This window comes from Puma concolor, chromosome B2 (assembly GCF_028749965.1).
Source record: "Puma concolor isolate L17-30 chromosome B2, mPumCon1.1.hap2, whole genome shotgun sequence".
Classification (NCBI taxonomy): Eukaryota; Metazoa; Chordata; class Mammalia; order Carnivora; family Felidae; genus Puma; species Puma concolor.
Genome location: NC_141671.1, coordinates 39,821,102 through 39,893,190, shown reverse-complemented (window position 1 = coordinate 39,893,190; position 72,089 = coordinate 39,821,102). Strand labels below are relative to the sequence as shown.

Here is a 72,089-nt window from a genome sequence, read left to right as displayed (position 1 = left end):
AAAAAGACTGAGGGGGTCTTTGGGAAGATTTTCCTCCCAGATAAGGCATCAGTGTCAAAGAGAGCCACCACCCTGCCTCCATCCTGTGCTTGATCCCATCCTGGGAAACTTGAAGAGAGCTGTGGTCATCTTGGGCCCTGGAGGGGGATTATCTCTCGCTAAAGTTGGCAACAAAGGAAATGGGAAAGTGAGATTGGTGGACTGCTGCCCCAACTCTGAAACCTCCTATCCCTCTACCTCTGATTAAAAGGGACAAATATGCAGAAGCCACATTTTATTGGGGGTCCTGTTATTTGTACCCAGACACATCCTAGCTCATCTAGTGATCCCCAATTTCCCTGCTCAGTTCAGGGCAATGTAAGAGCCCTGGGATTTCAGAGCTGGAAGAGACTCTGGAGGTCACCTACCCCAACCTCTTCATTGAATGGAAGATGAAACTAAGGCTCCATGGGGAAAGTGACTCACTTAGGGCCACCCCTGGTTAGGGGCCCAGCCAGGACTCATATCAGGTTCTCCAAATTCCCAATCTCCCACCATGTTTCTCTGGCTCCCCATACTCATCACTCTTTCTGTAGGGAAGCAGGGTGTTGTTTGAAAGGGGGGGGGCCTGCTGGGTGGGCAGCTGAGCTATCAGAGGGAGGAACTGCATGATGGGACAAGAGATAAGAAGGATTCCAAGGGGGGCATGCAGGAGCTTGCCATGCTGCAGAGCCTGTTCAGCCTCAGGGACACACATTTATTCTAATCACATGCTCTGTGCGGGGCTTGCTGCTCTGAATTATGCACCTCGAAAGGGCCTTTCATCTCGCCAAGGGTTTGATGCCAGCCTGCCTGGCCGCTTGTGCTGGGCTACAGTTTAGCCTCCAGAGCAATTCAGGGCAAGGAGGTGGAGAAGGCAAGTGGAAATGCCTGGGACCTTTCCTTTCCTGAGGACTCAGCCTGCCCGTTTGCTTCCTTACTTCCACTGAGGCTGGTGGGATGAAGCAGCACGTTTGGTAGGAGGGAGGTAGTGATCCGTCATCAACTGGTCAGCCTAGGAGCCTTGGAGGGACTCCCATGATCATGTACTTGGCTGCTTTCCAAGAGTGCAGAGAAATCTAACTTCGTCAGCTCAGTTAAATCAAGATCTGTTAAATTCAAAGAACCTAGAATTCTAGTGTGCTGGATGGAAGGCACCTGAAGCATCTTCCAGTCTATGCTGCTCATTTTATAGGAGTGGACACCAAGGGCTTAAAGAGGCTTGCCCTAGAGGCAGAGCCAGTCAGAATCTTAAACGTCAGCCTCTCTGTTTTGCCCATTTTTGTCTGAGGCAGAGCTTGCTGGCTCTTGAGTTCAATCAACAAATACATTTGAGCCGTGGGGTTGGCAGCTTCTGACATGGGTCCTCTGATCTTTGCCTCTTGTTGTTCACACCTTTGTGTAATCCCTTTTCCTGAGTGTGGGCTAGACCTAGTAATTGCTTCTAATCAACAGAATATGGCAAAAGTGACCAACGTCACTTCTGTGGTAAAGTTATAAAGGACTGTGATTTCCATCTTACTAGCTCTCTTCTCTCTCTCTCTCTTTCTCTCTCTCTCTTTTCCTGGCGTCTCTTCTCATGAATTTGCTCTGATAAAGCAAGGTAAGGAGGCTTATACTGCCAGAAGCTGAGGACCACCATCGGCCAATGGCCAGCAGGGAACCCAGGCCTCCAGTCCAACAGCCACGGAAGAACTGAATCCTATTAATAACCACAGAGTGAACTTGGAAACAAGCCCTTTCCCAGTTGAGACTTCAGATGAACCTGCAGCTTTGACTGACATCAAGATTATAAACTTGTGAGAGATCGTGAAACAGAAGACCTAGTTATGCTATGCCTGGATTCCTGACCCACAAACTGTGGGGAAATAAATGTGCATGGTTTTAAGTTGCTAAGTTTTGTTATGCAGCAATAGATAAAGAGAATCCTTATGCTAGGGTAATATTTAGAAATATATGCCTATCACATTCTAGGCAGTGTCAGGAATGAAAAGCAATGGTTAATGTGGATTTACAGGAACTTATAGTTTGATGAGTTGAAGTATGAATAATAGTACCCAACATTTAATTAAGGTTTCCTCCGTGCCAGGTATTGTGCTACCCTTTACATGCATTAATTTCTTTAATTTTCTTAATCCTCACAACAACCCTGTGAAGCCTATTATTAGCCCCATTTTACAGATGAGAAAACAGAAGTGCAGAGAGGTGACTAACTCTCCCAGGGTCACACAGCTAGTGAGTGATAAAACTGTGATGTGAGCCCAGACATTCAGGCCTCAGAGGGAAACAAGACAGTGCTTGTTCATCTAGAAGGTTCTCAAATGCCTCCTGTGTGCTTGCTGTTATTCGTTGCTGGGCATATAAAGATATGCCCATGCCATAAAGGAGCCAGTGGTTCTGCCCCTCACTAGTGATGGCCTTGAGCAAGTTGCCTAACTTTGGCATCCTCCTCTGTTAAGGGGATAAGGGGAATAACAGTCCACGTGGGGTTTAAATAAGATCAGATGAGCCAGAAAGTGTAAAGCTTATGTAATATTTCCTGCCAGATAGTAAGTGTTATGTTTGTTCTCTATAAGTAAGTAAATAAATAAATAGCCGTGTCAGCAGAAAGTGACAAGAGTGCATGGAAATTGCAGGGTGCAGGGTGCAGTGAGAGTTCAGAGGGAGCAATGTCTTTTACCTGCCATCTTTTGTACATGTACTTTCAGGCCCGGGCTCATTGGTGGGCTTCCCATGCAGCCTGTGGTCTTTTTTGATACTCATTAAGTATCTCATTAAAATACTTAGTGGCTCTAAGGTCAGTCTTCTCCTGCCAAGAGGCCCAACTCTTGACTGGTGTTCACTTTTCAGCCTAAGCTTCTCAGGATGAGGGATTTTGAAAATAATCTTTCCAAGTCCCAGGGTTCACTTGTGTCTCTGACTCCCCTCCCTGCAATGCACAAAGGCTCAGAAGTCATGGGGTAACCCCCACACTCTCATCCTTCCTCCTTTTCTCTATTGGCCAGAACAGCAATCCTTCTTGATACTTTGCCCAAAGTCCAGAAAATTAAATCATTCCCAACAGGGGAAATATAAAGACCCTGAAAATTCTTCATAAACTATAAATGCCAAAATGCATCCACAGATATAACTGTTGTTGGCCAGGTCTAGGGGATGTGTGCAGAAAGCAATGGCCAAAGAGTGCTTCAAGCTGGAGGTGGGACTCCAGCCAGGCCTTAAAGAGTGGTAAGAGAAGGAAGAATGGAGGAGATAGGGGATAGCCATGTAAGAGGCAGCCAGCACACCAGGGTGCCATGAAATGCGTGGCAGATGTTACTATTACTTACCCACATTGGTTTTTCTCTCTTTAGGGCACATGAAAGGTTGGTACCTCCCACTCCCACATTTGCTGTTATGTTAGGTGGGTGTCATTGGACTCAATTTGGTCAACAGGTTGCAAGTGGAAGTGATGCATGTCACTTACATGCTCAAGCATTTAACGGGAGCTACAAGTCTTCAGTGCTTTTTGCTCCTGCCATGGCAACCTCAGGAGCCTATGTGTAGATGGCAGAGCTGCCAGACTGAAGGGACCTAGCACACTGAGCCATCATAGAGAGGACAGCTACCCTAGAGAGTTGCCTGGACCCACTGTGAATTTTGTGTGAGTCATAAATTTAGAACTGTCATATTGAGCCACTGAAATTTTGCTGGTCCTTGTTCTTGTGATGACCTAGCCTTCCCTGATGTCCACAGAAAGGTATATATAAGTAGTGGTACATGGGGTTCATGAGTTAAGGGGGACCAGAGGCAGCCTGGTATAGGGCATCAGAATCACCTTGGGGATACCTCAAACCATCACAAAAATTCTAATTCAGCTGGGTGGAGTCTGGGCATGGGTTAATTTTCTAAAGCTTTCCAGGTGGACGCCTGGGTGGCTCAGTTGGTTGAGTGTCCAACTCTTGATTTGGGCTCATGTCATGATCCTAGGGTCATGGGATTGAGCCCCGTGTTGGGCTCCATGCTGAGCTTGGAGCTTGCTTGAGTGAGATTCTCTCTCTCAATCTCCCTCTGCCCCTCCCCCCCCCACTTGCACACTCTCTCTCTCTCTTTCTTAAAAAAGAAAAAGAAAGAAAGAAAGAAAGAAAGAAAGAAAGAAAGAAAGAAAGAAAGAAAGAGCTGTGTAGGTGCCTCAAGGTGCCAGCAGGTAGGAACCGTGGATATTGCCCATCTTCACCTCTTATTATGACATAATCATAAGTAAACTGCTTTATCCTCCAAGCCCTGTGTTTTGGATATAAAAGGACTTCAGACTTGACCCAGTGGATTGTTCACTTTGAGAACTTCTGTGGCTGGTATTTTTAGTCTGGAGCTGGCTTCTCTGGCCGTTGCCCTGTCCCCCTGCCCAGGGTGCACTTGCGCAGGATGTTTGCTGTGATTCTCAGTACCTCTGACCTGGCCTGTGCCCACAACTCCATGCTATGCGATTTTGACATTTTATCCACTGATTGGATCAACAACCGGGCACCTATTGTCCTCCAGATAGCCAATTTTGGACAGCATCCTCCTTCCATTGCAAAAACATTAATTTTTATTTTTATCAGGGTTTTATATATTTCAATTAAATAGGTTTTTAATGCAAAGTGACAGTGCCCAGCTACAAGCTGTCCACCCAGAATCCCCCTCCTCAGCAGTAACTTTTCAACTCTCTAGCTTTTTCCATTGGTATTTATTTCCTTGTTATTGACTCTTCCTTGATTTTTCCCTTCTGAGACGTTAGCTATTGACTTCCTACCATGGAGTGTAAGCATTGAGCATGTTCTGATATTCCTCCTTCTAACCCTCCACCCCCAGCAGCTTAATCACGTTCCCCACCAGTCTCCCAGGGGAGTTTTATCCCAATTTTTGGTTAAAAATAAGTATTAGATGTTTACATTAACATTTATGATTATATAAATACTGTTTAGAAAAGAGCTGTGTATGATAACAGTGTCTTTATTAAACTATTTTTAATTTTCTTAGAGCTAATAATTGTCTCTCTCTTGTTTATTCCTTTACTCACATTTTAGACTTTTGGGGGGGATCAGAGCTAAGTGACTGTCTTCCATCTGCTATGTTCAGCCAAAAACTATGACAGATTTTCCATTTGTGAAAATTTACAAATGAGTCCTTAAAATCCTCCCCTCACCGCCCCCCCCCCCCACCAAACTTAAAGAGGAACAGTCTAGATGTCTGTTACACCTGTTTACCCTTGTCTTCTAGTTTCTGTCTCAGAGTAATAGCTATCTCCTCTCAGTTGCCCACAAGAAAATGTGTTTTCAGAGTCTGGGGAAGCAGGATCTATGTTTGTTTGTTTTTTCTTTATCCAGGAGCTCTTTGAGGGCAGTGGGTTTATCTTTTCACTGAGCTCCCTAAGGCAGGGATGTGTATCTTCACAAGACTGGGGCTCCCTGAGGACAGGGCTGTGTCTCTTCCCTCAGACTGGGTTCCCAGAAGGCAGGGCAGTGTCTCGCCCTCAGACTGGGGCTTCCTGTGGCCAGGACTGTCTTTCTCTCAGACTGGGGCTCCCTAAGGGCAGGGCTATGTCTCCTCCCTCAGACTGGGACTCCCTGAGGCAAGGCTATGTCTCCCCCCCTCAGACTGGGGCTCGTTGAGGACAAGACTGTGTCTGTTCCCTCAGATTGTGGGTCCTTGAGGGCAGGGTTATGTCTCCTCCCTTCATCTTTTCCCCTTTGCCCCACCTCAATGTCTAAGAAGGGACTCTACATTTAGGGGTTGGAGACTCTGCCTAGTATTGTGAACCCCCAGGACATGTTTCCTTCCTGCCCTTTCTTCTGCTCTTGGCCTTGGCCTTTCAGGAAATAAAGAAAACAAGCACCTCAGAGACACCCTGAAGGGCTCTGTCAAGTCAGCGGCCCCCTGCTGAGGCTCTGTCCTGCTTCAAGCCTTTCAAAGACCTCAGTCCTCAAGCCCTCCTTGCTCTCAGGGATCCCCTCCCTTCCCTCTCTTTTCCTTTGCATATAGCTTTTCTTTCTTACTGATGTTGTCTGTGAAGAGACACTGTGGACGGCATAAATAATAGATTATTAATTTGGAATGTCTCCAGTGAATGAGACTCGCCACCCAGTGAGGACACACGTTATGTAACCAGCAAATTACAGCGGCATCAGAGGCAGCATGTCTGCTGAGGAGTGGAAGATCAGAGGAGTGAGACGAGCAGGGAGGAAGGCCACTTTGCAGGAGGGCCTGTGGGAAGCCAGGCTCTGGGCTGGTTGTTTTCAGCTGCCTTCTCTCATGGAAGCCTCACAGTGACCAGAGGGAAGCCGCGGGAACCCCCTGTGGAGGGAGGATGGGCTAGTGGAGGCTGGAGCTGACCCAGCACTGAGGCCTGCTGAGTTCCTGGCGTCTGGCCTGTACCTAGCTGGTGGCAACCCCTGATGGTTCCCCCTCAGGTAAGTAGGTTGGGACTGTGCCACTGAAGGTATCCCCAAGGAGACATAAAAATAGGAAAATCAGACTTAGAAGCTGTCACCTCTGGAGGAGGAAGCCCCCGGCCATTCCCTCAGGCAACACTGATTTCTCCACCAAAGCTCTGGCAAGGTGAGCTGTGGCCCAAAGTAGATCACCCATTGTGTCCACACCATCTCTAGCATTGATGACAGGGAATCCCAGGCCACCCTAGTCTGAGTAGGGAAGACACAGCCCTGGCGTCAGGGAGCCCCAGTCTGAGGGGGGAGACAGAGTCCTGCCCTCAAGGAGCCCCAGTCTGAGGGGGGAGACACAGCCCTGGCGTCAGGGAGCCCCAGTCTGAGGGGGGAGACAGAGTCCTGCCCTCAAGGAGCCCCAGTCTGAGGGGGGAGACACAGCCCTGCCCTCAGGGAGCCCCAGTCTGAGGGGGGAGACACAGCCCTGTCCTCAGCAAACCCCAGTCTGAGGGAGGGACACAGCCCTGCCCTCAGGGAGACCCAGTCTGAGGGGGGAGACACAGCCCTGTCCTCAGGGAGCCCCAGTCTGAGGAGGGAGACACAGCCCTGTCCTCAGGGAGACCCAGTCTGAGGGGGAGACACAGCCTTGCCTCAGCAAACCTCAGTCTGAAGGAGGAGACACAGCCCTGCCCTCAGGGAGTCCAGTCTGAGAAGACAGACACAGCCCTGCCCACAAGGAGCCCCAGTCTGAGGAGGGAGACACAGCCCTGCCCTCAGGAAACCCCAGTCTGAGGGGAGAGACACAACCCTGTCCTCAGCAAGCCCCAGTCTGAGGGGGGAGACATGGCCCTGCCCTCAGGGAGCCCCAGTCTGAGGGGAGACACAGCCCTGTCCTCAGCAAACCCCAGTCTGAGGGGGGAGACACAGCTTTGTCCTTGGGGAGCCCCAGTCTGAGAAGACAGACACAGCCCTGCCCTCTGGGAGCCCCAGTCTCAGGTGGGGAGACACAGTCCTGCCCTCAGGGACCCCAGTCTGAGGGGGGAGACAAGCCCTGTCCTCAGGGACCCCAGTCTGAGGGGGGGAGAAACAGCCTTGCCCTCAGGGAGCCCCCAGTCTGAAAGGTGAGACACAGCCCTGCCCTCAGGGAGCCCCAGTCTGAGGGGGGAGACAGAGCCCTGCCCTCAAGGAGCCCCAGTCTGAGGGGGGAGACATAGCCCTGCCCTCAGGGAGACCCAGTCTGAGGGGGAGACACAGCCTTGCCTCAGCAAACCTCAGTCTGAAGGAGGAGACACAGCCCTGCCTTCAGGGAGTCCAGTCTGAGGGGAGGGGAGACACAGCCCTGCCCTCAGGGAGACCCAGTCTGGTGAAGACACATGACCCTGCCTTAGGGAGCTCAGTGAAAAGATGAACCCCCTGCCCTCAGGGAGCTGAACTCTGATGGAGGGGATACAGCTGCTGGTCCTAGGCACACCTCAGTCTGAGGGAAAACGAAAATCTAGAAAACAATTGAAGAGCTCTCACACAGGCCAAGCAGTGTTTTACTGTCTGAGCCCTGGGCCCTGGAGAGAGAGACACAGCAGAGGCAGGGTCCAGGGGCAGGGCTGCAGCACCGCCCCCACCCCCAACACACCCCTCCTCTGCAACCCCTCCCAACTTTAAGGCTCAGGCTAAATTCAGGCAGCACATGGTTACAGACCCTTCCACGAGCAATTAGTATTCTAAACATGAAATTAATTTGTCCTACACATATGAGAACTTAGTAATTTGTTTCACTTTTATTTTATTGTCAGATAGGATTCATTTTCTACATGATTTTATGGTTGGATAGGATTCATTAGAAATTTTCCCCCAACTACTTCTCTCTTTAAAAAAAAAAAAAATCCCTCTCCATCTGCAAAGCCGGTGGTTGAGCAGGCCTTAGCTTTTTCTTTGACTACTCCTCATAAGTACCCATTCCCACACCATAGCCCCAGGTTCTGCTCCTCTGTCTCACTGTAATTTCCAGTTCAGAAGAGCCAGGTACTGAAATGGAGATAAATCTCTCCGGAAGCTCCTGCAATGGGACCTTTGATAATAGAGTGGTGGGGACAGTTAATGGCTCCAAGGCTCCTCCGTGTTATTTACTGACATTGCGATCCTCACTCTCTCAGAATAACAACTCCAATTTATTTGGCACCCGCCCCAGTCACTTCTCTTTGTTCCCCGCTCTTGCTTCCACCTTTGCCCTGGCCCTCCTCATCACGAGGCCACTGGAAACTGACCTCCCAAGGACGTGCTCGGCCTGTCTGGACAGGACTCCTACATGCCAACCCTAGCATATCGAGCGAGACTTGTCCAGCCCTGATCCACAGGCTCTCCCTTACCTTGTGTCCTGCTCACTGAATTTCATTTGTACCCTCAGAATTGGGTCCCTGCATATTTCCTCTTTTGTCATATAAGCAGGCATTTGGGCTCCATTTCCCCTCTCAGACTGGAGCTCCCTGAGGACAGAACTGTGTCTCCCTTCAGACTGGGGCTCCCTGAGGGCAGGGCTGTGTCTCCCCCTCAGACTGGGGATCCCTGAGAGCAGGGCTGTGTCTCCCCCTTCAGACTGGGAATCCCTGAGGGCAGGGCTGTGTCTCCCTTCAGACTGGGGTCCCTGAGGGCAGGGCTGTGTCTCCCCGTCTGACTGGGGCTCCCTGAAGCAGGGCTGTGTGTCCCCCTCAGACTGGGACTCCCTGAGGGCAGGGCTGTGTCTCTTCCTTCAGACTATGGCTCCCTGAGGGCAGAGCTGTGTCTTCCCCTCTGACAGGGCTCCCTGAGGGCAGGGCTGTATCTCCCCACCTCAGACTGGGGCTCCCTGAAGGCAGGGCTGTGTCTCCCCGTCTGACTGGGACTCCCTGAGGAAGGGCTGTGTGTCCCCCTCAGACTGGGGCACCTTGAGAACATAGCTGTGTCTCCTCCCTCAGACTGGGGTTTGCTGAGGCCAGGGCTATGTCTCCCCCTCAGACTGGGTCTCCTTGAGGGCAGGGTTGTGTCTCCCCTTCAGACTGGGGCTCCCTGAGGACAGAACTGTGTCTTCCCTCAGACTGGAGCCCCCTGAGGGCAGGGCTGTGTCTCCCCATCTGACTGGGGCTCCCTGAGGCAGGGCTGTGTCTCCCCCCTCAGACTGAGGTTTCCTTAAGGCAGGGCTTTGTCTCCCAACAGACTGGGTTCCCTGAAACAGGGCTATGTCTCCACCATAAGACTGGGGCTCCCTGAGGCAGAACTGTGTCTCCCCCCTCAGAATGGGTTTCCCTGAGGGGAGGGCTATGTCTCCTCCTCAGACTGGGGCTTCCCAAGGACAGGATTGTGTCGCCCCCCCCTCAGACTGAGGGCAGCATATGAATGTCCCCCATCAGAGTGAGGATTTCCTGAGAGAAGGAGTCTTGAGGAAAAGCACCAACTGTTTTCTCTGTAAAATGAACAGATACACAACATGTCCATCAGGGATTCATAGACCCTATGCTGGTCTCCTGGCTCTCTCCAGATAGAGAAGGCTGGAGTATAGACATGGTGTAATATGAAGAACATCGTGTTTTCGTTTTGCTTTTTTTTTTTTTTTTTTTTGTCCCTAATGCCTTGCGGTGCGAAATGTGAGTTAATTATCTACATTTAATGATATTAGTGGATCATCTGTTGAATGTTTTTTTTAAAAATCCAAATATTTTCTGTCCTGTTCTCAGAAACTCCTGAGTCACTTACACCGGCTTGAGTGGTGCCTGTTCAGAAGACGCTTGCCTCTTGTCCTGGTGGCTGAAGCTAGTAGCTGAAGTGATGCCTTTACTGATCTCCTTCTGGGGCTCGCTGAACCATCACAGCAGCTTTACATATAGGCTAAACTTTATATCTCCTGGGGAAGATAGGCTTTATTGTGCTCGTTTTATAAATGATGCAAGCAAGAGTCCAGAAACTTCACTAACGTACATAAGGCCACACGGCAACAAAGCTTTTAGATGAGATTTGGATCCAGATCTTGTCTCTCATACTTTACTTCCAAACACCATTAGGAAAGTCAGCCCATCCCCACTTTTCCTTCCAAAATGTGATCACATTCTTTTACACACATGCACGCTCATGCACACACACACACACACACACACACACACACACACGACTTGATCTCCTTTGTTAGGACAGAGGATTGAGAACTAGATGCATACTGCTTCCTGTAAAGTCTCTGAGCCACAGTTTCAAGCCCCAGGTCTGGCTTCCAGGCATGTAGCCAGGCTAGTGGGAAGGTGGCATGGCTGGGATAATCTCCTTTTTCTCATAATTCTGAGTCAACACCTGTTAGACGGACAGCATCATGCCAGCTTCTGAGCAAACAGAAACCTGGTCTGACATGGGTGCATTCTTGTGGACAATCCCCCCTGTCAGATGTCACCACTTAAGAAGTATCTGTGGAGCTTATCCTGGCTTTAGTAGCCCTTCAGTTAAGACTAGCTGTGTAGTTTTCAAGGGGTGTCACACCCTGTCTGGGTTCAGTCTCCCCACTATCCAAGGAGACATTTATACTAATCCAACGGCACTGAAGGTCCCCAGTCTGTGTGCCTCCCTGTCTTAGGGTGAATAGTGCGTATTGTAGGGATGGGGCATCTCTCCCTGCCCACCTCTAGGCCTTTCATGCTTTTCATCCTTCTGATGACCCTTGCACCCTAAAAATGCTGAGAACATAAGTGTCTGTCTCAGGGAGACAGACTAATGACCAGGATGTCAGGCTGGTCCTTGCGGCCAAGGCTGGTGAATTTGTGGCGCTGGCGCCCCATGCCTGATACAGTGCCTGGTATGTTGCTCATGTCCAATAGCAGTTGATGAATGAATAAATTGATGGATGAATGAATAAACACACACTCCTCCCACCCTGCCCCTGTCCCCCACTCCAACCCCTTGATCCCTCTGCCATGTCCTTTTGCATCAGAGGCTGAAAGCCTTTCACGGAGAATTACAGTGTGGCCCCCTTCCCACACCACTGGCTGTTTCCACTGCTCCCCACTTTTCCTCATCACTACACTTTGCTGCCTCCCCTCTCCTCCTCCTCTAGCTTTTGCATTGCCCTATCAGGAGGGAGAGTTCTTCCACAGAGAAAGAGTCTCTAGAGGGGAGACCAGGCTTCAGGCTTCTGCTCAGGGGTCTGGAGGTAGAAAGCATAGCTGAGCAGGTGTGGGGGACTGGCCATTGAAGCTAGGACTCCAGGACTCCCCAACCCAGAGCCTGGGCTAGAGCATAATTACCTCCCATTAATATGGTAATCTCTCCTTTATGGAAGGAAGGCCGCTCTTTTCCTTAAATAATGAAGAGCTAGGAGGACACACAGTGCCCAGAAGTAGCTGGGCTGAAACGTGAGTTTTCATGTTTTAATTCAAGTCCCTCTGATAAGTATTTAGCATTACTTCTGATGGTGCCCGGGAAAGACAGACAGAAAGGAGAAAGGAAGTGGGATGAGAGCAAGGAGAAGGAGGAAGTGGGGAGAGAAAAGGAGGAAGAGGAGGAGGAAGGGAGGAGGAGGGAGGGAGGGGGAAGGGCACACAATAATAAAAGGACCAATAGCAGGAGAACAAGAAATAAACCAGCCTGAAACCCCCACAGGAACAAAGTGGGGCCCTGATGATCTTTGCACAGTCCCCCAGGCCTGTTCCTCACTCTGGTCAGTGGGGCTGTATTTCTAATGTTTCTAATTCTTGTCCCTCCTGACCCACCCACATCAGCATCTCCACATTCCCAGGCATCTGGGGTCATGTAGTCAGCCCACTTTTGTGTGGGGGTGGGGTGGGGGAGGGCTTCCTGAGCGGGGTGCTGTGGCTCTCCCCCTGAAGTAGACATCTCCTTGCCCCCTGGTTCTCAGAGTCCCCATGTGTTGGGTCAATTGAGCCACAAGTGACAAGCAGATGTGGTCACGGGGGTGGCCATTTGACCACTATGAGCAAATGTTTACAACTCATTTTGGGAATTCAACCATCCCTTCTGTTCAGAGCAGCTGTGTGTGTGTGTGTGTGTGTGTGTGTGTGTGTGTGTGTGTTCTCAGTCCAGCATCTCTGGTCTCCCCTCTCTGCTGTCTCCCCTCTTTGCTAGCCTTAATTACAGCAATTGAGAAGGCTTGCTTAAGATTGCAGAGTAAACCTATCAATATTTCACTTAAGAATGGATTTCTGTCGGATGGTATCAGAGGCTATAAATGAGAAATATGAGACTTGTTCTCAGGTAGCCTTACACACACACGCGCGCGCACACACACACACCTCCGATGAATTATTAACACGTGATTTCCTTTCTGTCTCAGGCACTGGGAACAGCTGAAGGCTTTATTCAGCTATAGTCAGAGATGAATGTTTCTACTGAAGCTATTTGCCTAAAACACATTCAGATAAACCCAAGAGAACCATGGCTCCATGTGCTGGGGTTTCCTGTTGGTGAGGAGGTAGAAGACCCTGCTGCTCTGTGCACCTCCATCTCCAGGTCTGTTGGGAAAGGAAGGGTCGTTTCCCCCAACCAAGATGGCAGGGTCACCAATAGGCTGACAAGGCAGTGTCTCTGCTGGGGTGGAGGAGGGACCTGGGCACAGGATCCCTCTTGCTCCCTTTCCTTGTCTTCCTCTCCTTCTAGAGGGATCCAGAGATACAGGCTCTCACAATCCTCTGTACTTCTTCAGCCTTGGAGTCTGCAAGTACCCTGATGCTTTTAGCATTGGGAATAACTTGTTGTGGTGGAATGAACATGGGCTTGGTGATCAGACACACCCAAGCCACTTGCAATCTATATAAACTGGGTAAGTCACACCTTCTCTGAACCTCAGTTTCCCCAGCTCCAAATGAGGAAACAGTTGGATCCATCTCACTGGATTGGTGATGGAAAATATAAAGCCCTACAATGAAGGGCTCCAAGGTGGCCACTTGGCTGGTGGAGATGACAGTGTGATTTCTCAGTATTGTTTGTTCTGGGTGCCCCCCTTAAAAAGGGCATTGACCAACTCAGTTTGTCCAGAGAGAGGTGACTAGGGTACTGAATGGTTGGAAAACCATGGGCGTGTAAGAGCAAATAGAAGACATTGGAAGTATTTAGCCTGGAGAAGTTATGTCTCAGGGTGATATACTTGTCATCTTTAAGTACATCTTCAACATCTTCTTGTTGAAGAAGGATCAGAGGTGTTATGTGAAGTCCCCAAGGGAGAAATAGAAATTACAGGAAAATTTAGGTTAATATAAAGACTATTTTAACCATCAGAAGTGTGTGACAATGGAATGGATAATTCAGATGGTACTGAATCCCCACCACTGACCATTTTCAAGAGTGGCAAACAACCAGTGGTGGGGAGGTAGTAGAGGTGATTTGGCACTCCCAGCTGGAGACCTTAGGATTTCCTGACAGCTAGTCTACAGTTCCCTGGGGAGGGTCCTTTATTGGAGAAAGAATCCTCTCCTCCCTCCATCGAGTCTCTCATTGTCCTTGGGAGAAGGTAGTTTCTTTGTCGGCAAATTTGGGGAGAATCTGATTGTTCTCCACTTTGAAGATCTTTCTGCTGACAGAAGACATATATTTTCTGCTTCTCTCCATCACAGGATTGGGGTAGGACCGCAGGTGACAGCTCTGCCTGAGACTCACTGAGTCTTGTCAAAATTATGAGGTGTTAGCAAGCCCACCCATAATGTAATGGTACAGTCACCACTGTTGTAGTGACATTAAAGATAATATTTTGGTCTCCAGCTACTTGGCTCCATTATCTATTTCTTAGAATGCTCTGAACTGGGTATGGAAGAAGGGATAGTAGACCTCCCCAAGACCCTAAGGTAGTTCAACTTCCTAAGGTTGGAACAAGAGTGGTCAATGACCATTTGCTTTCAGATCTACTCCCTGCCCTTCTGCATGCTACATTTCCTAGACTCTTGCCAGGGTTAGTAAATGGGAGCAACAGAGGGAGACTGCAGGAACAAAAAAGTGAGAAGCCAAGGTATTTCTCCCTCTCTCATCCTGATTCAATGGTTGTCTTCAGGGTGGCTGAACTTCCAGCATGGCTCCAGCCTTTGCCAAATAGCCTTGCCATGTGGTTTCTGATACCAGCACCTCCTGTCCTCGCTCCAGCCCTAAGGTCATAGTGGCTTCCTACTGTTTGCTTCCCCTCCCTTTTTTGGTTTCTCAGCTCTTCCAGCACTCATGCAACCAATTTCTTGTATTCCTGACCTCTGTTGTGAATATATAAAGTCATTTATATTTTCATGAGTGGATCCTGAATGATACAGAACATAGTCTCCACTTAGGGAATTTATGTGGCTGATTCCCTTGAGGGCAAGCTTCTTGAAGGTCCCATGTGATTCACAATTCCCTGAGGATCCATCCAAACCTCAGGTGCCTGATCTCTATGCCCTGGAGTGCTGGTATCCCTGCATGGTCTCCATCTATAGTCAAGGCGAGGGTGGAGTGTTAGCAGTCTGTGGCATGGGCTTTACCTTGCCCCAAGAAGCCAGTCACTGGGTGCTCCTATAGCAGGGGGGCTGAGGGTATAACAGTCCATTGTTGGAAGCGATCTTTGACCTGATTTGACTTTCCCATAATGGGGAGGGGCAAAAATATGTGCTTTCTGTCAGCATGAAGATCCTCAAAGTGAAGAACACTCAGATCTTCTCCCAAACTCACCCAGCCTGTTCCATTTGATTGTCAGCTCCCCCTTCTCCACTCCTGACAGTTCACTTAGATTCAGCTCATCAAACCTTCCTGTATCTTGGCTTGTGAGTGGTCTTGTCCAGACCGTCTGTTCCATGTGCCCCTGCCCAATGGGGCAGCCCTGGCTCTGGGGCTCCAAGATCTTTAGTCTGTTTCCATCCTTGACCACACCTGCATATGACAGGCCTTGTTAGAGACAGGTCTCTTGAGTCTCCACAGGTGCCTTGCAGCTGCCAGTGCCCATCAGCGAGCTCCCCCTCTGTCCGAGGACACTGCCAGAAATGCAGCAGGCATCTGCATCTCTTTTCCACAGGCCTGGAAATGGGGCAAGCCTGGGGCTGCAGACGTGGAAGCAGGCGCCATGGGAAATCTGTCGTACCAGCTTCATTCTGCATCATTGTCTGCCCATGAGCAACCTTAAGAAGTTGATTTAGAGTTTCTTGCCTGAAGAAAGAAGTGGATGGCTTAATACACTCTGAGATTATTCCATGAGCACCGTGAAAGGACCTAAGGGTATCAGTCTACAAATGAATCTCTGTCATAATCATCACTATTGCCATCCCTATCTCTGTGATGGTCATAAACTCTATCATTGCCACCATCACCTCCATCGCTACTCCCACCTCCATCCTTAACACCCCCTCCTGTCGCTATTACTGCCACTGCTCTGTGATCACTATCACTATGAGCACCGTTACGCAAATCTACACTAGAATAGCACCAACTAGCACATGTCACACACCATCCACTCCCCTCATTACTCTTCTATGAGGATTTGGCTGGGCCAAGTACCATAGGGCCAAGTACCCAGGTACATGGAGGCTTTCACCAAAGACAATCCTACCTACATAGGAACCTGCACAGAGCAGCAACACAAAGCCAAGACACAAAGGAACAAAGGGGTTATTTCTGCATGGGACATTTTAGTAGTGAGAGGAGAACTAGGTAAAGGGATGGGAGGGGAAATCAGCCACTGGAAAGGGAGCAGCCAGAGGAGGTAGCAGACCCCATGCCTGGAGTTGGTGAAGGGACCCTGGGAACTACATGGGGAATCAGTCAGTGTGGCTGGAGTGTGGGAGATAACAGTGGGTTGTACTGGCTGATGTGCTCCTGCCTTTGGGTAGTCTGCTAACCACCCAATTTCCCTAGATGGGGGCAGGATGGGGTGGTGAGAAAGAGGAAGGCAACCCCTGGAGTCTGGGAGCTGCTCTTGGTGCCCTCCTGTTGAACATAAACAATTTCACAGGACATCAACATCAGACAAGGCCACCCGTGACCATGACAGATCAAGACAAAACCAACTCTATTCTGCAATCATGTCTGAATCCGGAAAGAGCATGAGCATTGTCCAGACCATAAAATGCCAAACACCCCTCCCCCAGCCAGTTACAGCTTTAGCCTTGTTCCAGACTGCCCAGCCTATAGATCAAGTTGATTGATACCCAATCGTAGAATTGTCCCTGCTTTCCAACAACACTCAATCCTGGGCAAACCACTGCCTCCTTGGATCCTCCCCCAAATCACCTAACTCAAGCCCAAGTCCTAGAACTGCTTCTCTCCAGCTCTGTCCTCTTCCTGAGATGCCCCACAGTCCCCCGGTGCATGTTCTTCCTGACTGCAGCGAGTGATAAACCCACTGCTCCCCTACTGCCACGTTGCTGGGGCCCTTTGGCTGAAGGGCACTGACAGAGATGTGGGAGAACATTACTTCTAGTGCCTCTGAAAAAGTTACTATTGCTCCCCTCCATAGGGGTCTTCCTTTCTCCTGGAAGGACATATGGAGTGATCAGAGTGTGGTGCAGTCAGCCTGAGAACCTCTTTCTGGGACCCAGCTTTTCCAGTCAATCACCCTAATAAGAGAACATGAAAATACTGGTCAACAGGCCATCACATTCCCCTGAGCTTCTTGGTGAAATGCAGGATACTGTACCTTACTCCCAGGGACCTCCACACAAAAGACATGAAGTCCATTATTTTAACAAGTTCCTCAGATGGAACTTGGATAGCAAAGTTTGGGAACCTGTCACTCTGAGGGCCTTCAAGGTCACCAAAGACTCAAGATTGGGGCTAACTAAAAAGCCTCTCACACCCTGGAAGCCATATATTTCCTAGGTTCAGGCCCCTGTGGTGTTTCTATCCCACTCTGGAAGGGCCACACAATATCAGGTCCCCCCTGCCTCCCTAGGTGTGACCCACATCTTCTGTTAGAGGTTAAGGCACAAAACTGCTCAATAACGTTCAAGGTAAAGGCATCTGCCTCCAGCAAAATGTGTCTCAAAGGGACTCACATTTCATATCTTGAAGTGAATGAAAATGTTAATCAATAGATCCATCATCTTGGCCCCTGTGTCTCTGAGCTGCAGATGCAGAGAACACAAACCAATAATGGTATTTAAATACACACACATGCACATGCACATACACACATGTGCTTGAGCATGCACATACCCACACGTGTGCGCACACACACACACACACACAGTTGTTCCCACACAGGGGTTGAATAGGCAAACAACTCTCTTATAGTCAAAGTCTTGCATAGCCTCTGTACTCTCCCATCCTGTCCTCACTGGCCCACTCTCTTCCATGAGGACAGCCCTGGCCTGGTGAAGTCTCAGGGTCAGACCATTTGCTTTGGATGCATTCTTGGCTGCCCCACCCAAAGCTTAGACTCTGCTTTATGCAGCCACAGGCCTAGGAACACCTCCTTTCTCATTTCATCTCTTTTCCACCCTGAGTCATCTCCAACAATTTGGGCCCCAGGTCACAGCCTTGCAGCTCAGAGCTGATGCTGGAGTGGTTTAGGACTATGGGGCTTGGGACTGGGGGATGTATTTTGCATGGAGAAGGACATGACTTGGAGGGATCCAGAGGGTAGAATGTTATGGCCCTCCAAAGTCATACATTGAAGCCCTAACCCTCATGACCTTGGAATGTGGCTGTCTCTGCAGAGAAGGCCTCTAATGAGGTAAATGTATTAGGATGGGGCCGTTAGGGCAGGTCCTACGTAATCTGAGTGGTGTCCTTATAGGAAGAGGAGGTTAGACCATACAGAGAGATACCAGAGAGGGTGAACTGTGTCCCCCCCCACCCTTTGACCTCTCTCCGCTTTTATTCATCTTCAGCAATTTGGGCCCGGGCCACAGCTCTGCAGCTCATACTTGGGTGGAGGAAAGCTACTTCACCACAGACATGAAGTCTTGGTGGGGCAACGTCACAGTCAAGCGTTGTCCAAGTAGCCAGAGTGTCCGTCAGTGTAGCTGCATCCAACCAGTCACCCCTTATGCAGTCACTGGCCTCCCACTCCTCCCTCTGCCAGCTGGCCCAGTGGTGAATTGGACCCGCAGAGCAGCAGGGCAGAAATGGGCAGAGTTGGAGGTCCTGCATGAGCCCTGGCCCTGTCCGTTCTAATTTTGCGAGGCTGGGCTAGTTAGGAGACTCTCTGAGCCTCAGTTTCCACACTGCCCAAAAGGGAATACTACCATCTCTATCTCCACAGTGTTGCCACGATAATAAACGTTAAGTTCTCAGTGACACGGGCTCCTCTCTTGCATCATGCCAGGCTTGTCTGACACCTCCCACGGTGGCACTGGGCTCTATGCCATGCCCTCTGCTCCTTCTCAGCCACCTTTCTCCTATTCTTATTGTCCTCACTGCAGACACCGCAGTGAGAGCTTTATCTCCATTCCTTGTTCCCTGGCTTCTGAAAGGTCCTCTGCCTCCCTCCCCACCCACAGCCTTAGATGCTGGGTGCTGCTGTCTGGCCTAATACCTAGCACACATCAAGTCAGTACCAGTCACAGAGCAGTAGTAGCCACACACTTCCTTCTCTTCCATCAGGGTGCACTCCTTGAAAACAGAGGCAAACTCTTTCCTCATTACATCTGCTCCAGACCCAGCTGCACTCAATAAGCATGCTCGGGGTTGGCTGGTAGCCTCTGAAGTACACCTAGACCTGGAAGGGACTGGTGGTTCCACGGGTGGCAATGCTCCATTCGGCGTGGGCATTCATGGCCTTTGTTTTCATCCTGACTCTTAACTCCTGATCCTAACACTCCTGAGCATCTCAGTTTATTAAGAGAAAATGGAGAGTTGGAGTAGTCTAGAAGTGAAGATGACCTTAGTCTGTTATTCAAGTATTTCCAACCTGTACTTGGAGAGGAGGCACGCAGACACTTGCAGGTGACTGTTTCCATTTGCCTGTGCTTGGGTGAAGGTGCCACTGCTGCCTTTCCCACTTATTCCACCCCCGCCTCCCACCTGGACTGGAAGAACACGTGCATCTTGGATGCAGGAAAGTAAGGAGGAGTGTGATTATGTGGGGACTCCTGAATGATTTCCCTAAAAGAGAGGGATTAAAGGGAGGGACCTGGTCACCAGATTGGAAACTATGAGAACCCCTCCTCTTTCTCGGTCTTGATAAAGCAGCTTGGAGGGGCTTAGTACTATAAGCAGGAAAGATCCCTGCTCTGCCTTCTCATTTATGCTGCATGACTGCAAGCAGCTGCTTTACTCCTCTGAGCCTCAGTTTCTTCATCTGGAAAATGGGGTTGCTATGGGGATGATGCATGGTAACTCATGAAAGTAGCTGAGGTCTTCAATAAATGGTAGTCGAAGCTGGCGAAGTCCTTCAGTTTTTCAAGGCAAGGAAGAAAAGACCCCCTACAGCCACCACCTCTGTGCCAGGGCACAGATCTTCAGTATATCAGAGACTCTTCCTTGCCTCCCCACCCACCCCCACCCCCCCACCCCCCCCCCACCCCCCCCCCCCCCCCGCCCAGCAGGTCCCAATGGTGGTTCTGGGTTGGTGCCCTGCAGTTTGCTGAACCCTGCAGTTTTGACAGGCAGCCCCAGGAACCCAGAGGATCTGAATGGAAAGCGCCTAATTAATTACTGCTGTAATAGTTCCAACAACAGCAGCCCTGCCGTGCTGGGCTACGGGTGTCGTTTTCAGCTTCCTGTGCACATTCACCCCACAACTTCTACCCCAGGCTGCCTGACTGGGGTAAAATAAGACCTGGAGAGGGACAGCTGAAGTCCTCTGGCTTCCAGAGATATGGATACATCCCATTTGGCCTTCCTCCTATGGCTCTGTGTTTCTGAGCTCTTCCCCTGCTAAGAACCCCAATGCAAACAGGAATCTTATGCACACTGCAGTGAGGACTGAGGAAAAGCACTGCATTCAGAGCGAGGAAACCAGGAGTCTGTGCTACCCTTATGTGCTGTGTGCCCAGGGTAAGCCTCTTTACCTTTCTAAGCCTCAGTTTCTTTATCTGTGAAATGGGGATGGTAGGCCCATCCTGGCTAGCACATAGGACTGAAGTGTATTACTTAATAAATGTGAATTGCTTTAGGTGCTATACCAAACAATGAATGCCTGGAGGTCCCATTCCACTTCTTGGAAGGCCCCTCCCTGCATAATGGATGGAGACAAAGTGCCCTCTGGCTCCTCCCTGTGGACCTTTCTGAGCAATACATCACCCCAGCTGTGCCCACATTATCTTGATGGATGAGTCTAGGGTGGAGGTTCCTATGGATGGGGCAATGGAGGCTTGGGAGGCAAGGCTGCCTGGTTCCATCATGGGAATCCAAACTGTATAAGCCCCATATCAAGGAGAACAGGATGCTCCAGCCTCAGAGAAGTTTCCATGATTCACTGCACCTGACTCTCACCCCCACCCCCACAATCAGACCTGAGCCTTATGGGCAGAGACCATTTTGAGGACTGAGAGAATATCCCCATGTACCTGGAGATCCTACTGTAGCTGAGGGCCCTTCTACTTTGGGAAACATGGTCCACTTTCTGAGCCTCCTGGTCCAGGTGGAAAGTCTCCAAGTTCAGGAGATCTTCACCCGAGTCCAGAGCAGAAGTAGCTAGAGACACCTGCCAAGTGGTTGTAGACAAATGGTCCTTTGAAGTGGGGCAGCTGTCAGGGGATGGGTATCTGGGAGGGTCTGTGCCCTCACCCTGTGAGCCCCTCCAGGGAGAATCAGCTCCACACCCACTTCCTGAGCGATGAATATAAGCAGAAGCATGCTCTCCAGATATGAGTAGCTGGGGATCAGGCGACACCTTTGCGGAATCTGCAAAAGGCACACCTTAACTCCATGACTCAGTTGATTTCCTTGGGGCACATTTTCCCCCTGAATGGTCTTCCCAACATCTTCAGGCCTTGGCATTCCCTTTTGAGAAGAGTCTCCGGGTCTCCCTTTGCCCTGAGAACAGAAAGCTTGAAGGCAAAATGATGATCAATACAATAAGACCCCTTTCAAGCAAAGGTACTAGGAAAATGAATCCATCCCTCCTTTTTGCAGGGGAGCTAACATTTTTACAGTGTTTACCATCTGCCTGGCTCTGTCCTACTGGCTCTTCATATATTACCCATATCAATCCTATGAGGTAGGTACTGTTAATGTCTCCATCTTACAGATGGGGAAATTAAGGCCCAGAAAAGTTAAGAGACTTTCCCAAGGTCCCACATCTACTAAGTAGTAGCTGGCATTCGAACCCAAATAGCCTGACTCTTGAATCTGGGCTCTTAAACTCCAGCTCTTCTATCTCTTGCTGTCCTGGCCGTGTTCTCGCTACTTCTATGTCCATCTTTCATCCTGGACTGTGAGCTCATGGGCCAGGAATCTGGTTTATTCTTCTTTGTCCCCTCCAACTCCAGGCATAACCCCTGGAGCATACCAGGTGTCCAGGAACCATTTGTTCATAAATAAATGAATAAATGGCATGGTGACAGGTGCCAATGAAAAGATATTTGGAGTCTAGATCAAGGGGGATCCCAAATGCCTGGCATTTGTGTAGACAGTAGAGATCTCAAGCAGGACAGTCCCTGCTGGGTTGTGCTTACTCTGTTAACACAGTTTGGACACATGCTTATTGGAGTCACGAGACATAGCGGCGTTAACCTGGGATCCAACTACAATTTTTGCATTTTTAGAACCTTTACCACCAACGTACCATGGGAAAGGACGTTGTATTTAGGGCCAAATGAGGCTCATGCACCACCTATCCTCCCCACCTCATCCCCCACCATCATCAGAATATTGTGAGACCCATTCTGCTTTGTATTGTTCTCATGAACACTAATATTATTACTAACACCTAACCGTGATTTTCCCCTGGAGGAAAAGTTACTTCACACACTGTGGCTGGAGCACTACATGTTCTAGAAGGGATTGGAACAAACAGGGGGTGTTGTACGAGGTTCACAGTTGGTGAGGAAGGAGGAGACCCCTTTTCCTCAAGAGATCCTCCTCTTCACCAAGTCCTAGGCTGGGTGTGAGGCTTCCAGAAGGGGAGGTCTTCAGCCTGGGAAGCAGCAAGGGAGGGAGCTGGGGGAGGTGGAGATGCCCTCCTGGTTGTAGAAGAAAGGGGATAAATATCCAAGGTGGCATGTCGTGGTGGGGAGACAGGCAGGCTTACACTGTAAGAAATAATGAGTTAAAAGAATCATTCAGTGAGTAAAGAGAAATATCAAGAATCAAATTGCAGGGAAGATTTCAAGTAATCATAAAGGGTTTTTCAAATATATTCACTGCTAAGAGCTACAGATGTCAGGGGAGAAAATTGGTTCACTTACCAATAATAGTCGCAGAGGCTGGGGGAGCAGGATGCAGACAGGGAAAGTACTTAACCAGGCTTCCTCACCTCCTTCTCTCCTGGGACGCTTGGGGATGGGGGAGGGAGTGGCCTGTCCCTTCACTGAGAAGGGTGGCTGCGGGGGTGTTAGGCAGGTGAGCAGAGCAGGCTGGGCAGGAGGAGTGGCTCAGACACGGTGGCTCCAGCAGCCCTGCTCCAATGTGACTTCCTTTTCCCCTCCCCAACCCATGCGCAGATTACGTGAGGTGAGGACAGGTGCCATGTTTGGCATTGAGTAGGAGGCTTGTTGTTATTGTCACCAAGAATTTATTGATGGTTTATGATGAGCAGAGCAGTCTTCCAGGTGTATGAAAGATTGGAGCCATAGGCACATGGTACCTGCCCTGCCTTTACAACCTCGTTAGGGAGACAAGAGCCACATCCAAGGGAAAACGAGAAAGATCGTCAGCACCACGCAGGGAGATATGGACTGATCGTGCTGAAGGGGGTGTTTTAAGTGGTCATCACAGGCAGACCAATCAGGGGGAGCTTCAGGGGCACTCGATGATGACGCTGTCCACCTATGTTCTGCCATGATGCTGCCTCCCCCTTTTAGGATCCCTCTTCGTACAGCAGGATATGGTATCAGTCACACACCTCAACCTGCCAAGAGAAAGGCCAGGGAAATGCTGCCATCAGGAACAACCCAGGGCAGTGGGTTGAAGCTGACTCAAATGTCTCTGAGTGCAGAGGTGGTGTTATTGGTCATTCTCACAAACATCAGAGACAAATGTCATCTCACTTTGTCTAATGTAATTCTCATACCAGTTTCCTGAACCCCAGTTCCCACAGGGCGATGTGAAGAGGACCAGGTGATCCCTGTATACCCAGTGGGTTATGTTACAGGAGAGAAACCTGTGTTGGGGAACCCGAATCTTTTATCATGGACAGTAACCATGCTTGTCCTTTGCTCCAGAAGAGATAATAATTGTACTAAACTGGACAGTAAGTATGTCTGCCTCTGTTGCATCAGAAGATACTGTCTCTAGCTCCCAGGAATGTTTGTTACACAAACAGCCTTGAAAAGATAATCAAGAACAAGAAGCAATCAGTTTCTCACTTACAAGATATACAGAAATGCAAGACCCATGGATAACTATCTTTGGACATTAACAAACTATGGAATGCATTTATTTATTATAATTAGTATTATGTTTGTCTTTTCCTGCTAGAATGGCTCTTTTGTTTACTGATGTATCAATAATTAGAAAAGTGTTCCATACATAATAGGTGCTCAAAACGTGTTGGTTAAATGAATAAATGATTACATGAGGAAGGAGAAAGTCCCTGCTTGGTATCTCCCGTCCAGGAAATTTCTTTGCCAAATTGCCAGCATCCTGTGAGGAGAAGGAAACTCGGTTCTGAAAAAGTAGCCTTGTCCTGTGTGCATTGAATTGGCATGGGTCACATGTGTCCCCTATGTGTTCCCCGTGTCTCTCTGTTGCTGGCACCCAGGAGGCAAGGAAGGCGCTCAGGGAAGAGCCAGCTGGTTGTGACTTTATTCCTGCAGCAGGGAATGTCCGTGCATCACCAGGCCCCAGGCATCTCTCCTGGGCCTCCCTTCCTCTTCCCTGCCTTTCTCAGACTGGTAATTAAAAGTATCAAAGCAAAGTAGGGCTGTCTCATTACATGTCCTGTTTATGTGACTCTAATGTGCTTAGAGATGATTTGAAGCCCGCAAAAATCAGCCTCAGAGCTTCCTACTCGTCCAGCCTGGAGCTGGCAACCTAGAGATAAGGGTATCAAGACGGGGCTGTGAATTAGTTCTAAAGTAAACCAATAACGCATTAATGTGGGTGAGGAATTAAAAATAAGAGAGATGCTGCACATTTCTCTGATTAATTAGCCGTTCTAGTTAATTTTGCTTCTTGTAGAGACAAATCACAGGACCCTAATAGGGGAGCAATTTCCTATTGGTCACTGGGGCACCAGCATGGGGCTACAAGCTTCAGTTCTCTCAGGCCCGCAGGGACCACAAGCAGTGAGGCTCCATCAAGGAGGCTGCTATGGCCACTTGGGAATTTTTCTTCACTTCCTGATTCTCTCCTCAACCCAGCAGGAGTACACAGAGTAGAGGGAAGGATAGGGATTGGGACCAACAGGCCTACAGTGCCCCATTCAGGAGTGTTTGGTGACTCCTAAGGACAGGAGGCTGAAAGGGGGGATGGTGAGCTGTTGGGACTGTGCCATTCTTCTGGGGTTTATCACACAATGCCCTGGAGTCTTGCCATTTCATCCACTCATTCATTCACTCACTCATTCATTCATGCGTGCACTCAACTGTGGAGGTTTTATTGTTGTCGTTTTTGGTTTGTGTTTGTTTGTTTTATAACCTCTTCCACATACGAGACTTTTGTTAGCCCCAAGGATGCCAAAATGAAAGAATTACAACAGACAATCTCTGTGAGGAGGAATTCCTAGCCTGGGACTAGCACAGAGCTATTCTTGCTGTGAGATGGCCTCTGCCCCTGTCACAGGTGTTTTGGAGGTTAGGATACAAGCGGGGAGGGAGGTGGGCAGTCTTTACCCAGACGCCACACCTACAGGTTCTTGTCTGCATGCTCCCACCACTGCCTGGATCTGGACATGGTAGAAATGGTTTGTGATCTTTTTGTTTCTTTCTTTTTGTTTGTGTGTAGAACAGGAAGACTGTTTCTTTCCAGGCAGGAAACTTCCATAGGCTCCAGAGCTTGGCTCACTGGGCTGGGGCTTTGGATACCATTTTTGTAGTCTACTCAGCCACAGACTTGCCAATGGTCCAGGATAAGTTCTTGCCCTAGTCCCAGACACCTGTTTCCCACCTTGCTTTTGCCTCCACATATAACCCTTTCCCCAAGAAAGCTTCCTCCCTATGGCCATGACAGTGAATGAGACTCCAACTGGTCGCAGAAGATGTATAAGGGTCCCAGGCTCCCTGTGGCTCATATGGAGAAGGCAGGGAAGGGAGGGTTCTCAGGGAAGTGAGTGTGGACAATAGGGACACCTGCCCAGGATCTAACTCAGAGCCATTAGAGGCCAGAATGTGGAATGGAGAGGGCTTATTCAGCCTCTTCCAACTTTTCCAGGCTGGATTACAGGTCTAGGGGTGTCAGATCTTGCATATTTTCAGAAGTCAACTCAAATTTTTATGTGAAAAAAAATCTCTTGATTTTAAAATGCTGGACTTGAATTTAAAATATTTGAACACTGCTATGTAGGCAAACAAAATATGCCTGGGGACTAGATTCAGTCCTTGGATGTGTCAGTTAGAATTAAGTTTATCCAGTAGTAACAGAAAACAAACAAATAAACAAGTAAAGTGGCTTAAATAACATAGATATTTCTCTGTCACTTATAAGAATTGCAGAAGGAGTCAGTCAATCTTAGACTGCTAAAGTGTTACGTGGTATGCAGGCTCCTCCTATCCTGTTCCTCTATTTCATGGTCTCTATCCCAGCATGACCTCATGGTCCAAGATGGCTGCTGGATCCCCATCCATTAGTTCTGCCTTCCAGACAGCAGGTCAAAGGAAGGGCAGATGATCATGTTTCCTTCTTTTTGATGACATCTTCCAGAAGTCGCACACTTTATTTCTTCTCCTATCCCATTCATCAAAACTCAAGGCCCCAGTTTGCCTTCATTTTGAGAGCTGGTTGACCCAGGCTGCTCTTTGTGGTGGGTCTGGGGAGGGGGTCATGGGATCTGGTCACTTGGAGACTGCCCAGTGAAAGGACATGGCTGCTTTGGAGAAGGGTTTGCTCTCAGATAGGGGACTCTGGTAGGGCAGTCTCTGCCAGAGTGATTTGGCCACACTGGATGTGGGGCTCCAGTGACTTTTTGGGGTTATTTCTTTCTTGATGTCTTGCAGGAGCAGGACTTCTCTTTTCCCCACAAGTGTCTCTCAGTCACCAAGAGTCAATATTCAGGCAACACCCCCAGGACTGTCAGCCATAGCTTGGCAGGGCAGGAGTGATGCCTTAAGTCAGCTCCTGGGTCTCCAGAAAAAGGTAGGATGTCACCAATTTTTTCTCACCGTAGAGTGGTGGAAGGACCTTCAATTGCACTGAGAGTAAATTCAGGTTAGAAAACCAGGATCTCTTAACTGAGTCACAGAAGATATAGGGAGCACCTGATACTTCCTCAAGTCAGTGAGTCAGTTTATTCCAGTTCCTCCTGGACCAGTCCCTGGGCACTTCCTTCAGGACACCTCAATTTCCTCTTTTGCATATTAAGCATATGAATGCTTACCTTGCAGGATTGTTACCATGGTTGTGACTTGAAAGCACATCTGTAAAATCTGTGGCACTCCTCTGTTCAAGAGGTAGAGTCTCACTTTCTCCCCTTGGCTATGCACTGACCTCAGTGACCTGCTTCTAGTGAAATAAATGTGGCAGAAGTGGGGCTGCCTGACTTCCAGGGCTCGGTCATAAAAAGCAATATACCTTTCTCTTTCTCTCTCTCTCTCTCTCTCTCTCTCTCTCATTTCTCAGCCACGTGCTCTTGGAACCCAGACACCATGCATGCTGTGGGGAAGCCAAGGCACATGAAGAGGCCACATGTGAGCGTGCCCTCTGTCAGCCTCAGTTGAGGCCTGATGATGACCAACAATGACCACCAGATGTGTGGATGAGAAGCCTTTGAGATGACTCCATCTGACTTTATCAATCGCTGTGGACAAAACCCTGAGTAAGAGCTACCCAACTAAACCCCGTTCAACACTGAGATTCATGAGAAAGGTAAACAACTGGAATTGTTCAAGGCCATTGTTTGGGGGTGGCTTGTAGATAATGGGAACAGTGTTAGATGAAACAGCTTTATACCCAGTGTCTCACACGATGCCTGGAACATAGTCGATATGCCATAATACATAGCTCTTCTGGTGCTTTATCTGGTGCCCTGGGTTCGGGGCTGTGCCCAGAGGGCTGGTGTGCACACACTCATGGGAATCCCTGACTAATACTTGGTGTCCTGAAGATGCTGTGGTATAGGAAGGAGCAGGATAGAGAAGGTGGGGGAGAGAATCAAAGAAAACACACACAGGAGCTAGCTCTGGCTGGCAATCCACAGGCATGGTGCTAGGCACTCTACAGCACCGACCTCATAGCCAGCCCCTAAGATGGGCCTCGCCCCATTCTGCAGCTGAGAAAACTGAGGCTGGGATATGTGCTTTGGGGTCCATTCCACGACCCTGGAGCCCAACAGCATGGGCGCCGGACAGTGAGCAATCTGCCTGTGCCCTCCCCCCACCGCCCCTCCTTTCTACCCACTCCCCCACCATGCGTTCCTCTTACTCTCAGCCAATCAATAAACAAGTCATTACCATGGCCCCCAAGGTGCTTATCAGCACTGCAGTGCCAGGAAGTGCTTCCCAGTGTCTCGCATCTGTCTCTGCTGCTGAAATTTCCTTAGTTTGTTGGAGACCAGGAACGTGGGCTTGCTTTCCTCCTTTATTTAATAAAGCTCCAGGGACCTAATAATTCTTGCTAAGTTCCTCGCTGCTCCCCGCCTGCTCTCAGCAACCCATGCCCCAACTCCTCTGATGGAAGAGCAGGCCCCCCCGGCCTCCCTTGGACTTTCTCTTCTGGGACCCACCGACCAGATCATGAGTGCTTCGACCAGGGCAATATTATCCTTATGGGGACACAAATGGGCTCTTCAGGGGGAGTGGGGGGAGTCATCTCAGCTGTTACAATGTTGTGTGGCCCCCACAGATGCAGAGTAAAACTGTGGTGTTAATTATGGGGTTTCTGCCATACTGCTCCAGGACAATAATGAAGAAAAAGATTGCAAAACAGTGATCTAGAGCCCTCACCCCACAAGGTTCGGGTGCCGTTGGCTCTTTCTGGGGTAAGGGTGGCGTGGGCTGGGGCCTCCTGGAGCCAGGGGAGAAAGTCCTGTGGCTCCGATTCCCTTGTCCCACAATGGTCTCTGGGGAGGGGCGAGGCGACCACACAGGTGCCAGCTGAGAGGCAGGGACTGGTGCATCTCCTTCTCCAGGACTCCAGCTCCCAGCACTTGCTTCTCGTGTCAGAGTGCACAAAGCAGTGTTTTCTTTAGAAAATCAATAATGATTGATTATTTATTCTGCTGGAAATAAATAGATCTGGTCACCAGGGTCAGAGATTAACTTGAAGCTCTGGGCTGCAGCTGGGAATTTGGGCGTCTGTGTTTGAGAGATTCCTCCCACTCACGTTTCCACCCCACCTCTGGCACCAGGGCCAGCATGGGTCAGGGGGTGACAGAGCCTTCTCCACCAGAGGGACAGCCGCCGCCCCAACTGCAGTCCGCATCCTTCATCCAATAGGAAGAGATGACAGACGGGCCTCTCTCCTGGTCTCTACGTGTGGAGTTGGCAGGTGGGGAGGGGCCAAGTGTGGGCAGTGAGCCCAACCTCTGTGTGCTGTGTGCTGTGTCCGCTGGCACGTGTGTGGCTAGGTGTGCAGTTTCTTACAGGTGTCTCGTGGCCGTGTGTCTGTCTGCTGAGCTCCTTCTCTGGGTTGTTACACAGTCTGACGGTGGTGAAATGCCAGGCAGGGCGATCTGCATGCCAAGTGTGGGCTGCCCTATTACCTTAGGAGAGAGGGTTGGTTTTTATGGTAGCAAATTAACTCTTTTTTAAAGGTGTTTAAAACATCTCAACTCTTTTAGATTCTTTAAACATTTCGGGCAGTGAGGAGCACAGGGCCTGGGGGCTGGGGATGGCTGCTTTTGACGGATGTGGACTTGTCCCAGCACAGTAGGGGCGGGCAGTGGGACAGGGGTGGGGTTGTGGCAGACAGGGCTTGAGGTTGAGGAAGCAGCAAGGGCAGGCATCTAGGATGGCAGGAGGTAGTGGGACCAGGGAGAGAGACTGAGGGTTGAGAGGAAGGTGTGGTTGGGACTGGAATCCCAGCTCTGCCACTGAGCCATCTGGTTTTGTCTGCCTGGAAAAGCACAGAGATACACATCTAGTGCTCAGGACAGCGGCTGGCTGGCCCGCAGGAGGGCCTCAGGGAAATGGTGCTGGAACGCTAAATGGGTGAGCTCCAGGTCCCCAAAGCAGGCTCTGCCTTGGGTCTGAGACCAGCTACTGGTCCTTCTCGAGTCCTGAATGTGAGAGATGCCCGGGCCCATACCTGTGCTAAGGCCCTGTCTGGCCAACACACCTGGCACCTCAGCCCCGCTGTGGTAGCCACAATCCAAGCACAGCCAGCCAGACGTGTGAGGCATTTTACACATGTTATGCTTTTGAGGTCCTCACAGAAGCTCCAGGAGCATCTCTCTGAACCCCACTTTTCTCATCTGTAAAGTAGGTCGAGCTAGGGACCCTGGCTGCATAATGTGTAGACAGCTCTTAGGACAACACCTGGCCCATTGTGGGCACTAAGTCAATGCTACCGAAAACCATTGTTCCCATTTTACAGGTGACCAAATCAAGGCATGGAGAGAACAAGCAAGTTGCCCAATGGCACATGGGCAGTGCATAGCAGCCCCAGGATTTGGCCCTGGATCTCCGACTCCAGGGCCTGCGTCCTTCCTTCTATTAGCACTTGTCTTGCTTTTGCCAGAAACCGGCCAGCGACCAGAAGCCTACTCTTTTCGCCTGCTGGTGGGCTGAGCCTTATCCCTGCCGAGCTGGCTGTCAGACCCCCTGATACCGACTTCCAGCCCACCTGCTCACTCAGATTCCCAGGTCCTCTGTCCCCTTATCACCACTCCCTTCCTGCTACCCATCTTGTCATCCTTCCTGGAGGAGTCCCTGCCTGCCTGCCTTACTCCTGCCATGGCAACAGAAACCCAGAAAAAGCTGAGATTATCGCCTCCACTTAGGCTGTCCCCCAAACTGCTGTGGTCTGGGGAGGCAACGACTACGGCCTAAGGTCAAGGGCAACAAACTGCCAGGTACTGAGAGCCCCTCCAGTCAGGCAGTGGTGACTCAGGGCTTGCCTACTGGGTATCATTTGTCAGGAGGGTTTTTCTCTGTCTTGTCTGTTTCACTGTTTAATTTCTTTTTGCTTCCATTTGTTAATTGTTTGGCTTTAAGTTTGCTGGTTTTTTAAACTTGCTGAGAAGGAGGTTTGCTCTGTGGGAAAGACGAACAAATGCCATCCTCTGAGTTTGCTTTTGGCTGTGTCCTGTTGCCTAATTACAACAATCATCTTAGATCCTTTCCCAGAAATGCAGGTGGTGTGCACCCTTTGTTTTGTGTTTCCAATGATTGGCTTTTCTGCATGACTCAGTGGTCTGCTGTTCCATTTGCATGGAGGGGCTGGGGGTGCAGGCCAGGTCCCTTCTGCCAGCCACAAATCCCAGCTCTCGTGCCCTCCCTGACCAGGGATGCACACTGTGCTCAGCACACACACGTGGCTGCATGCATATGTATGTTCATGGGTGGTATATCTTCACCAATAAATATTGACTGAATGAACACTGAGGTCACGCACTATTCTAGGTGCCAGTGTGCATTGGCAAGAAAGACGGACAAGGACATTGCTCCCATGAATATTACATATGCACATACACACACACACATCACATCACATCACATCACATCACATCACATCACACAGACACGGACACACACAGTCATACATGCTCCTACCCCCCACCATCCTTTTCTGTCTACTCTTTCTCTGGGATAAAGCTTTGGATACCTTGAACACGGTCTGACTTTGTTAGCATGGATGCCACTGCCCCATGTAGACCTTGGAGGTTCTCAACTAATGGGTCTCTGGCACCCACTTACTTGCACCACTTCCTCACCTTACAGAAGTGACTGCCCAACCAGGCCCCTTTTAGCTATGTCCCTGAGCTCTCCTTCATGTGCACATAAGGAGACGAGCTTGGATGCCTTGCAAACACAATTTTTGGAGAAAACCAAAATGTCCAACTAAGTAACAGGAAAAAAAAAAAAAAGATTGAATCAGAGCTGCATGGATCAGCATGGATAAATCACAAACACGTAACATGCTATAAAGAAAAGCAAGTTTTAGAAGGATTCCATTAATATACCGTTTGTATAAATCATGAGAGTAGACAAGCCAGTGATCCATATTATTTATGGATACGTGTATCATGCAAGAGCACACAAACCCACACAGGCCTGGGCATGACAGACACCAGACTCAGAAGTGCGGCAGCCTTGGACCAGGGGCAAGGATTGGGACTGGGCCCAGTTTATCAGCGCTTCACCTGAAACTATAATGTTTAATTTCATAAACTGATTGCTGGGTACCTGACGTTCATTGTGTTATTAGTCACATGGGTTATGTCCAAAATATTTTATTTTACAAGATCTGATATCCAAAGAGAACCTAAGAGGTGTGTTTATCCAGGATTCCTCTGCAGTCAGAGAATCATATTGGAGGCTCTATTTCTTCACTTGATTTGTCTTCAAGTTGCAGGTAAATTGTTGTTGTTTTGATAAGAATCTTCCAGTTAGAGCCAATGACTGGAGTTCCTTGGGCAAGAGGGCCATGATTGCCAGTGAGGCATCTGGATCCTTTTATTCCTGTTTGGTTTTCAGTTTGCCTTATTGCTAACGCTACAACAGTCCATATTTCCCTGCCCGGTTGAAGAGTGTGGGATGCGAGTAAGGGCTGAGTGGTGTGGGAGAAACCTTTCTCTGGGGCCTCGTGGCTGGCGAGGGAGGTGGGGCCGACCCTCTTCGAAACTGAGCCTGTGAAGTCTTCCATGTCTGAGAGCCTCGCCCCATCTTTGCGCAGTGCAGAAGCCTGCAACTTGACCCTTGCCTCAACTGGCACTATTCTGCACTCTTTCCTTATCAAAGCTCACCGGTTCAGGGTCCCAGCACATTGGTGTCCTGCTCTCTACCAGGTTATATGGTGAACCGACCCTATCTAAGGATCCTTGTGAGGACACTTTCTGAAGGTGCGGCCCCATAGGAAGTGGGGCAGACAGACATGTGACGTGGGCGTCGTCTCGCCTCCTCCACCAGGGTGGCCCTGAGGTTGAGGTTTACATTGAGCCTGTCAGCTGGAGTGCCAGGCAGGTTGGGTGCGAGCAGGGGACGGTGGGGAGAGATGCATTGAGAGGGGCCCTTCTGCTTACAGGGGCTGCCCCCAGGCCCACTGCTCATCCACCCCTTCTCACCCCGCTGCCAATAGCAGTAATCTGTCCTCTGCCACCCCTCGCATTTTTGTTATCAGTGAGCATCAAATCTGGCAAAATGGCAGGAAAAGTGCTTGCATGGGGCTTTTCAGCAAAACTCAATTAAAGTGGGAATTGGACTTGAAAATGAGCTGCTTTGCTCACTCCTGTACTCAGAACATTCCCTTCCTTCCTGCACACGTTGGACACTTCCAGAGGGTCGCCCCATCCTGGGATGCAAATGGAAGTTAGTGAGAGAAGCCATGGGACTGGTCAACAGATGCTGACACCTACACCCTGTCACAGACACTCCTATGACAGGTTGGGGGGGGTGCTGTGAGTTTTATCTTTTTTAAAAAATTTTTTAATGTTTATTTATTTTTGAGAGAGAGAGAGAGAAAGACAGACAGACAGAGCATGAGTGTGGGAGGGGCAGAGAGAGAGGGAGACACAGAATCCAAAGCAGGTTCCAGGCTCCGAGCTGTCAGCACAGAGCCCGATGTGGGGCTCAAACCGTGAGATCATGACCTGAGCCAAAGTCAGACGCTTAACTGACTGGGCCACCCAGGTACCCCAGTTTCATCTTTTTTTAATTATTATTTTATTTTATGTGAGTTCCATCTTTCAGTGGGGAAACTGTGGCAAGTACCCGTTAAGCACATTTCCCCAGGCAGCACAGCAGGTCAAGGGCAGAGCTGAAATAAAAATCCTAATATCTTTGGTTCCCCAGCACAACCTCCATGCTGCCTTGAGAAATTTCTGTCCTGATCCCCTAGGATTCCAACCCTACCGAAAGCTCAGCTTCCTCTTGTCCTCTGAGCAAGGCAGGTGTAGACTCAGCTCCACTCCAGAGTCTGCCCCCCAAAAGCACAGAGTGGTTCTCCCAGTGGTGAGTGCCATCTAGCACCACTAGTGCTCAGCCCGGACGCTTCTGTGGACAGAGCCACCCCCTTCCCTCTAAGCTGTCCCAGGTGGCCACTGTCTCCCCACCGGGGACTTTGCAGAGCTCTACTGGAGATCACCTTCTCTGAAGCTGGACAGCCCCAGAGACACAGCGGCAGCTGTGGCTTCCCTAACTCCTCCTCCAGGCTTCCACTGTCACAGCAACCCCGGGTGGTATCATTGCTCCTGTTTTACTCTTAAGTATGCTGAACCTCAGGGAAGTGGCGTGCGGGGGTCACACAGCCTCACAGCATGGGGATTCCAAAACCCATGCCTGTCAGTCCTAGAGGCCCTGAACAGCGCTGACACTCTGTTCCAGCTGGCAGGGCTTCAGGGACTGCCCCCTTCCCCGGGGACTTGGCTCATATTCTAGGCAGCTTCTCTCGTCCCTGTCAAGGCAGCCTCCTGGATACCAAAGTTCTGTCCCTTCCACACATCCCAACACCTCCTAGGGCCCTGCAGACAAGGTTTCTTAAAGTTCCTTCTGTTATAATCTCCACTTGGAATGAAGGAAAAGAAAGCAGGTGTCCACCTGTGTATGGGGGAGTTTTATTTATTATTAGAATTTTGTCTCCCTGGAAAAAGAGAAGTCATGTGATTGTGTTTAGGGTTAGCTAATGAATACACTTTGATTTGAAATGTGCAATGAGGGTGGCTGGGTGGCTCAGTCGTTAAGCTTCTGACTTTGGCTCAGGTCATGATCTCACAGTTGGGGAGTTTGAGTCCCACATCAGGTGAGCACAAGCCCCGCACTGGGTGAGCTCATGCCATGCATTGGGTGAGCCTCGCTTTGGGTGAGCTCAAGCCCTGCATCTGGTAAAAACATTAGCCCTGGGTGAGCCCCACTTTTCTCTCTGTTTCTTTCTCTGTCTCTGTCTCTCTCTCTCTGTCTCTCTCTCTTTCTACCCCTTGTGGGATTCTCTCCCTCTCTGCCCCTCACTTACTTGTGCCCTCTCTCTCTCTAAAAAAAACAAAAAATGAAATGTGCAGTGAATCACAGTTAATTGTGTGTTGGTCATTGAGATCTGGCCCAAAGAACACTTTTCATTCCTTGGGTATTACCAAGGAGGCCTTCCTAAGTATGGGAACATAGCTACTTTGGTGCTGATTGGATTTCCTGCCTCTCTGGGTCTTAGGAAGAAATAAGACAGTGAGAACTGATTTAGGTGAATTGTTTTAGGCAGCAAGTAACCAAATATCTGACCAAAATGGTTTTAGTTATAGGGGTTTTTATCAGGTCACACAACCAGAGGTCCATATGAGACCTAGGGCAGGTCCATATGAGACCGAGGCTTTTCCTGTCTGTCCAACTGCCTGGCGGGCCATGCTGGCCTTAATATTACAAGATGGCTGCCCAGCTTCCAGGTGGCCAGGCAGGGAGGGGCATTCAGGAGGAATATATTCCCCAGTGCCCCACCCCTGGCAGGTTTCCTTGTGGTCTCATTGGCCAGAGCAGGGTTACATGCCCAGCCCTAGACCAATCACTGGCAAGACAGAGTGGGATTACCACAATAGATCTCATCCCCTGGGATTTGGCACAGTCCCACCCAAAATAGAAGGGAGAAGAAGGCAATAGCTGCTGGGGAGCCGTGAACAGCAGGGTGACCTCAAGAAGGTAGCCAGCAGAACTGGTCTTGAAATTATAGCCTGGGAACTGCCACATGGGGCTGGAGACCAGGGGGTGGGGGTGGAAACAGGTCTGGTTTCAGCAGGGTCTGACACCTTCAATGTGTTATAGCCTCCCTGTTCAGATGATGCTCTGAGATCCAACCTTAGTCCTGACTCTCCACAAGACAGGAGAAGTGGGGACCCTTACAGAGGAGCCAGATTTCGTGCAGGTGAAATGTCACATCGCTGGAGTGCTGTTGTGGTGAAGAGTGTGGGCTGTGGAGCCATGTGGATTGAGTTTGAGTGGGCTGTGCAATCCTGGGCAGGTTACTTCATTTCTCAGTGCTTGAGTTTCCTCATCTGGAAATGGGAGCGATAGGATTTACCTTTTGCAGACCCAGGAGGACAGCACCCTGGTTTAAAATCTCTGCTTCTTGTTGCAGAGCCTGTGGTATGTGGTGTCCCTTTGCAGAACCCCTTGGCAAACATTTTCCCAGAGTGAGTCACCTCTTCTCTGAGCACTGCGAGACAGGTTCATGCAGCCCTCCTCTTGCATGAAGCCTTCTTGGATTGCCTCTGGTGGTGGGCCTGATACCTCCCTGATGATCTAGATGTGGTCCCTGTGGCTCTCTTCCCTTTCTTCCTCATCTCTTAGTCCTGCCTCTCACTTGGTGATCTCTGAGAAAAGCTCACATTTGCACAATCATGTACAGTTGTAGTAAACATGTGCATGTGCATGTGCATTATTACTTTCAATCCCCACAACAACCCTATGACCCAGGAATAAGTTTATACAAGAAAGCAAAGCCTGAAGAAATTAAGCACCTAGCTCATGGGGTGGGCTTAGAGCCAGGTGGAAATCGAATTCAAGCCCTCTGAGTCCCGTAATAGCTGTAAAAACAATAAGTTACACTTAGGTACAATTTACTGTAGGCGAAGCACTGTCCCATTATCTCATTAAATCCTCACAGCTAATGTAGGAGGTAGGTTGCTATTATTGGTTCCATTTTATGGTTAAGAAAACTGAGGCACAGAGAGGTTAAGTGAGCGTCCCAGGTTGTCACAGCTTGTTGGCTCTGGAGCCAGGATTCAAACCCAGGCCATCTGATGCCAGACATCATGGGCATAACCACCATGCTACACTCCAAACCTGGTGAACCTACCATTCCAACTTATGGGGGACTCTGTTTCTCCATCACCAACCATTTAATCCCTAAAGCCGGGAACAAAAGTCTCCCTGCCCTAGGCTGCGTGTTGTGAGTTATTCACTACCAGTTGGCTCACATTCCAGGCCTCCCAGGACTTATCTCTTAACCCCACAGTCCACTTCCATTCAGATCTTTGATGCATTCAGTGATGTATTCTTGTACAAAAGACATGGGCAAGAATATAATCGACGTGACCCAGATGTCAGTATGCCATGCGGCCAAGAAACCCATTCCTGAAGTCCCAATGTTACCCCAACTCAGATCGGGGGGCCTCGGAAGGACACCATCATCATCATCAGAAACACTCAAGATCTCCTTACCACCCTTAGCTTGGCCTAAGGGGACCCTCATGGCTTCCACCTTGACCTCAGTCCAGAGAGCTCCAGCCCTGCCCCAATGACTTGACCAGTGGTCTCTGCTTACCCAAACCCAGGAATAGGGTGTGTTGAGGCTGTGCCCAGTCTACCTGGCAGGGCAGGGAGACCCCTGCCACCCCACATGGGGGATGAGGGGGTGACAGAGACCTTGAAGAAGGTCTGGTCATAGCAGGGTCTGATACCTTTGACATGGAATTGCCACCCTGTTCGGAAGACTCTCTGAAGTCCAACTGCGCTCCCGAAATAGGAAAGGTGGGGACACTTGCAAAGGAACTCCAGGGAGGGGAGGCAGTGGTGGCGAGGCCACCTGACACTTCCCTCTGTCTTTGCCTAGCCTCTGGACCTGGTCCAGATCACCTCTCCTGGCGTGTGCTTTCCCTCGCTCCTCGCTCTCAGAGGTGGACACACACAGGAAGTCCGAGCCAGTGTCCACTCTTCAAGGTCAGCCTGAAGGGCAAGTTGAGCCCTGGGAGGCTGGCGGGGTCTCTCCCGGCATCCCTCCCCCTCCAACTTCTTCCTGAGCGGCCCGGTTTTGGCTGGCGCCTTCCCTCACCAGCCTTTCAGCTTGTTGAGAAGAATGAGCTGCTTGAAGGACACTTTACAACTCCATAAATAATCAGGATGTGGAGCACACAGGATGGGAGTCCACACTCTCCGAGTGGGTGGAGGCGGCTGGGCGCTGGCTCTGATTCTCATCCCAGGGCCCATTGTCCCAGCACCTTTTCCTCCACGGAGCTGCTTGTAGCTCACCGGGAGGGGGGGTGGTGGTTGTCAGCACCTCCTCCCACCCCTGGCTGATTTTCCTCCTGGAGGAGTGGAGGCCAGTGAACAGCAGAGCGCTTGCTGCCCAATGAGAGCCAGAGGTCCAGGCCGAGTGGGGAAACAGCCACTTTTAGAGAGTTTTTCTGCAGACGCAGAGAGGGATGCCCAGGAATCGATCCCTTCTGAAGATGAATCACAGTGAGATGCACAAAGAAAACCCCTTTGGTCTGAAAAGGCAGATAATGTTCCTGACAGGGCCTCTACTCTGTGTCAATTTGTTGTGATTGGTGGGAGGAAGCCGGGGGTGTCAGGAAGGAGAGGGTGCTACAGAGAGCTGGACGGCACCAGAGATGCATGTGGAAAGAGAGACACCGAGGCTGTGATAGGGAGACAGAGAGAGCAGGAGAAGCAGAAAACAGAGAAAACGGGACAGCTGTTAGGAGATTCAGAATGGAGGGCAGAGGTGTTTTCTTAGATTTTTGGTGAGGAGGGTGGGGGTTACTGGGCGCTGGGAGACTCTCAAATGTTAAGCTGGCATTCAGGTCACATTAGGCTCGTGTTCATTGCTAACATTTAACTCAAACCATTGGTCAGCTCCCAGTTACCAGTGATAGCATGTAGCTTCTCCATGGGTCCAAGGGGGTCGCCCTGCTATTACAGATATTTGTGTGGGTCGGGGAGAGACAGGGGCAGGCAGAGAAAGAGATTCATGTTGCATCTGAGGGCCAGCCAGACTAAGTTTGATTTATCTTTTCCTTTAGAATTAGCAACGCTTGTCTATCTTGTTCAGGTAATTAAGAGGTAACTGTGGGGGAACTCATGGAATGTCTGCCTATCCTCGATGTAAGACAAAATCAGGCTTTTTCTAATTATAATCTTAGAGCTGGAGAATCTCAGAATGTGGTTCAGCAGAGTTGGGCAGAAACCCCACGTCTTCCAGCTCAGCCCTTCCATTGCATGGATGGAAGGACAGAGGCACAGAGAGCCACGGGTGCCCTCTGCTTCCACCTGCTTGGGTGAGCAGACAAATGTGCCCATGGCCCTCCAGGGACAGAGACAGAGCATCCCCATGGCAGGGCTTTGTCAATTCCAAATCCTCCTCTCTTCTGCCTCCCGCTGACTGGTGCTAATGCGTTTTATTTCTAGCCCCTCCCAGACCCTGCAGGGTGTCTGAGGAGCGGACCCCAGAGACCGATGAAGAAAAGCATCCATCTTTAACATTTATACAAACTGTCTTCTCCTTGGTGCTTTTGGAAGTGTCCCATCAGACATGGGGAAAGGGTGGAAGAAATACATTGAGAGGCCAGCTTGTGAGGCAGGTCCTCTGGAGACCTGGGAAGGTAGAGTGGCTATTTCTGTGACCATGTCAGGAAGCCCATGGCCCCTGCAGTGCTGGTTTTTAACCATGGGCAATTTTGGTGATGCCTGGAGACGTTCCTGGATGTCACACTGGGAGGTGCTATAGGCATCTAGTGGGTAGGGAAGAGTGATGTTGTTAAATGCCCCACAATGTAGGATCTGCCTCTGCAACAAAGAATGCTTCTACCCTAAACGTCCCCTCTGTCTCTCTCTGCTCATTTGACAGCATGACCTTTCCAAAAAGAGGAGACTCATTTTTTAGTGGTGCTCCAGGAGCTGACTTGCCTGCCAGAACCCCAGACTAGTTCTCCAAGGTCATTTGTAGGAGACATGTTCACTAACCAGGGTGGCTTTCTGTGAGGATCTTCCCTTTGTCCTGAGCACAGGAGGGAGGAGGGAGAGAGGTAAACCCAGTGTCCTGTCCTCTTATCTTCTTTCCTTGTCATCCTTACCTTTTATGGTCTTACCCTCATCCTCCTCCTTATCCATGTTCCTCTGTTCCAGCTCCTTCTGGTCTAGGTCCTGGCCAGGTGTCCTCTGATTTTCCTGATGCCTCTCTCCTGCCCAAAGCTAAATATTGTGCAGAACAAAGCAAAAGGTGTCATCCTATCTCCTTGGAACTTGTAGACAATTGCCACCAGCCTCACACTCTACAGATTGGTGTATTGTGTCCAGGTGTTGAGATCCTGCAGAAATCGGCCCATGGCCCAGGGTCCCCAGCACATCCCCCCGGCTCCAGAGCATAACCCCAGGGTGGCCTCATGGCACTGACCCTTCCCCTGACCACTCCACCTGTTGACAGGTAAGGGACTCAAGCAACTGCTTAAGGATGCTGCTAGAACAGAGGCCATAAACATGAGACATGTGGATCTATGGCTGTACTATTTACTGGCGTGTGCGACTCAGGCAGCAAAAGTGTGACCATTTGTCATGTGGAGTGGCAACGGGATGGCCAGACAGGAACATTTTTTTCCTCCATCTTTGTGAATACAAAGCCTTTTCCACCCCAGGTGAGCTTGGGTAGAGAAGCTGGAAGGATTGGGATTCACACAGCTTAGACCCAGACACGCATTTTTGCTCATTTTTTATTCTGATCGGGGTTATTTGATTCTAGAAAGGTGGCATGTGGGAGTAAAAAGAGTACCAAGAGTAGGGAAGTGGGGAGGAGGCACTTCCCAGGAGTGCCAGTCAATAAAGAGTATCCTTATCGATAGTCTTCATTGTACCACTCTCTCTTCTGCCCGCTCTTCCTTCCTCCCTGTGGGGTATCCTTCCTTCCTCCGTTTGGGGTATACAACCCACCACCTGTCTTGCTCCAAGTCCCACTTTTGGAGCCTCAACTCTGTGTGTGTGTGTGTGTGTGTGTGTGTGTGTGTGTGTGTAGAAGCAAAGAGCTTCTTGGAAGATAAATGGACTTTCTCCCTGAGACATGTCTGTGTGTGCAAAACTCACCATTTCCACAAGGGCTTTGAGGGGGGGTAATGGGGAAAATGAAATGAAATGAAATGGAACTCAATGCAGCTACATTACAGCATGCAAATGCCATATCAGCTTCCACAATGCTTTCATGTTTAACCACCAGAACATCCTGTGGGGTATCTGAATTACAAATGAAGAAACTGAGGCTCAGAGCAGATAAGCTATTTTCCTGGAGACCCACCACTAATGAGTGACAGAGTGGGTCTGGAGGCCACTTCTTGTGACTGCAAAGCAGAAGCTCTTTCCACCACATGAGGAGTTGGCAAGAGCAGAGGACTAGGTGTGCCTAAGCATCCAGGACAAGAGAGGCTCTGTGAGTGAACCAGGAACGAGCTTCCATTCAGAGAGCCCAGGCCAACAGCTAGAGAAGAGAGGGAGAGAGCAGGACAGTTTATGAGGGTGGAGGGACAGGGATAGTTGTGGGGAGCAGGCATGAGGAGTATAGGGGCTTCAGGGACAAAGTGTGCAGGCCTAAGGGGGCTATGGGGTGAAGCATCCTAGAGAGATGAGGGGGCAGGGAGATGACCCCATATGGTCCCTCTGAAGGCCTCGCTCCCTCTGTCCATGCCTCCTTTTCTTGGCATTTGCCCCTCCCAGAGCTGATTCTTGGCACCCCCACCCCCTTTGTACACACTTTAGGAGGCTTTCTGGGGTGCTGGGAAGGTCACAGGAGGCATGAAAACACCTGGTTCAAGACTCTGCAGAGCCCACTCTCTCCTGTCACTCACTCCTGCTCCTCTGCCCCCCTGGACACCAACCCCCTGTGGTGTGACCACGGGAAACCTTATCTATACAGACAATGAATGATATGGGTCATCTGGTCAACCCGGAGTACACAGCAAAGGAAACAGACCGAGAGAAGGCATGTGGCTTGCCTGAGGACAGATGCTGGTGAAGAGCCGGCAGGTGGTGGCATACTGGTCTCCCGAGCCAGGCCAGACCCTTCCCCCACAAATGCAAGGGCTGGGGATGGCACTGGCACCACCAAGGCACAGCCTTCAGGACCTCAGCCTGAAGCACTGCCTGCATCTCCCAGAGTCGGTCCCCACGTTCTGTCTCCAGGGGCTACCCCCCTCCCTTGTTTATTGTTTAATGTTTTTAAAGCACATCTCAGTTCAATGCTTTTGCTACAGTAAATATCTAATAATCGCTTCAGACTCTATTACTTGCCTCACAAAATAGTGCCTGGAAATGGTGCTTATTTCATTTTGTGCTGAGAGAGAGACTCAGAAAAGGCCTACAAAACACCTGTGTCATCTCAAGTGCGGTTGACTATTTGTGGTCCAGAGAGGAGAGACAGCCCTTGGACCAGCACCTGGGGCTGACGCTCATTCTAGCTCTGTGGATATTGGTGCTCTTATTAACTTGATTCAGCCAACCTTGCCCTTCACAAAAGCAGCTGAGATAATGTGTGTTAGACACACACACACGCACACACACACACATACACATACACGGAGAAGAACTTAAACATTTATGATTAAAGCAAATCTCTGAGTACAAATATAAAAGTGTATATACCACAAGTCACTTTGCTGGTGTGTGTGTATGTGTGTTCAATCATGAGAGTGTTGTCCATGTTTTTAATTGTCACAACCAGCTGGTAGTCCCAAAAATGGTTCCCGCAAAAGAGCACAGCTGGAATGACTGGTCATATCCATCACAGTGACTTTACCATTTGCTCTTCTATTCACTGTCTCTGTTGACTCAACCTGGATATTATCATGTCCATTTTACAGATGAGTATCCTGTGAGCTCAGGGAGCTCCGGGTATGGACTGAAGCCCAAACACAGAGAAGTTTTGGAACCTGAGTTCCTGACTCTGTGGAGACACCGGATTCAGAAATGTTAGCAGTGGCATCAGATCTAAATTCTGCAGGACACTGGGGAGGGAATGATCTTGCCTGATTCACAATTTTCTCATCTGCCAAATGGGGATTGAAGCATTGACCTGTCCGTGTCATAGGTTGTTGTGAAGCACGAATGGTCGGTGTAAGAGTTATGCTAAGTGACAGGTGTGAAGGTTCTACATCATGCCTCATCTGTCGCAGACACCTGCAAGTGTTTGCTTCCGTTCTTATCAGCGGATCCGGTTTCCATCCCCTGTCTGTAGTCCCAGCTGTGGGAGAGCTCCTTCTCCTTGCTCTGGGTCAACTCTGGGCTCACTTTATCAGCAGTCCTAAAACCATTTGGTCACAGGACCTCTTTGCACTGTTGCATGCTATTGAGGACTCCAAAGAGCTTCCACTTATGTGAGTTCCTTCTACTTTTATCAACTGAGAAATTTAACAAATATCTATTATTTTGAAATAGTAATAACAAACCCATCACTAGTTAACATAAATTGTATTTTATGAAAAGTAGCTGTATTTTACAAAATAAGTTTGTAAAGAGAGTGACCTTGTACATTTTTGGAAATCTCTTTAGTGTCTGCCTTATTTGAAGACAGCTGGATTCTCATGTCTGTTTCTGCAAGCAGTGTGTTGTGAGGTCACATGTCATGCAGCCTCTGGAACACGCTACTGCACATTCATGAGAGAACAAGAGTGAAAAAGGCAAGTCACATCTCAGTTTGATTATAAAAAACAATTGTGACCTTATAGTTTCCCAGAGGTCCCGGACCACACTTTGAGAACCCCTGCATTAGCTGAACATTGAACTCTCTCCCTGCTCAGGCAGGCTGTGCTTCTCTACACTTCTGTGACTATCTCTGAAAAATTAAAATTGACTAAGACAAAAACAAGCAGTCGACTTCCTCAAATTTCTCTCCTGGGACACGTGCTCGTAGACCTAATATTGACAACTAGGGTTTGGTGACTTTTAGCTGAGCCATCAATTGTTGTCAGCTTCTCAGATGGCATCAACCATTGGTCTCAGACTGAGGCTGTTAATTGATTGATACTGTATGCTTTGTCTTGGATGATGCACTCCAGCATAAGAAACAGAAAACCAAGCTCAAAATGATGTCAACCATAAGTGAATGTATTATCTCATACAATGAGGAGTCCCAAGGTTAAGAAGTTTCAGAGGATCAACAATAATCATCAGTGACCCAGGTTCTTTCCACCTTTTTTCTCCGTAGGCTGATTGTATCAGTCTAGTGTCTCATGTTCACAAGATGGCTGCAGCATTCCCACCATCACAGGCAGACACAATAAGATCATCATCATCATCATCATCATCATCAGAAAAATCATTGTTTCCTTTGGGTTTCTTTGTAGTAGTGAAAAACAGTTCCCCCAATCCACTTCCCTTCCAATGTTATTGTTCAAAATGGAGTCAGAGGCTGTGTTCATTTCCTAAGGCTGCTGGAACAAAGTACCACAACCTGGGTGGCTTCGAAATGTATTGTCTCACGGTTCTGGAGTCTTGGAAGTCCAAAATCAAGGTTTCAGCACAGCCCACTCCTCTGAAACCTGTAGGGGAAGAAGGATCCTTCCTTGCTCTTCCAGCTCCTGTGGCCCCAGCCCTTCCTGGACTTGTGTGGCATCTCTCCAATCTTTACATGGCCCTCTCCCTGTCTCTCATACTGCCTTCCCTCTGCGCATTACATGTCTGTGTCCAAATTTACCTCTTTTTATAAGGACACGTCACATTGGATTAGGACCCACCTTAAGGACCTCAACTTAATCATTTGCAAGGACCCTATTTCCAGACAAGGTCACATTCACGAGTACAGGGTGTTAGGATTTCAACGTATCTTTTGAGAGAGACACAATTCAGCTCATAACACCTTTTTCTTAAATCACTGGCAAGGGGAATGAAGTCATTGCAGTTGGCTTCCAGTGACTCTCAACCAAGACATAACAGCTTCACTCAGGGACGTTGGGGCACTTAGGAGAGTTTTTAGAAGTCCTTACATCTGGGACCCCTCTGAACACACAGTCCCTGGGGGCAGAAATGCTATTCTTCCTGTAATTGGAATGCCAATAGTGCCCCACTGAGCAACACTCCAGACTAATCAAGGGCATAGGGCACCTGCCCTGCACATGGAGCCTCTGGGAGTAGGGCAAATATGGGAACAAAAGCTCTGCCAGAGACACAAAGAAGGGAACAGATTCGGGAAGGCCATTAACAAGGCTTGCTGACTGCTGCACTGATTTCATGGTGTGTCCTTCCAAAGGCCTCTGACCCAGACCCAGAGCATTGGGTAAAGCAACAATTATCTTCCTCTATTCCTCTTGATGGTGGTGAGGGAGAATAGCAGGAATAATTTTCTTATTGGTTTGAAATACCTCCCTCCTCTTCCCCACCATGCCCACACCCACCCTGTACCCTCAGTGTTGGTAATGTAGCTGGAGGGGGCAGGGGGCGGGGAGATTGAAGGAAAGAAAAACATCACACATAGCTTCAAAACATAGCCACTATTACTTTCTTTTTTTATTTTATTTTATTTTTAAGATATTTTGCTATGTGCGGTTTGCTTACCAAATTGACATCCTGCTTGTATTCAAAACCAGGCCTACTACTTTTAGGAAAGCAATACCTACTGTTCTAATGATGAAATTGAAGGGATGCGAAGAAATATAAATAACAATTAGCCAGATCTAATTCCCCAGTGACAACTACTGTTATGCTGCTGGATATGTTCTAGTTTTCTTTTTCCTCCCTAAGCATTCTCAGATAAAATATTTGAGATTATACTACTATATACACAGATTTTTTTTTTTTTACCCTGGTTAACCAGTAACATTTAGAAGTTCTACAAAACAATAGTATAAAGGGTAGCTTGATGGCATAAAAGATCTGCCACTAGACTCTCAATTTAAAAAGTGTAATGATTCAGAACATTAGTGCTCAGGTGGCTGAAAGCAATGGCGCCTATTCACCCAGGCAGCACGGACTGGAATCAAACATGATTTGATTGATTCCGGGGTCTAACCTTTCCAGTTAGAGACCCTTCCAGTCGCCTCCTGGGAGGCCTCCAGGACAGAAGTGACAGATTGGAAAGGGTCCTCAACAAGGCCCTTCCAGGGCACACTCTCACCCAATCTCCTTGGGCACCCACCTGCTTGGGCCCCTAGCAGGGGTAGATGCCGCTGGTGCTGGGTGGGTAACTGACTTGGAAGGTTACCTTCCTGGCACTAGGTCCTCTCCTCCCATACAGGACAGAGGTACAGACATCCTCTTTTTCCAGGTTTTCTGCAGCCCTACCAACTCGCTCTCCTCCTCTGGGCTCCCAGCTGAAGGCAGAGTGACCCTCAGCACCACCCCCGCTGACCGCTGGCTCTGAAGGCCCCTCCTGAGCACAACACAGCCAAGCTTTAGGGCCTCCAGATGGGCTCTTGGACTGCGGATTGTCTAAGCACCCACTCACCCAGCCCTCTGGGAGAGAGAGGTCCATGCTTAGCTCTATGGGGACATGCAGGGACCGTGGGGGCCCTTTGATCACATTGTGGTCACACCGGTTGCCTTGTCTTGCAAATGCTTGCCCCTACCCTGCAAATCCTGCCCCCTAAGCTCCCTCTGCCTCCCTGAAGATTGCCTCACCTTCCTTGCCCAGACCCCTTCCTCCGCCCTGGCCTGCACCCCCTTCCCTCCTGTGTGAAGGGAAAGGTTAAGTGGAGACACGATCACCCTGTCTGTTGCGATAGAGACGCAGCAACTTTCTCCTCTAATCAACCTGTCAGGCACGATTAAGCTGCTGAGAGACTCAGGCCACGCAGCACAGCCGGCTCCCAGCGTAGCCCACACAGGCGCATGCATTCATGCACATGCGCGCACCTACGCATGCGCACCTGTGCGCATAGACGTGCACTTGCCCACACAGGGGGACAGACATGCTCACGTATGTGCTCGCCCACACCCGTGCACGCACTCGGTCTGGGGCCTCACTCTGTGACCGGGGAAACCTACGTAAACAGAGATGCCCGCTGCTCAGGTGACAACTTGCCCCCCAATCACTTCTTCATCCGTCCCACAAGCACACTGGAGCAGCTCCTATGTGACAGGTCCTCTGGCCACAGCTGGGAAGTGCCTGCCCTCAGGGTGCCTGCAGGCTAGCAGGGAACACAGACAACCCCAGGTAAACTTTATAGACAAGAGAAGGTTGCAGCATAGCCCAAGATGCTGGCTGCTTGGACGAAGGGGAGGTGAGAGCCAGATCTGGGGAGGGAAGGGGGCTGGCAGGTAGTAGGGGGAGTCTAAATCCCCTGTTACCACCAGGAGCAGACCGCCTGGGTGCCAGGCTTCTCTGCCACTGACAGCCGCGTGACCTTGGGCACATCACCTAATTTCCTTGTTCCTCAGTTTCCAAATCTGTAAAATGGGGTTATAACCATTCTAAGGTTAGTTAGTGTGTGTGAACTGCTCAACAGAGCCTGGTGTAGCATGAGTGCTCAGTGAGTTTCCCTAGGATTGACCCACTTAAGGAATTGTGCTCAGCAGGTGGTGGGCATCTGGAGGACCCAACGTTAGCATAGGGTGACCAGGACTAACGGGACGGGGCGCTGAGGTTGGGGGATGGAAAAGAACAGGCAGGCCAGACCCTACAATGGAGGGCCTAGAGAGGTAAGGCCTGTAGCCAAAAACATGTCTTATCCACTTGTGATTTGGGCCAGGCCAAGCCTCCAGGCAGAATTGAATTTCATCCTCCAGAAATACATCCTGTACCAAAACTTTCAGTATGAAAACATGACGTGAAATAGCTCAGATTGATCCATATAGCTTCTTGTGGGAACCTAGGAACTGGGGGGCCCAGGGTACATTTCACTTAGCCTCTGTCCTGGAGATCCCATCTCTTTCCTTCTCCACCCCACCCCTCTTCTCCCCCAGCCCCTGCCCCAACGGAGATCCCAGGATGTGGCAGAACCACTGCCAGTAAATCACCCTGTGTGGACTATAAATAAGTCAAGTGGAAAGTTACACTAACAGAATGAGGACATCCTCAGTTAACACTTGGACTCTCTGCTCCCTACCAGTCCGGGTCAAGATCCAACCTCCTCACTCCCCAGTCCCCAGAGCTGCTCAGAGGTTCTTGGATCTGAGGTAGGATTGCCTAACCTGAAGATTTCTCCTACAGCTGCCCATGCTCAGGACCAATATTGGGACTGTGCAGAGGGAAAGACAAACAACCCGGCCCTCAGGGAGCCCCAGTCTGAGGGGGAGACACAGCCCTGCCCTCAGGGAGCCCAGTGTGAGGGGGGAGACACAGCCCTGCCCTCAGGGAGCCCCAGTCTGAGGAGGGAGACACAGCCCTGCCCTCAGGGAGCCCAGTGTGAGGGGGGAGACACAGCCCTGCCCTCAGGGAGCCCCAGTCTGAGGGGAGAGACACATCCCTGTCCTCAGGGAGCCCCAGTCTGAGGGGGAGACACAGCCCTACCCCCAGGGAGCCATAGTCTGAGGGGGAAGACTCAACCCTGCCCTCAGGGAACCCCAGTCTGAGGGGGAGACACAGCCCTGACCTCAGGGAGCCCCAGTCTGAGGGAGGAGACACAGCCCTGCCTTCAGGGAGCCCCAGGCTGAAGGGGAGATTTTATTTTTATTTATTTTATTTTATTTTATTCTATTTTATTTTATTTTATTTCACTTATTTTTTGATATCTGATCCTGTTTATTTGTCACTCTTAGAAAACCTCATTTTTGACTGGACTTAGAGGTGGAAGCTTTCAGAGAGGATAGCCTCCGTCTCTTAACAGCCTGTTCCTGGTGTTTTTCTTTGGCCTCCTTCATTCTCTTGGCCAAAGGTTTAGCATATTCTGTGGCTTGTTCCTTACTTTTCTTAGCACACTGTTTCTTCAAAGCAATACACCGACCTTTTTGTTGGAGGACATGTGGATTCACAAGACACTGAATCTTGGGCGCTTTGGTCCTGAGTTTCTTACCTCTGTGTTTAGGAGCTCTCACACTGGAGGACATTGTCTTCTTTAGAGAGACTGAAATGTTTGTGGATTTTGCCAGCCAAAAGAGGCCTGGTAGTATCAGGGAATCCAGAAATATCCTTCTCCACAACCTCCCCTTCTTTTACAAAGACCAAGTTGAGAACACTGAGATTAGCACCCACAGGGCAACCCTGAACAGATTCACGCTTTCTTTCTCAAGTCTTCTTTGGTCTGTAACAGGAAGGCACCTTACTCAACAGCGGGTGGACACGGCCATGGGTCAGAACACCCTGCTTCAGGGGGAAGCCTTGTCTGCCATCGTCACCACTGATTCGGGCCACAGAACCCTTCCGTTCTTCACCCAGAGCGTCAGCAGCTTCTGTGGCCATCCGCTTCTCATAAAAGATGCTAAGTTTCATCATCCACTTCAATGAGCTCCCGGCTGCTGGTAGCTTGGAAAGAGATGTTCAGTCACCTCGGAGGTGCTACAAAAAGAGCGAGGGGGAAATTTTAAACAAACACATCAACAAACACAAGATTAGGATATTGGAGAAGAGACAGAACTTCTGGAGAAAAACTTCCCAGGGCTGTGAACTCCAAAGTTGCTTCAGGAATTCAAAGAGGCAGGAACAGGGATCTCACCCCTCCTAGATGGAATCCTCATCATCAGGGCTGGGAGCGGCTGCCCGGGAGAGATCAGCACGTTCTTCATCCTTCCTTTTCACGCTGAGCCTCCTTCTCCCCAAAAGCTTTCCATGCCCCCTCTCTGTTGCTGGAGCTTTACAACCCTTTTACAATAGCTTGACAAGGCCTGTGAGGAGGGTGGGCGAGGAGCATCCTCTTGTGGTGCAAGGAGAGGAAACTGAAGCTCTAGTCCAATACCCTGAGCAGCTCGGTCCAGAACTGGGCCTGGAATCCTGGATTTGGGCTAAAACTTGTGCCAGTTTCCTCTCTTATGACTCTATTTCCTCCCTTTTGAAATGGAGAAAATTGCCATCCTTAGCCATTGTAGAGATGGAATGCATCAGGAAAGTCAAGCAATTCAAGAGGGGCCTGGCACATTGTGAGCTCTCACTGGACTGCTACTACTACCACTACTTGTTAGTAGGTGTATCTTGGGGTTCTTTCCAAAGCAGAACCTGGAACAAAGATTTGGCTGCCATTAGTTTGTTTATTCAGGAGGCGAGCTCAGGAAGTGCCAGCAGGAGTAAGGGGATGTGAGGCAGGCGTGGGGAGGGAGACAATTTGGGGTGTCAGTGAGTGGCTACCACTATGGAGAAGTGGGTCTCCATCCCACTGAGGACCTCTTGGCCACTGTGTAGAACACACTACAATGGTGGTCCCACCTGAAGATGAGGACGCCAGGATATTCACCTTCTGACTCCTATGCAGCACTGACTGCTACCAGCCCATTAATGCCCTGGCAGTTGGGGTCCACCTTGCATGCCAGGAGAAAGCCCTGAGCCAAGTCACAAGCATTGGCAGTGGGGCCCTGTGGGCACGAACTGGGACAGCGAGTGGAGAGAGAACCGACATCTGTTACGTGCACCCCCAGCCCCTCAGGGGAATGCCACTCTCCTTATTGGCTCACACTGTACTCAGACTTCTGGCTGAAGCTCTCAAGGGAGGAACTTCATCTGCTTTGGCCACTGCTGTATGCTCAGTGCCCAGCACAGTGTGCTGCACAAAGCAGGGGCTCAGGAAACATCTTTCGAAATATGAAGACCCCGTAATAACACTGTATGACACATCTTTATTTCTACCCATGCCTCTCAATTATGCGTGCACACCCCTCCAGGGCAGGCCTGGGACTGTGTGTCCTTGTGTCCAGCACAGTGCCAGGTACATGGTGAGTAGTTAAGACTCCATTGTTGATTGAATACAGGGGGTTCTTGGAACCCAGGTGTAACAGAACTCCATCTTGGACGAGGAGTGGGAACCAGAATCCAAAGCCCTCAACAAGTACAGAGCTGGAGTGGGGGGCAGGCCAGCCGCGGAGAGCCATCCAGGGAAGGCTGATGGATGAAAGGTTATGGGTGTCAAAGCCACCCAGAGGAAAGGCAGGAGATAATGTCTCACTACCTCACCAAGTTGGCTGGCCTTTGGGATTTCCAACGGAGCTGGCCTCTGGCCGGAGGAGGCCGCTCTGGAACCCATATTATACAAAGAAAGAATAAATAGGAATGTTTGAGAAAGGAAGGTCTGCAGAGGAGGCTTTGCGAGCAACAAAGGAGGAGGCCCCACCAGAGACTGTGCAGCTTTGGCAGTAATAAGGAGTCTGCAAATAGATTCGGCAGAACTGCCATAGCATGAGGGCGGGCGGAAGCAGAAGGGCAGAGGGGCTTCTGGGGGCTCCTTCAGCCTAGTGGGTGATCTAGAAGGGAAAGAACACAGGAGATGGGGAGGGCAGCAACCACGGGAGCGGGGAGGCCCCCTTGAATGTCCTTTCTGTAGCTCCATTCCCTCCAGATGAGTCCGACCTTGCAATCTTGGCTGACTCCCAGCAGGGCATGGTTTGAAAGGCGGATCAGTGGGTCATTGTCATAAGAGTGCTATCTAAAAAGACCAAATTCACTTGTCTAAAGCAATATGTGTTTATTTTCACCATTTTGTTTTGCTTCTCAAATTTGTTCTCACTGCTCCCACCAAGGCGTGGGGTCTGTGTCCTCCCCCCTTGAATCTGAGCTCAACTCAGGGAATGCCTGTAATCAGCACTGAAATGGTCCCTCTCTAATCTTTGTCATGCAATTCATAAGTGTCACTTTGATTAGATACTCTGTTAATGACAGCCCAAAGCACCCTGACAGATGCAAAGGGATTTCAAGTCACATCCAAAACCAGGGAGAGAATTTTAGCCAAGGGGTCTTGCCCCCAGGGCCCCAGAGACATGCCTCCACAGGCCAAGAAGAAACAGTTCTTCTCTGATACTACCGGTCCTTAGGTGGATCTCCCTCCCTCCATCTCCATCTCTAACCAATCAGAAGAATCTCTTGTTCTCTGTCCCCGTGGCTTGCATGTCTAGCCCCATATATTTAGGACCTGTACTTCCATCAGCGACCCCTCTCCCAAACCCAGCAGGGTTTTCCAAGTCAGGGATTTAGGGAAGATCATGGTTCTGCCCTCCCGCCCTCAGGGAACCAACCAATCACTTGGCCCTACTGTACTGTTCTCCACACGTGGGCTTAGAGCCATGCGCCTCGTCTCTTACAGTAAGAAGACTCAACCCCAGCCAAGTGGGTATACGTGCAAATGACATAGGGATTTGGAGAATTACTTAGCACATCCCGGTGTAGCTCCCAGGACGGGGATCTGGAGCAAGGGGGTGGGGGCTGAGTAAAAGGCTCTGGACCTGTGGGCTCTGCGGGGAATGAGCGAGGGGATCCAAACACTGGGGGAGAAGAGGTGGCCTAAACAAACGTCCTCTGTTTACCTGTGGTGTTCATGACTCTCATACCCTTCTCCGTGTATTTATAACTCACCCCAAAGGCACGGGATGCTATTGTTCCTTCTCTGCTTCAAGGTGCCTATCTCTCTTTGTCCCCACTTGTTATTGGGCATGTGTGTGTGTGTGTGTGCGTGTGTGTGTGTGTGAGTCGCTGTTACCTTGTGTGTCACTCTCTCTGTACCTGGTCCCTATTATTCTCTTTTCCTTCCATGCACATAGAATGTGTAGCACATACAAGGCAAGTTTTGCTGACTTTCAGGGAGTACCTGTCTGTCTCTACCGGGTCTTCAGAAAGTCCTTCAGTTTTGAAACTCTGAAACACTTTAGGTCCAGGGGCGATAAACAACAGCACACGGCATTTGCAGGCAGATGAAATTTTCTTCTCCCAGCTATTAAGGACGTTGGCTCCTCTGGAACACAGATTTCCTTCTCTTTCAGAGCCGGGCTTTTCAGTGGCTACCAAAGCTGAGATTGTATAATGCCATTTTCTTTAACTTCAACAAATGGAATAAATTTGCTTATGGGCTGCATGAGGACTTTGGGGAAACTATGCATTGCAGGTCACTAAAGGGACTGGCCCTCCTTGAACCCCCCAGGCCTTCCCTAGCCCCAGAGGCCAGGCCTGGGGCAGTGTTATAGTCTCTGGCCACCACCCATGCTTCTTGGCTTCCGGAGAAAGTCAGTGAGGAAAGGCTCACCTCCTCAGACATCTGCTCTATCAGCTGATTGGCAGCTGAACCCCACATCCATTTGCCCCCCATTCCCCTATCTGGGAACCGAGCTGTCATTCTTTTTTTTTAAGTTTTTTTAATGTTTATTTATATTTCAGGGAGAGAGAGAGAGAGAGAGAGAGGGCATGAGCAGGTGAGGGACAGAGAGAGGGAAACACAGAATCTGAAGCAGGCTCAGGCTCTGAGCTGTCAGCACAGAGCCTGATGTTTGAGCACAGGGCTCTAACTCACAAACCATGAGATCATGACCTGAGCTGAAGTCGGACCCTCAACCAACTGAGCCACTCAGGTGCCCCCAAGCTGTCATATTCTTAAGCATTCTGAAGACTAATGTAGGAACAAAGTCCTCAGCAAACTCAGAGGGGGCAGGAAACTTTTGAGCTTGGCCCCCTGCTTCATTCCCCGCTAGGGGCATGGCATTTTCTCAAGGCAGAATAGCCTTGCAACATCTGCCTACCGACTTTCTTTGGCTCCCTTTCCGCTTGCTTAATGAAGCTAGAATGTTCCAGTTAAACCTGTGGGGTTCCAAGCTCTCTACCTGTGTATAGTTCCTGACACCTGGACGTGGGTGGGGAAGTGAAGAATGAGTGCCTTTCCCCCTTCCCGGCTGGCTGAGAAAATCCAGAGCTGAAGGTCTTTGGGGTTCGGCTTGGGGTGCTAAGAAGTTAGGAACATCAAAGGCTGAGAAAGATCCCTGGGCAGAGGGGGAAACTGGCGCTTCCCCATGCACTCTTCGTCCCACCCATTTTCTCCCTGGGAAAGGACAGGTGGAGAAGTCAGGCTTAGGATTTATAAAATCAGTGTGGGCTCCCTTCTCTTACCTGAGCTTCAGCCTCCATGGAGCACAGAGACCTCCAGGGCTCAGGGGACCTACTCCAGTTCCATCAGCCAAAATGGCTCTACCTTGACATCCAGGACTCCAGGACATGGATTGTGGCGGGAGGGGGGGTGTTGCACAGCCAAAGAAGGTGGGTCTCTGTAGCCCTGATGGGTTCTCAGAGGTCCATAATGGTATCTCTTGAATAGGAAGAACATTGGCTCTTTTGTCCAACTCATTCATGTTACCCCAGGAGAAACTAAGGCCCAAAGGAAAAAAATAAATAAATAAAACACTGCCAGCACAGATCCAGTGAGACTCAGTAACTCACATAAGCACGTTTATGGAAGTCTTCTAAGCTTACTGCCTCAGACTCCAAACCCCCACCCTCAAAATCCAGGATTCTCTGCCCTGGCTGTACATTTGGACTTCAAAATACCCATGCCAGGACTGAAGCTCAGACTAATGGAATCAGAATCTCTGCAGATAGAGTCTGGACATTGGTATTTTTTTTAAGTCTGTTTGTTGAAATATAACATTCTTCTAGAAAAGTCTATGAATGCTAAATGTACATGCTTGATGAATGTTCACAAACTGAATACACTCATGTACTCACGTAACTAGCACCCAATTCAAGAAACAGAGCATTGCCAGCCACTTGGAATCCTCCTTGGTCCCTCCCCATCTCCCCCTAAAGTTAACCAATATCCCCACATCTGACATCTGAGATTGGTTCTGCCCATTTGTGAGGCATGTCTGGCCTCATTCTTGAAAATTACACCTGTGGGAGGCATCCATGCTGTGGCTTGTCATTACATTTGTCCATTCTCATCGTGCTCTCGAATCTCATTGTATGAACATGCCACCTCTATCAGTTCTCTGATTGATGAGCACAAGAATCATCTCTGGCTTGGCTTACTTCAAAGAATGTTGCCATGAACATTCTTACATGGGCTTTTTGGTGGACATGTGTGTGCCTGTCTGAGGGTACACCTTTAGGGCGGTGCTAGGTCAGGAGGTATGTGTACATTTAGTTTAGACACTGCCAAGGAGCTTCTGCTGTGATTGCCCCATTTATATTCCCACCAGCAGCATGTGAGAATCCTGGTGTCTTTACACCCAGGCTAGGTCTTGGTATCAACTGTGCTTTTCGTTTTAGAAAGCCAATGAGGGGTGCGGTGGGATCCCACTGTATTTCATTCTGCATTTCCCCGATGGCTAGTGAAGCTGAGTACCTGGACATGTTTATTGTCCATTTAGGTAACCTCTTTTGTAAAGTGCTTGGTAAAGTTCTTCTCCAGACATCTGTATTTTTTTAAAGCTCCCCTGGTGATACTAATATATAACCAGAGTTGAGAACCTCTGTGTCTTAGCCATTATGGTAAGAAGCTTTCGGCTTTGGGAGACAGAATTGGTGAAGCGAGGGTGGACTGTGTGTGTGTGTAGCAAGGGCACCTAGAGAAGTTATAACCCTGGAGTCCCAGATGCCCCTTGGGAGCAGCTGAGCTGAAACCTTGAAAGCTACTTACCAAGAGAAAGTAAGAAACTTCTATCAAGAGAGGAGCAAGGACCACATCCCAGCCACATGAATACACTGTAGGTGGCCTGAGCAACAGGTGGACAGAGCCCCATGGCGCTGACCCCAGGAGGTGCTGGCTGTCCCAGAAGTCTCCCTCTGATTTAACACCCTCTGAATTAAAGGGCTTGCAGCTGGCTCAGCCCCATTGGAGCTGTCTTTATTAGGAACAAAATAAAGGAAGGTCACCGAGCCACATAAACCAGGGAAAGTGACATCAGATATCGACTGTAAGAGAGAGGGATTAATGATGGTTTGTTGACAAGAAAGCAGGAGCCAGCCCCAGCCGCCCCACCCCAGGTAGGGACCTGGAAGCAAACATTTCATTTTGACATCTGCCAGCATAGCCCAGATAATCAGATTTCTCTGGGAGGACAAGGCGAAGGCATCAATAAAAAAGGGCAGATTTATCCTCTTGGCCTCCCAAGCTTGGTATGTATGGGCTACTCTGGTTGTCCAATCACAGGAAGACTCAGACATTGTCACTGTCACCTTCATCATTCCCAGTGCCCCCTTGGGTTGCTCAGCACAATGAGTAGGGTGGTGCTTCACAGACCCCTGCTGTCCCTGGCTTCCCAAGGAGCTTGAGGGTCCCACTGCAGGTGACAGCGCCTCAGGGCTATCTGTCTCTGCCCTGGGCACCCCTCACACTAAGACCTACTTGGATCTGATTGTCTCTTGAGCTGTAACGATCACAATCCCCAGAGTGAGAACCCATCAAGGGACAAACCCCAGACCAGGCAGCAGTTGTCATCTCAGAGATGAGTCCCGGGACCCAATGTCAGAGGCACCTGAGGGCTCCTTGGACACGGACTCCTCTGCCTGCACCTCCAAAACAATCTTCCCTACAAGTTTCACTCTGTATCCAACCTGCAGAAAAATCAGAGAAGTTTTTACTTGTTCGACCATGTTGAAAGCAGTTGTGGGTTGGTTTTCTAGCCAGCCATGTTTCTAGAAGGATTATCTAGTCCTTTCCTCTCACTGTGTATCATCATCATCACAATCCTATTTTCGAGAACTCACTGTGGACATAGGTGCTCTCACTTCAGCCCCTTCTACAGATTAGAAAACTGAGACACAGAGAGATGATGTAATTTATCCATAGCCACACAGCCACATTATGTAAAAAAAATACAGACTTAGAAAAGTACAGTAACTTCATCATCATAATTTACTGAGTGCCTATGTTAATGTCAGAGGCTTTATATACTTTACTCTGAAGTCTTATAAAACCCCTTTAGGGTGGTGTATTGATTTGCTAGGGCTGTCGTGACAAAGTACCACACACTGGTGGCTTGTACAATAGAAATGTATTGTCTCACATTTCTGGAGGCCAGAAGTGTAAGATCAAGGCACCAACAGGGCCACACTCCCTCTGAAGGCAGTAGTGAAGGATCTGCTCCGGGACCCTCTCCCAGCTTCTGGAAGTTCCTGGCAGCAAGATGCCAATATTCACATGGCGTTCTCCCTGTGAACAGCTTTCTGTGTTCCAATTCCCCCTTTTATAAAGGACCCTGGTCATATTGGATTAGGGAATCCACCCTAATGACCTCAACTTGATGTGATTACATCTGTAAAGGCTTCAGTTCTCAATGTGGCCACATTCACAGGTGCCCGGGGTTAGGACTTCAGCATCTTTCTTGGGCACTCAACTCAACCATAGCAGGTTGTACCTCTGCTACCAATGAGGAAAGGAAGACTTGGTCTAGGCAGCAGAGCTGGTCTGTAGAGGTGCCTGTACCCACACCTGGGGAACTTTCGGAAGTGCTGCTGCCTGGTCCACTTGAAGATATTTATTGGTCCCCAGGGAATTCTATGTGTGCCAAGGTTGAGGCCGTCAGAGTCCAAGCCTGGGCAGCCCACCACACTGGTGCTGCCTGTGTCCCGGGCTGGGGGGAGTGTCAGAGCTGCCCAGATGGCAGCCTGCCAGCTCCAGCACCACCACTGTCCCCTGAGTCCCTTTCTGCACAGCGTTTCCGGTAGCCAGCTCCTTTGGGATACCTTGAGCTCATTTCTACCATCTTTAAGCACCCTTTGCATCCCAGGTGGGTGCTTGGCTCTGAGGTTAAGCAGGAGCTCAGCACCTTTCCTGCTTTTCCAGAGAGCTGAGGCATCTCTTCCCTGCTCATTTCAATGATCTCTTAAGATGTATCAGGGTATCAGCACAGGATTAGTGCAGAGAGATGCAAGAAGGCAGCATCACACCAGCCAGAGGATGCCCATCACTGGCAGAATGCTGGCTTCCATCTCATGGGAATGCAGGGAGTTTCTCTCCCTCCTGAGGCTGCCAGTAAGGAGTCAGTGAGTTTGGAGTCCAGGCCCAGCCCAAACTAGAGTCGTTTACTGGCTTTCCCTGTGCATAGCCCTCCAATAGCCAGCCCTTGTGCAGAAAGTCTATGAGGGCAAATCTTGCAAACCGTGCTCTTTTAGACAGATGCTTTAGAGAGGCCATGTGACTTATTTTCATCACAGGTGGTACTTGTGGGGGCAGGGCAAGATCTGGGATTCCTCCTCCAGGGTGCTTTCTGGCTATCTCTCATGCAGATATATATATATATATATATATATATATATATATATATATATATAGTTCCATAAGAGAATCTGGAAGGCCTTACAAAAATATATATATTAAAAGAGAATAAAATACCTTAGGAAGCACAGATAAAAGGAAAAAGGGGTAAAGGAGACAAAACCAGTGAGGAAGGTTGTGTCTGAAAGGTCCCCTCTCAGGCTTGGCTCCCCATGAAACAGAGTCCGAGGACATTAACATCAGGAAGTTTATGGGGCGCCTGGGTGGCTCAGTTGGTTAAGTGTCCAACTTCGGCTCAGGTCATGATCTCACAGTTTGTGGGATCGAGCCCCGCATTGGGTTCTCTGCAGAGAGGGAGGAGTCTGCTTCATATCTTCTGTCTTTCTCTCTCTCTGCCTCTCCCCTGCTCCCTCTTGCATGTGCGCACAGTCGCAAAAATGAATGAAAACATTAAAAAAGGAGTTTATTAGGGGTGCTCTTGGGACCTACACTTGTAAAAGAGAAGGATAAATGGCAGGACCAGGAAGGAGTAGAAGCTGGGCCATGTTTCAATCACTACAACCAGAAGTGGAATGAAAATGGAATTGGGGCAAGGCCAAGCCATTCCACTCCTACATGGATCAGTCTTTGGATGTGGGCTGCTGGGGGGCATAGTATGACATTGGGCAAAGTAGATCTCTTCAGCCAGAGGTAGAGTTGTCAAGCTGAGTGAATAAATATACGAGATGCCCAGTGAAGCTCAAATTTCAGATTACCAGCAAATCCTTCTTTAGCAAATATAAGTATGTCCCAAATATTACATGGAATATACTTACACTTTTTTAAAAAGAAGGATATGTTGTTCATCTGAAATTATCATTTAACTGAGTGTCCTGTATTTTTTCTGGAAATCCTAGGGGAGGATTCATTGGTGAGCAGCCAGCAGGCAACACTGAGCAGCTGGGGGAATGGGTACCTGAGCCCTGAAGGTGGGATCTACCCAGCCCGATATTGCATCTGCCAAGGGTGTTATACATTTGCAATAATGCAGTCCAAGGTCAAGGCTCAGTTTCCTGGCATCCAAAGAACGATATATCATAACTTTAGCAGTGGCCTAGCAGTTTTTAAATCTTGGGGAATTTTGCTTAGGAGACATGAGGATTGTTTTGGTCATGAAACTTGACCAAATTTTTCCCTGTGCTTTGTCATAGTGGGCATAAGGTGATATAGTGGACAGTTATTCATTTTTTTAATGTTTATTTATTTATTTTGAGAGAGAGAGCAAGCAGGGGAGGGGAAGAGAGAATCCCAAGCAGACTCTACACTGTTGGTGTGGAGCCTTACTTGGGACTCGATCTCACAAACCATGAGATCATGACCTGAGCCGAAATGAAGAGTTGGATGCTTAACTGACTGAGTCACCCAGGTGCGCCCCATGCCAACTTTTTTTTTTTTAATTAACTTTATTCTAATTCCAAGAGGAGGTGGTATGGCTAATGTTACATCTTGTGAAGGACAAGGTTTATTTATTCACATATTTGTTCAACATATATTTATTAAGTCCTTACTGGGACCCAGGCATTGACCTGGATGCGAGACATTTGGAGGTGAACAAGACAAATACTGCTCCTGGCCTCACAGAGATGATAGTCTACCCAGTTGGGATCTAAAGCTTAAATCAGGATGATGACTAGATCTCAAGAGAAATACTAATCTATTGGTATTAATGCTAATCTGGCCTTATGTGGTGGGAAAGCTTCACTATCAGTCAGAATTCCAGTTAGACTCCTGTAACAGAGAGACCCCAAAATATAGTGGCTTACATAAGATTGAAGTGTATTTTATTCCCACCTAAAAATCTTACAGTGGGTTATCTGGAGCAAGTGAGACTGCCTTCTTTCCCTCACTCTCAAGGTTGCCAAGAACTCAAACTGTGGTAGGGTCACCTCCCTAAGGAGAAACAAAACAAAACAAAACAAAACAAAACGAAACACCTCGAGGCAACCTGGCTATGCATACATGACAACATCCCTCAAAACATTGTAACATGAAACCACTTAATCAGACTGCATATTTGTGTATGTTACCACATATGGGAGACAAAAAAGTAGAAAATGTGTAAAAAACTATGCCACATGGCGTTTGGGGCTCAGTTCTTCAGGTACGAACCCAACTGAGCAGTGCCAACATGAATAAAGTTGCTTCCTGGAAAAAAAAAGCCCTAGTGTCACGACTCTCTGTGCAAGAATCCTGGTACAAAACTTCTTCTACCTTGATGCTCCAAGATGATGGCTCATGAATACCCTATCTGCATTCTAGCCAGAGGAGGGGGAGGGGATCGCATGCCTCTTCACTGTAAGTGCATAACAAGAAAGTTGCACACGTCCCTATTCTTCACTTCCATTGGGCAGACCTTCATTACATAGCCACACTTTCCTGCCGAAGAGGTTGGGAAGCCATGTAGTTCTTGTCTGAGAGGCCATGTGCCCAGCTAAGAGGTGTGGGATCTATTTAAATAACAGATTAATAAAGAAGGAGGAGAAGATAACTACTGGGGACCACCCACGGATTCTGAGAGGAAGTGCTGGGACCATTTAGTGATGTCCGTCATGGAAAAAGGATATAGAATTAAGGTACTTGTGGCACCTGCAACATACAGGGCTGATGCTCTCTGGCCCCAGCTTCCTGACAAATCCTCTGGTACTCTACTCAACTATTTTTTAAGACAGCCAGCAGATAAGATAGGACCATGTGTCAAAGCCTAGTGAGGTCAGAGTCTGATGACTGGGGGGAGGGAGCAGGGGCCAGGAAACGCATACCTCCATTTTTGGAGCTCTGTCTGTCCTTTCATTAAATTCATCTTGACTGATCATCAGGCCTCAGGGAGAGACTGGCATAGGGTTCAGGGTCCACATAAGAGAAAGGTAACTGGCATTTTTAAAAGTTGCATATACTACGTGCTTTATATAATTTTATGTTCTTATATAATGATCAAAGCAGCTCAAATTTTGTTTTTGTTTTCAATCCCCTGGTCTAGGCAAGGAAACCAGAAACAAAAATCGTAATCAAGTTTGAAATAACAACTACCTTGACCTAATTGATATTTATAGAATACTACCTCCAACAACTGTAGACTACACATTCTTTTCAAGTGTACATGGTATGTGGTACAAGATGGAAACTTTCTGGGCCATAAAACAAGTTCCAATACATTTAAAAGGATGGGAGGTATATAGAATATGTTTTCTGATCTCTATAAAACCAAATTAGAAATCAATAACAATAAAATACCAAAAAAACTACAAAGATTTGGAAATTGAGCATTTTTTTAAAAGATCATATATTAAAGAAGCAATCAGAGGAATTACAAAATACTTCTAAATGAATGATAGTAAGAAATACACCACGTCAAAATCTGTGGGAGACAGCTAAAGCAGTGCTTAAAGGGCAATTTATAGCTTTAAATGTTTATATTAGAAAAAAAAAAGAAATGTCTGAAATCAATTATTTAAGGTTACACCGTAAGAAGCTGGAAAACATGGGCACCTTGGTGGCTCAGTTGGTAAGCATCTAACTCTTGATTTCAGCTCCGGTCATGATCTCGTAGTTCTTGGGATCGAGCCCCTCACTGGACTCTGTGCTGATAGTGCGGAGTCTGTTTGGGATTCTCTCTCTCTCATTCTCTCTCTTTCTCTTTCAAAATAAATAAATAAACATAAAAAAAAGAAGTTGGAAAACAGGACAGGGGAAACACAATGTAAGTAGAAAAGAAAAGAAGTATAAAGATAAAAGCAGAAATCAGTGAAGTTTAAAAGAGGTGACAGAAAAAATTATTCATCAAAAGCTACAACAAAACCCCTAGCTGGATTCATTTTAAAAAATACTAATTACTAATCTCAGGGATAAGGTGAGGCCCTAACTATAGATGTTAAAGATAATTAAAAAAAGATGGTAAGAAAATATGAATAACTTTGTCCCAACAAACTTAATAATTTAGATGAAATGGAAATTTCTTGAAAGAATCAGATTGCCACAACTGATTCAAGAATAGCTAGAAAAGTATTAATAGCTCTCTATTTAGCAAAGAAACTCAATTTGTAATTAAAACATTTACACAAAGAAAACTCAGGTGATTTTGTTCATAAATTCTATTAAACATTTAAGAATGAAATAATAGCAATTCTACTCAAACTCTGCAATGGAATAAATTGTACCCCCCCTCCCAGATCCAGATGTTTAAACCCTGAACCCTAATATTGGTATTTGGTATTTGGGAAGGGGATCTTTGGGAGTAATTAAGTTTAGATGAGGTCATGAGGGTGGGGCCCCATGATGGGATTAGAGAATAAACACCATAGAGCCTCTCTCTTTCTCTCTCTCCATTGCGCGCGCGCTCTCTCTCTCTCTCTCTCTCTCTCTCTCTCTGCCATTTGAGGACACAGAGGAGAGGTAGCCATCTGCAAGCCAGGAAGAGGATTCCCATCAGAACTTGACCATGCTGGCACCTTGATTTTGGACTTCCAGTCTCCAAAAAAGTGAGAAAATTAATTTTTGTTATTTGAGCCACCCAGTCTATGATATTTTGTGATGGTAATCTGAACTGACTAATATAAACTTTTCCATAAAACAAAGAAGGTGAGAAAACTTTCTAACCAATTCTATGAGGTCAGCATTACCCTAATACCAAAAATGAGAAAAAGACAATATAAGAAAAAAAAAGTAATGGACAAATATCCCTCATGAACACAGATTCCTTAATAATAATAATAATAATAATAATAATAATCTTTAACAAAATATTAGCAAAATGAGTATAGCAATGCATACATATTTATGTGACATCATGACTATGTAAGGTTTATTCCAGTAATACCAGATTGGTTTAACATTCAAAAATCAATCAGTGTAATTCACTGTATTAGCAGAATAAAGGAGAAAAAATGACCACATCAGCAGATGCATTTGACAGAATGCAGCATCCAATTATATTAAAAACTCTTAGCAAATTGAAAATTGAGGAGAACTTCCTCAATTTGATTAAAAATGTCTACAAAAATCTCATAGCAAACATTATACTTAATAGGTAAAGATTTAATGCTTTCCCTCTTGTCAAGAAATATGAAGAATCTCAATTTTACCCTACTCGCAAGCTAACACGTTAGCATACCACAGTGTTGTGGATATTGTATTAGTTGGCTGGGGCTGCCGTTAACAAAATACCACCAACTGTGGCTTGAGCAATAGAAATGTATTTTCTCCTAGTTCTGGAGGTGGGAAAGTCCAAAATCAAGTTTCCTGCAGGGTTAAAGTCCAAGATCAAGTTTCCTGCAGGGTTTAGTTTCAGGTGAGAGCTCCCTTACTGGCTTAGAGACAGTACTTGGTCCTCACATGGCCTTTCCTCTGAGTGTGGCAGAGAGAGAAAGAATGAGAGACAGAGAGAGAATGAGATAGAGTGGGGGATGGAGAGAAAGAGAGAGTGAGAAAGAGAGAGATGGGGGAGTCTGAGAGAGAGAGGGAGAGAAACAAGCTCTCTGGTGTCTTTTCTCATAAAGACACTAATCATAAAAGGTCAGAAAAAAAAAAAAAAAGGTCAGGGCCCCATTCTTAGGATCTCACCTAACCTTAGTCATCTCCTTATAGACTCTATTTTTAAATACATTGGGGTTAGTCACATTGGGGTTTAGTGCTTCAACATATGAATTTGGGGGAACACGATTTGATCCACAGCAGATGCTGACAGGTGACAGGAGACCTCTGTTGTCAGAAACAACTTAATTAGTCACAACACAGCAGGTAGCATAAGCTTCCTGTTCTCATCATTGTCCCTGAGGTCTCATTGGACCTAAATGGATACTCTGCGCAAGGTAGTTTTGTGTCACAGTTGAGGAATGCTAAATGTAGGGAACTCCTATCTTTTATAAGAGGTTGCATGGAAATCTGCCTGGACTTTGCCCTGGAAGGACTATCCTGGACAGCACACAAGTTGTTCCTCTTTTCCAGAGGGAGACATTATCTCTGTCTTCCTAGGCTGTTCATTATACAAACACTCTTTCTTTAAATATAAAGTTTGTTTATTTATTTATTTGGTCAGGGGCAGAGACAGAGGGAGAGAGAGAGAATCCCAAACAGGCTCCACATTGTCACTGCAGACACCAACATGGGGCTCAAACTCACAAACCATGAGATCATGATCTGAGCCAAAATCAACAGTCTGACGCTTAACCACTGAGCCACCCAGGTGGCCCACTATATAAACATTCTTGAAAAGATAGTTCAGAATAAAAGATAGTCCAGAAGCTAGTATCTCTGTCAGCATTTCTCTTACAGAAAAGAAATCTCTTGCACAAGAAATCTTTTGCATAAGATCCATGGAGAATTATTTCCCAACATTCCTAAGATAGAACACGTGAAGGATATTCATCTCACCACTTTCATTCAACAATGTACCGGACATGACAGCCAGTGAGGAGTACAAGAAAGTCATAGAGATTGGAAAGAAAGAAATAAAACTGTGTTTGTAGATGATCTGGCTGTTTACATAGAAAGTGCTCAGGAATTAGGACTTGTTCTATAAAACAACTACTAGAATTAATAAGTGACTTTAGAGGGGCGCCTGGGTGGCGCAGTCGGTTAAGCGTCCGACTTCAGCCAGGTCACGATCTCGCGGTCCGTGAGTTCGAGCCCCGCGTCAGGCTCTGGGCTGATGGCTCGGAGCCTGGAGCCTGTTTCCGATTCTGTGTCTCCCTCTCTTTCTGCCCCTCCCCCGTTCATGCTCTGTCTCTGTCTGTCCCATAAATAAATAAAAACGTTGAAAAAAAAATTAAAAAAAAAATAAGTGACTTTAGAAAGATCACAAAATATAAGGTCAAACACTAAAAGAAATGGGATTTCTACATACCAGGAAGAAAAATTCTTTTTTTTTTTTTTTTTTTAATTTTTTTTTCAACATTTATTTATTTTTGGGACAGAGAGAGACAGAGCATGAACGGGGGAGGGGCAGAGAGAGAGAGGGAGACACAGAATCGGAAACAGGCTCCAGGCTCTGAGCCATCAGCCCAGAGCCCGACGCGCGGCTCGAACTCGCGGACCGCGAGATCGTGACCTGGCTGAAGTCGGACGCTTAACCGACTGCGCCACCCAGGCGCCCCCAGGAAGAAAAATTCTTAAAATCCTACTTTTAATAGTAACACGTCATAAAATAGGAATAAATTTAAGAAAATAAATGCAAGACTGAAAGACATAAAACATGTTGAGGAAAAGTAAAGAAGATCTAAATAACTGGAATGATATCCCATGTTCATGAATTGGAAGACTCAAAATTGGCATGATGTCAAGTCTCCCCAAATTAGAGTCTCCCCTTAGATTCAGTACAATTCCAATCATATGCCCAACAGGTTTTTTTTTAACAGATCTGACATGCTAATTTTAAATTTTATATGGAAATGCAAATGACTTAGAATATATAAAGCAATATTTTAAAAAAGAACAAAGTTGGAGGACTTTTGCTATTTGTCTCAAAGACTTATTATAAAAGCTGTATTAATCCAAATAGTATGACTAACATGAAGATCAGTAAATATATCAATGGGATAGGCTAGAGAGCCTGGAAATAAATTCATATATCTACAAACATTTGATTTTCTCCAAAGGCACCAAGTCAATGTAATGGAGAAAAGGAAAGTCTTTTCAGCAAATAGCACTGGAAGAATTAGATATTAACACAAAAAATTAATCTCAGCCCTTGCCTTACACACACACAAAAATTAATTTGATATGGATCATAAACTATAAAGCTGCCAGAAGGAACTGGGAAAATATCTTTGTGACTTAGGGATAGCAAGGGTTTCCTAGACAGGATTAAGGAAGACAATAACCATAAAAGAAAATGTTGTTAAATCAGACTTCATAAAAATTAAAAACTTCTGCTCATCAAAAAACACTATGGAGGAAAAACCAGGCTAGCCACAGATTGAGGGAAATATTTGCAAAACATATATCTGACAAAGGACTAGTGTCCCGAATATATACATAATTCCTGCAATTCAATAATAAAAAGACAAACAATGCAATAAAAATAGACAAAGATTTGAACAGACACTTCACAAAAAAGATAAGTGAATGGCCAATAATCACATAAAAAAAGATGTTGAATATCATTAGTCATCAGGAAAATGTAAATTAAAACTACACTGATATACTACTGCGATCCCATCTGAATGCTCAAAGGTAAAATGACTGTCAGCACCACAGTTGGTAAGGATGTGGATCTGGGACTGGAATTCTCATATATTGCTGATGGGAGTGTAAAATGGTACAATTGCTTTGGAACATTCTGGCAGTTTTTTCTTTTCATTTTTTTTCTTTTTTTTCTTTTTTTAATATAAAACTAAACATACATCTAACCTAGAACCCAGTAAGTTCATTCCTGGATATTTACCCATATGAAATGGAAGCATATGTCCACAGGAAGTGTTGTTCATGCCAGCTTTATTCATAATTGCCCAGAACTGAAAGCAGCTTAGGTGTCCATCAGCAGGAGAATGTGTAATCAAACTGTGATATATTCATTCAATGCACTACTACTCCATCATCAAAAGGAATGATTTACTGATTCACCCAGCATGGAGGATGCTCAGAAATGAAATGAAAGAAACCTTATGCAGAAGAATACGTACTGTATGTTTAAGCTTCCATTTACATAAGATCTGGCAACCGAGTCTACGGTGAAAAAACTCAGAACAGTGCCTATGGGGAAGAACTGATGGAAGAGGTGTGAAGGGACTTTCTAGAGCTATGGCAATGTTCTAGGGCTTTGAGTTACACAAGTGTGTGTATTTGTCCAAACTCATCAAGTGGAATATTTAAGGTTGATGCATTCATTGTATGTAAATTTCATCTAAAAAAGAACCGTAAACAAATATTAAACTCTCATTACTAACATGAATACTGAAGTATTTAACATTTATTTATTTTTGAGAGACAGAGCCTGAGCAGGGGAGGGGCAGAGAGAGAGGGAGCCACCCAGGCTCCCCGTATGCTGCAGTATTTAAAGGTGAATTGAACTGCTGTCTATAATATGCTTTCAAATGCATCAAAAAATAATATTTATTAATGGATAGATAGATGATAGATACATGACAAAGCAAATATCCTAAAACACTGTAGAATATAGGTGATAAATATATGGTGCTTGTCGATAAGCTCTTTTCCCGTTTCAGTATATATTTCATTAAAAAGTGTGGGGAAAATATTGTTGGAAAAGCATTTGCATACACCCCCAAATTTATGGGGAATAAAATTTTTTTCTTATAATGATACATGCTAGGATGTTTAGCTTTTAAGCAACAGATTTGCAGCAAAAGGCTGCCCCAAAGAACAGAGATGACATATGCATTAATTAAAGAACTTTCATACAAACGTATGACCTCAAGGCGAATCTTTTCAGTTTTTAGTATGATATTCTGCCTTCATCAAAGTCATTAGTGGGAATGAGAATGTGATTATGTCTCCACACGTCTGTTTGCATTTCACAGCTGCTAGTGAGGCTCAGTCAACACTTTCACGTGCTAATAATTGTAATCAACCCATTTGTTCATTTAAGACAAACAAATGATTACTCTGTGAGAAAGAAATACCTTGAGTCCTAATTTGCTAATTATTAGTTCTTATGAATATTAGCGTTATTCTGCTTCTCCCCCCAAACATATAGAACCTTGAAGGTACTTTTTTTTTTTCTTTCCTGGAGGATTGGTCTGGGAACCTGGTTTGTAAATGCCCAATTAAAAGAAATATGCATGGGGTGCCTGGGTGGCTCAGTCGGTTAAACATCCGACTTCGGCTTAGGTCATGATCTCACGGTTTGTGGGTTTGAGCCCCCCCCTGGGGCTCTGTGCTACCAGCTTGGAGCCTGGAGCCTGCTTTGGATTCTGTGTCTCCCTCTCTCTCTGCCCCTCCCCTGCTCATACTCTATCTCTGTGTCAAAAATAAATAAAAAAGATTTTTAAAAAATTTTAAAGAAATATGCAGTGGTTGGGGCGCCTGGGTGGCGCAGTCGGTTAAGCGTCCGACTTCAGCCAGGTCACGATCTCGCGGTCCGCGAGTTCGAGCCCCGCGTCAGGCTCTGGGCTGATGGCTCAGAGCCTGGAGCCTGTTTCCGATTCTGTGTCTCCCTCTCTCTCTGCCCCTCCCCCGTTCATGCTCTGTCTCTCTCTGTCCCAAAAATAAATAAACGTTGAAAAAAAAAATTAAAAAAAAAAAAAAAGAAATATGCAGTGGTTATTTTATTTTATACACATGTGTACACACACACATACCCAATAATGGAAGAGGGGGAGGAATTTCATTTTAGCATAAATATTATAGCTCAAATTATATTGTAAAGCCTTTAAAAGCAAACTATAATAAAAATCACAATATGTATGCTATAACCATGCCAGATGGTGAAAGGGACGCCCAGTCACATTTGAGGATTGACAGATCCATTCAGCTGTGTTCAGGCCCTGTCCTCAGGAGCTCTGTCCCTCCATGTGAAAGGTCCAGGTTAGAAGATACCTATTCTTCACCAACTTGAGCACCTGGAATGGAATCCCTTAATCAACGAGGTACATGCATCTCACCTGTAAGTGAAATAAAGACTAATGGAAATTCATTGAAACTCCTCCTTTTGGTAGACTTCATGGAAGAGTTGAGCTCCAAGATCAGCTGAGAATGGCAAGAAAACATAAGAGCCAACAAAGGGAGGAAGAGTTTGCTCTGTAAGGCTATGCGTGAACAAGAGTGCAAGGCAAGGACGTACAGACACTGCCATGCACATGGGGGAGATGGCTCACCTCCCCACGCACCAGCTCACTGAAAGCTTCCAATGCCATGACATTCCTCTTCCCAGCCAGGTCTTCACTTTGAGGTCCTCTGGGATGAGCAGTGGGCAACCTTGATAAAGCTCCAAAGTCAATGTCACGGGCCCCAGCCCCCTGGTCATAGCACCTGCTTCCCTAGAAGACAGTCAGCGTCCTCTTCATTCTAACACACCTCTCAAGAGTGCTTTGCAAACCAGCATTATTTACTTTCAGTGTTTGTGGGTTGTGGCCATGGGGATGGTTTCTACTCATCCATTTCTCTAACGTGTCCCCTTTAACCTCTATGCTGGGACAAATGCTGAAAAAGGAAATTTTCATCCAAAGACATGCTTAAAGAACAAGAAGGAGATGAGGAACCAGGAGCCAGGGGCGCATAACAAGTGAGCCAAGGCACTTCTCCAGAGTCACTGACTTGTCCTGTTTTGCCTGGGATTTTGCTAGTTTAACACTGTAATGTCACATCTAGGGAACATGCCACCTCCACCTCGATCCCTGGCAAATTGGGATAGCTGGTTTACCCGTAGGTCTCCTGGGCTTTCCAGAGGCTAGGTGGGACATTACTGATCTCCTACCAATCCGGGGGATCCAAGAGGAAGCAGGGATGGTAGAGCCAAAGTTGTCTCACCCAGGAGTGCCTGAACTCTGTCTTGAGGAGCCAAAAGTCTCTAGCTTAGAGCTGCTCCCTTACCTTCCCACTCCACACCAAGTCTGTTCTGGAGACTGAGGAAGGGATGGTGATAAGCACTGTATTCTCTTTGCTAGTCCTGCAGTAGAGGGATCTGAGAAGTCACAGTTCTACCAAAGCTGGGGTCATCTGCATTCTGGGCAGTTGTTCAGAGAAGGGGGCCTTCCATTCCGGCCATCGTCGAAGACCAGCCCTAACTGCTTGGCAGCCAGCCTCACAGCTCTTCAGGGTCCCTGGCAGGAGTGTGACAATCATGTCAGCTTTGTGTTAGGTCCGCCTCTCTGGCTTTTACTCTGACCACTGCAGCAGCCTGGATCAGTGCTGCAAGGCAACTCGGACCTGGCAGCTGGCATGCAGGAGACGGGTGTGACACTCACGGAGATGCACTCGTCAGGTGGGGCCCCCTGCCCTTTATATCATGGCCTCCATCACCTCTTCCATCCACCTCCATCACCACCTTCCACTCACCATGTTTCCTAGTGCAGAGCAGTAGGTGACTTTGAGCCAGTGTCCCAAGCTTTCCCTGTGCCAGCAACACCATCTGGAAAATGGATTTGTAACCTAATAATAGAGGGTTCAAGAAATGAGCTCATTGATGGGACCTTTGGGCTGCAGGATCTTTAAGCTGTTTAAAAGGCCCAGAGCCACTGTGCTAGCTGATTGTTATGGGCAGGTTTACAAATCACATTTGGTTATAGGTATTCATTCAACTGACATCCCAGTAATGGGGCACCCAATGTGTGCAGCCAATCTGAGCCAGGCATGAGAATGGCAAAGAAGTAGAATTTGTCTTTGGCAACCAATAATTCCCAAAAAGGAGAGTGGATCTAAAACCAAGAGGTGGAGATTGATATTTTGTTAAGGAGCTGGTGCAGTGCATGGGACGAAGCTAAAAAAAGCGCCATTATTGTTGCTCTAGAGAGAATCTAGGAGGCAGAGATTGACATGAGTGTCACAGGGGGTGGGAGGAAAAAGGGAAGGTGGAAATGGCCACAGAGGCAGACATTCCAGCGTCTTGCCAAAGGGCATGCTTGGGGGAGTGAGAGTTAAACATTTCCATGGTGCCTCTCTGGGATGGAGGTTGCTAGGAAAAGATAGGAGAGGAAGCCCTGATTCATAGATGAAGATGCCAGTTCAGTCTGGAGCTGGGATTTATTGATAATTAGCAGGACCCCATCTCCAAAAAACATTTGCCTTCTCTCGCTATTGCATCACCCTCTAGTGTTCTTCAAGTATTGGGTGAGTGAGCTGTTAACTTGGGAATGCCTTGAGGGTAGTGGCTGTGTTGATTCCATCAGACCAGAAGAGTTTTGAGAATATGAACTGTACTGGCTCCACCAAAGTGGGGAATCCCTGAGGCCAGGAACTGAGTCTTCCTCTCAGACTGGGTAATCCTCAGCTCATGGCAGCTTGTTATAGGATGGGGTAGAAGGCAGAGCTGGTCTGGCCTGGCCAAGAAATCCACTCCTGAGCTGGGCTCAGGCTATTTGAACCTTCTTTGTGCAGGGACAATGGAGACTGTCTTAGGTCCCGGCCGAGTGGTGGGACTCAGTCACGCTCCAAGGGGAGGGGACAGGTGTAACAGAGAGGGGACACAGTATCAGACCACAGCTCAGTCACAACCTGCTGCTTCCACACCCCTCTGGGCTATTTTCTGAGTCTTACACCTCACTGCTCTGGGAGCAGGCCTTGCATGCAGGAGGAGCTGGCCCCACAGAGCTCCACGAAGACTACAAATAAGTGTGTTGTACTCCCTGCTAATGCCTGAGTTATTGCTTTCCTTTCTCCTCAAATGAAAGGAGCATTTTATTGGCTTGGGTTTAGAAACAAAGCATAAAAAGTGGCTTGTTTTTTCTTTTCTGACATCATGAAGCTCAGGCTGGAGAGAGAGGTGCTGGGGAAGAATTAGGAGGGTGGAGGGAGAGAAGTGGAAGGGAAGGCAGGAGAGGGTGGGGAGGGGCCAAGTAGAAGAGGAGGAAATGATGGGGTGGAGGGGCAGGAGAACTCTGCAGGGGTGTGACCTGCAGGGGAGGAGAAGGAGGAGGAGCAGAAGGAGGGGCTAGGAGAAAGGAATACTGCACTGTAGGATAGGCATCCATTTCCCTCCCCAGTGGGAAGGCGTTAAGAGCCAAAGGCAGCAGAGTTGGTTTCAATTGGAAAAGCTTCAACTCCCTGGAGACACTGTCCAGCTCAGGCACCAGGGTTGCAGAGAGTGGCTTGGAGGCCAGGGGAGGGGGAGGGATTTTCTCAGCTTATTCGGTCCCAGGCCACCACCCAGGTTTCTGCGTTGTTTTGTTTGTTCGTTTGTTTTTGTTTTTGTTTTTAATCCCTGAACTGGGATTTGAGATCTCCCAGGGATAGGGCTTGATGCTTCTCTCATTTTGTGAAGCAGGTAGGAGAGAGGTTATTAATTTGGGATACCTTGAACTGGCTCTTCTCCCCTGATGAGTTAATAGTGCCATGTGATGTTGGGAGTGGAGATGCTGTGCTGCAGGGGTGAAGGGCGGGGGGGCGAGACTCCACCTGCACCCATTGCTGTCTCCCAACCCAATGTGCTCTCTCAGTCCTCCCTGCCTTTCCCACACTGCTCTTCTTGCCAATTGCCATCTCGTACTTCAGTGACAAGTCACATGCTGGTCACCCTTTATGTTTTGACTCAAACTTTGTTTCCTTTCTGGAGTTTTTCAAGCCACCCCCGGAATATGTTCCTACCTTACCCTGTATTTATCTTTATCATTGTGTCATGCTGTATTTTGATTATCAGTTAATGTTTTCAGTTAAGCATTAACTGGGAGGTCTTTGAGAGCAAGAACTAAGTCTTATTTACCTTTGTATGCTTAGCAGAGGGTCAGAAACGTGGTAAGCATATTTGTGTTCCAGGGAAGAGGGAAGGAAGGAGTTGCAGAAAGGCTGTGCAATGTCATTTGCGATATATAAACTTTGGATTGAGACAGCCATGGATGCATATCTTTCCTCTGTAACTTACAAGCTATGTGGCTTTGAGAGATTATTTTTCAAGGTTTCCATGAAGATTAGAAGAAATATATAAATTGTTTAGCACACAGCCTGGCACCTAATAGGTGCTCAATAAATAGTAGTGATTA

At 48.0% G+C, this 72,089-nt stretch overlaps 1 pseudogene; it reads right to left on the bottom strand.

Moving 5' to 3' along the window:
• Positions 1–48,118: 48,118 nt before the first annotated feature.
• LOC112862816 (small ribosomal subunit protein eS6 pseudogene) lies at positions 48,119–48,834 on the bottom strand (annotated as a pseudogene).
• Positions 48,835–72,089: the final 23,255 nt, after the last annotated feature.